We start from the raw sequence: 72,089 nt of genomic DNA, 5'->3' as shown, positions 1-72,089 counted from the left end.
CAACCTACTCTAGCCCACTATCCTCCATATGCCTATCCAATGCCCGCTTAAATGCCCATAAAGAGGGAGAGTCCACCACTGCTACTGGCAGGGCATTGCATGAACTCACGACTCGCTGAGTAAAGAATCTACCCCTAACATCTATCCTATACCTACCACCCCTTAATTTAAATCTATGCCCCCTCATAAGAGCTGACCCCATACGTGAAAAAAGGTTCTCATGGTCAACCCTATCTAAACCCCTAATCATCTTGTACACCTCTATCAAGTCACCCCTAAACCTTCTTTTCTCCAATGAAAACAGCCCCAAGTGCCTCAGCCTTTCCTCATACGATCTTCCTACCATACCAGGCAACATCCTGGTAAACCTCTTCTACACCCGTTCCAGTGCCTCCACCTCCTTCCTATAGTATGGCGACCAAAACTGCACACAAAACTCCAGAGTTTCTCCAGCGTTCTGTGTGTTTGTTGCAGATTTACCACATCCACAGTATTTTGTTTTTATCTGGAAGTGAGTGATCCTGGTCATAGATAGGTAGCCTCAAACACTGAGGTTTTCATCCTTTTATCCTGTGTGAGTGTTTGGTTAAGGAGGGTATTCTGATTTGCTTTGATTTCTTATTGTCACATGTACCCAGGTACAGTGTAAAATTTAGTTTTGCGTGCTGTACACGCAGATCATACCATACAAGATGCATTAAGGTAATAGAACAGAGTGAGGAATACAATACTACAGCTGCAGAGAATGTGCACAAAGAGTGAGATCAACATTAAATTTAAAATTTGATGGTATTCATGAAGGCGAAGCATTATGATAGTTGCTGTATTAACATCACCGGACGTCCTGATGTTTAGAGAATGAAGCAATTCCTCATCTAGGGCGAGGTGTTATGTTTGACTTAATCCAAAGGTGATGCGAGCCTACAACTGTTGTATTACAAATGTTGCAATACATGGTGCACTTGCTCCACTGTGGACCTTGGAATGTTAAAAGAATTGCTGCATATACTTCCAAATTTTTTCTAACATTTTTCAACAGTGCACTTGTGAATTTCAGTTATTTAATTTTCAGTGTCCGTTTGAATTTGTGTAACTTTATCCATAGTTTCAGATAACAGGGTTTAGTTTGGAACCGCTACAGTGACCCTTGGAATGAAAAGCACGCACAACTGGTGGTACCCAGTTCCCGATTGTAAAAGTCTATTTTTGACCAGATAAGTTCTGTGGTAGCTCAAAACCCAACTGTTCCAGCAAAAATGATGTGCAGATTATTTTAACTCCCAGAACCATTGTCAACCTTTGGCTGATTTAGCGCAGAATATTACGGTAATTGAACCACAGGCTGTGAAACACAGAATGCAGCAAGCTGATTTTGGGAGTAATAGCAGAAATATTTACCTCAATCAAAGGTAGAAGACTAGAGGCAGGAATCCTGGAACCATTGCGTAAAGAATTAGATACCACAATGTGATTATTTTAATGTTGGCTGAAGTGATCAAAGAAGATAGGTGAAATGTCTCTGTTAATTTTGTGAACTGGGAGGAAGACACAGACTCCTAAATATCAAAATAAAAGGAAGATACTTCAGATACTAGAAATCTGAAATAAAAACAAAGGGCTGCAAACACTCAGATGGGAATCTGGAACTCACATCATATAAGGGTGGTCACAGAGAAACCCTCATTATATTTAAGAAGTATTTAGATGTACACTTGCAATGCCAAGGCATACAAGAACATGGAATGTAGAACAACATAGCACAGGAAGAGGCCCTTCAGCCCATCATGTCTGTGCTGATAATGTTGTCATTCTTAACTAATTGCGGCTGGCTGTACTGGTTCTGTATCCCTCTGTTTCCTGCCTGTTGATGTGTCTGCCTAATTCCTCTTAAACATTGCTTTCATATCTGCTTCTATCACTTCCTCGAGCAGTGCATTCCAGGTGCCTACTACCTGACCTTGCCATCCTTACCCTCCATCCTCACAGGAACCTGCTGGCCCTGAACTCTGATCAGCTGGTCTCTTAAAAGACTGCCACAAGTTAAATGTGAATGCACCCTCAAATCTCTACAGTTCCTGCCTAACACTGTTGGCAATTAGCCTTTTCCCCAGTTTAATATTTTCATCCAAGGACCAGTCTTAGCCTTATCCATAACTATTTCAAAACATACGGAATTATGATTAGATTCCCTATAGTGTGGAAATGGACCATCTGGCCCAATAAGCCCACACTGACCCTTCTAAGTGTAACCCACACAGACCCATTTCCCTCTGACTAATGCACCTAACACTGTAGACAATTTCGCATGGCTAATCCATCTGGCCTCACATCTTTGGATTGTGGGAAGAAACCAGAGCACACCCATGCAGACACAGGGCGAATATGCAAACTCCACAGACAGTCATCCAAGGTGGGAATCGAACCCAGGTCCTTGGCACTGTGAGGCAGCAGTGCTAACCACTGAACCCAGATTATGATCATTGTTCTCAAAATGCTCTCCCACTGAAACTTCAATCACCAGGCATGGACCATTCCCCAACACAAGGTCTTACACGGCCCCTTTACTGATTGGACTGTCTATATTTTGTTTCAAGAAACCCTCCTGGATGCAACTAACAAATTCTGCCCCATCTTACTCCCTGGAACTGAGAGAATCCCAGTAAATATTGGGGAGTTAAAAGCACCCACTACGACATTAATATTTTGATGTGTTTCTATGATCTACTTTCATATTTGTTCTTTTATCTCTATCTGGCTATTGGAAAGTCTACAGTATAACCCAATCATAGTCAGTGAGCCTTTCTTACTTCTGAGCTTTATTGGCCAAGTACTGGAGATTGAGATTAGAATAATGAGGTGCATGTTTTTGATTGGCACAGACACAAGAGGCTGAAGGGTCTTTCTCAATGTTGTTGACCTCCATGACTCAGCAGGTCTAGCAGCATCCTTGAAGAGAGGGAGACATTCCTCTCCCTGAGAGAGGTGTCGGGAGAGAGAAGTAAGGGGACGAGTTGATCCTGGGGACAACCCATTCTCCATCACCACTGCAATTAAGTGCTGGTCAAGATGGAGACTTTCTCAACTTGACAGCAATTAAGGAGCTCAGATGTCAATTGAAGGCCACCTAAATTCTTCAACCTGCCACCACCCTGATCATTTGCCTTCAAAGCGGGTAGGAAAGGTGGCTAGTTTCCCAACGGGAAAACCATTGCCATCCTGCCTACCAGGTGAGAGGGTGATAGTTGCCCCAAATTACGGGCCATTGGATCACAGATGTGGAGCAAGGTGTTGGCCTCTGCAAGCTACCCGAGTTTCCAAATTCTGACCCCTCACTCTGCCACAAGAAGATAAGGTTGCCTCATGATCCTGCTAGATCACGGGAGCTGGATCTCCCAAACGGTAATCCAATCATTGGCAGATGGTCTTTACCATGCGGAGGATGTCGGCCTCTGATTGGCAGGGCAGCTCCCGTGGATCACCAGTATTGAGGTCTGGGATTGGGCAAGACACTTGCCTCTGCTCTGCCTCTCAGCTGATTGGCAGTGAGATTGGGAGAGCTATCTTGCTAGTGACGTTGGTTTGTTTGTTACTAATTATCCTGATCAAACCCACACTCAGAGAATATGTGGGAATCCTCTCCCCAAAAGTTAACATTTCAAATCTGACTCTTCTTCATAAAATATTGGCAGTAGTGTCATGTTAATGTTACTGGATTAATAACTCAGAAACCCAGTCTAACATTCAGGGTATATGGGCTCAAATCTCACTATGGTAGATGGTGAAATTTGAATTCAACAACAACCTGGAATAAAGAGCTTGTCTTTTAGTGATCAAGTAACCACTGTGAATTGTTGTTAGAAACCTGCCTGGTTCAATAATGTCCTTCAGGGAAGGAAACTACCATCCTTACTGTCCTACATGTGAGTCCAGATTCACAGCAATGTGGGCGTAAGTTTGCTCGCTGAGCTGAAAGGTTTGTTTTCAGACGTTTCGTCACCATACTAGGTGACATTATCAGTGAGCCTCCGGATGAAGCACTGGTGGTATGATCCGCTTTCTATTTATGTGTTTAGGTTTCCTTAGGTTGGTGATGTCATTTCCTGTTTTTTTGTCTCAGATGGTGATAAATAGGTCTAAGTCAATGTGTTTATTGATAGAGTTCTGGTTGGAATGCCATACTTCTAGGAATTCTCTATTTGGCTTGTTGTAGGATGGATGTTTTGTCCCAGTAGAAGTGGTGTCCTTCCTTATCTGTACGTAAGGATACTAGTGAGAGTAGGTCATATTGTTTTGTGGTTAGTTGATGTTCGTCCACCCTGGTGGCTAGTTTTCTGTCTGTTTGTCCAATGTAGGGTTTGTTACAATTCTTGCTCAGCATTTTGTAAATGGCATTAGTTTTGCTTGTTGCCTGTATAGTGTCTTTCAAGTTCATTAGTTGCTGTTTTAGTGATTGGTGGGTTTGTGGGTTACCATGACACCAAGAAGTCTGAGATCGTCCGGCAGTAATTTCTGTGATCTCTTAGATGCCCAAACATGCTCACAGCAGTGTGGTTGACTTTTAACTCTACATTAGGAGTGGGCAATAAATACTGGTCTAACCCAGTGATGCTCACATCCCATGAATGAATGAAGAAAATCCTCCTTTTTGACATCCTCCAGCAGAGGGCCTCAAAGGTACATAATGTGGAAATGTAACACAACTTTTTCGGATGAAGTGCATTGTCTGGAGTAATCACAAATCACAATCTCAGCATCACAATTTGTAATATTATATAAAACTTGCCATTCAAAATAATGTACATGTATGTTATTTGTGTTGTTAAGAACAGAGAATTCTTTTTAAAAGCATTTTTTGATAGCAATTCCAGTAACGGAACCGACCAGACAAACTGGAGATTAAATAAGTGTGATTTCGCTAACTGTAGTTTATGCCAACTGAACTCCTTTTGATGCGGTCAGATAACTTTAATTACCTTGCTCTGACACATACTTGGGACTTTTATCCAGCTCTTCTGGGTTGGCAGTGGGAACATTAGCACTGCACCATAAAAACCTTCCCACTTTGATGTCGTTACGGATTGCTTGGTTATAACATGCACAGCTCACATCCAGTATAAACAGCAATTAGTGAAATCAACAGTCACACCCCATTTTGATTGTTAACAGGCTCCAAGCAGATTATTACTTGTTTTTATAAAAGGTTCCCATAAATATTTGAGCCTGCTGCCTTTCAATCCTATTGTAGTGTGCTCACCTGAACAGGACATTCCCTGAGAATAGTTAACAGGTTCTTTCTGGTCAGTGAGATCTGCCTGAAGGCAGCTCCGTAGCTGACTGTCTGCTGATAATTCAACTTCAGGGGCTATTATATAGAGTCATAGAGATGTACAGCATGGAAACAGACCCTTCCGTCCAACTTTGGTCTATGCCGACCAGATATCCTAAATGAATCTAGTCTCATTTGCCAGCATTTGGCCCATATCCCTGTAAACCCTTCCTATTCATTTACCGATGCTGAAGCCTTTTAAATGTTGTAATTGTACTAGCCTCTTCTGACAGTTCTTTTACTGTCAGTGGTGGTTTGCCTTCTGCTCTGAGGGGCAGGGAAAGGAGGCAGGTCTTGAGACTACCTCAGCTGGAATGGGAATTGACCCCGCGCAGTTAGTGTTATTCTGATACTTCATCTACAGTGCCGTTCCCAGCTGAGGTTTCAGTTGTGTGTGAGGTGCTTGTAGACTGCAGGGAGTACCTCTGCTGTAAGAGGACTGGGTAGCAATATTTAACATCTTGTTTCGTTGGCTGTGTTTCTTTCCTCGTATCATAGGGGTGGCACAGTGGCTCAGTGGTTAACCACTGTTGCCTCATAGCACCAGGGACCTGGATCTAATTCCTGTACTACTGTGGAAAAGGACATAGAAGATGTAGAATGTAGGGAAATAGATGGTGACATCTTGAAAAATGACCATATTACAGAGGAGGAAGTGCTGGATGTCTTGAAACGCATAAAGGTGGATAAATCCCCAGGACCTGATTGGGTGTCCCCTAGAACTCTGTGAGTAGCTAGAGAAGTGATTGCTGGCCTCTTGCTGAGATATTTGTATCATCAATAGTCACAGGTGAGGTGCCGGAAGACTGGAGGTTGGCTAACGGTGGTGCCACTCTTTAAGAAGGGTGGTAAGGACAAGCCAAACTATAGACCAGTGAGCCTGACCTCGGTGGTGGGCAAGTTGCTGGAGGGAATCCTGAGAGACAGGATGTATATGTGTTTGGAAAGGCAAGGACTGATTCGGGATAGTCAACATGGCTTTATGCATGGGAAATCATGTCTCACAAACTTTATTGAGTTTTTTGAGGAAGCAACAAAGAGGATTGATGAGGGCAGAGAAGTAGATGTGATCTATATGGACTTCAGTAAGGCGTTTGACAAGGTTAGCAAGGTTAGATATCACGGAATACAGGGAGAACTAGCCACTTAAATACAGAACTGGCTCAAAGGTAGAAGACAGGATGGTGATAGAGGATTGTTTTCCAGACTGGAGGCATGTAACCAGTGGAGTGCCACAGGGATTGGTGCTGGGCCCACTACTTTTCATCATTTATATAAATGATTTGGATATGAACATAGGAGGTATAGTTAGTAAGTTTGCAGATGACACCAAAATTGGAGATGTAGTGGACAGCGAAGAGGGTTACCTCAGATTACAATGGGATCTGGACCAGATAGGCCAATGGGCTGAGAAGTGGCAGATTGAGTTTAATTTAGATAAATGTGAGGTGCTGCATTTTGAGAAAGCAAATCTTAGCATGACTTATACACTTAATGATAAGGCCCTAGGGAGTGTTGCTGAACAAATAGACCTTGGAGTGCAGGTTCACAGCTCCTTGGAAGTGGAGTTGCGGGTAGATAGGACAGTGAAGAAGGCGTTTGGTATGCTTTCCTTTATTGATCAGAGTATTGAGTACAGGAGTTGGGAGGTCATGTTGTGGCTGTACAGGACATTGGTTAGGTCACTGGTGGAATATTGCGTGCAATTCTGGTCTCCTTCCTCTTGGAAAGATGTTGTGAAACTTGAAAGGGTTCAGAAAAGATTAGCATGAATGTTATCAGGGTTGGAGGATTTGAGCTGAACAGGCTGGGCTGTTTTTCCTGGAATGTTAGAAGTTGTGGGGTGACCTTATAGAGGGGCATGGATAGGATAAATAGACAAAGTCTTTTCCCTGGGGTGGGAGAGTCCAGAACTAGAGGGCATAGGTTTAGGGTGAGGGGGGGATATAAAAGAGACCTAAGGGGCAACTTTTTCACACAGAGGGTGGTGCGTGTATGGAATGAGCTGCCAGAGGAAGTGGTGGAGCCTGGTACAATTGCACCATTTAAAAGGCATTTGGATGGGTATATGAGTCGGAAGGGTTTAGAGGGATATGGGCCAGGTGCTGGCAGATGGGACTAGATTATGTTGGGATATCTGGTCGGCATGGATGGGTTGGACCGAAGGGTCTGTTTCTGTGCTATACATCTCTATGACTCCAAGACTCTATGACTGTGCGGAGTTTGCACATTCTCCCTGTGTCTGTGTGGGTTTCCTCTGGGTGCTCTGGTTTCCTCCCACATTCCAAAGCTGTGCAGGTCATGTGAATTGGTCATGCTAAATTGCTGTAGTGTTAGGTGCATTAGTCAGAGGGAAATGGGTTTTGGTGGATTACTCTTCGGAGGGTTGGTGTGAAGTTTTTGGACTGAAGGGCCTGTTTCCACACTGTAGGGAATCTAAGCTAAAATCTAATCATAGACTCTGGTGATTTGCATAAGGGCATAGGAATTACAAGGTGCTAAAAAATTCATTCAAGTTCACCGTATAGCTCCCTGGTTGGTTGCATGATACAACAATAATGGACTTAAAATTATGGAGATGTACAGCACAAAAACAGACCCTTCAGTCCAACTCATCCATACTGACCAGATTAATCTGGTCCCATTTGCCAGCATTTGGCTCATATCCCTCTAAACCCTTCCTATTCATGTATCCATCCAGATGCCTTTTAAATGTTAGAAGTCACACAACACCAGGTTATAGTCCAACAGGTTTGTTTGCAATCACAAGCTTTTGAAATGCTCCCTTTTGTCAAGTGAAGCCTTTTAAATGTTGTAATTGTACCAGCCTCCACCACTTCCTCTGGCAGCTCATTCCATACATGTACCACCCTCTGTGTGAAAACGTTGTCCCTTTGGTCCCTTTTAAATCTTTCCCCTCTCACCTTAAACCTATGCCCTCTAGTTTTGTACTCTGCTAATGACAACTCACAATAAGCAATGCCTCTGAATTAATCTACATCCCAGTTAGCACTGGCATGCGTGGTGCAGTGGTAGTGTCCCTACCTCTTGAGCTAGCAGGTCTGGGTTCAAATCCCGCCTACTGCAGAGGATGTAGTAACGTATCTGAGCAGGTTGACTGGAAAATGTTAATAACAGAAGCCGACATGAGTGCTGGTGTAGCAAGGTCTCAGATTGCTTGAAAAAGCATGCTGTGCTTATGTTTCAACAATGCTCAATTGTTGCTGGACTCTCAACTTGGACTGGTGACTGGTTCCATGCTGGAAAAATGTACTAATGAGAAAAGAGTTGTTCTTTCAATACTAATAAAGAAAAGCTCAGAAGAAAAATGGTCCATTTAAAGAAATAAAATTTATGTTTTAAACTTCACGTTACTGGCTGCAGGTATGTTTTAGGTGGCGTGAGAGACAACGTGGTGTCAGATACTTTCCTGAGGTGGTCCCGCAAAGTTTTACCAAATTTCAAGAAAGAACATCCTGAATTTTGATAGCATCCTTCTCGAATTCAGGCTATCCCAAAGGGCTCTAAAGCTGAGAAAGTACTTTCTTTTGGAATGTGTAGGCCCTGTGGTTGGAGGTCCTGAGCCAGGGGCTTTCAGGTCAAGCCACACTCCAGGACTTGATGGTCAAGCGAGTTACACTTACAATGTGGTCAAATAGATCGAAGATTAACTTAACACGTCTTTCCAGACAAGCCAACAGCAGGCGGTGAGAGAGATTCCCAGTTGGCTGTGAAATGGAAAGCAGTTGGAACCTTGTCAGTCACTATCTGTTTCTCCAGACTATAACATGCATGTATGGGGGACAAAATGACTGAGTGGTATTATCGCTAGATGATTAATCCAGGAGCTTAGTTAATGCTCTGGGGACCCACGTTTGAGTCCCACAATGGCAGCTGGGATGCTTAAAAAAAGTCTGGAATTAAGGATCTACTGATGACCATGAAACCATTGACACATCTGAGTCACTGATCCTTTCAGGGAAGGAAATCTGCCATCCTTACCCGGTCTGGTTTACACGTGATTCCAGACCCACAGCAATGTGGTTGACTGAGTCGATAAAGTGCGAGCAAAAGCTGAGAAGGTCTTGCAAGAGCAGTAGAGTCGATGTTTCTGGCAGGAGCTTTCAGCAGGTTTCCATAGCAACTCCACTCCTTGCAGGATTTCTTGTCTCAGTTTGTCAGATGGTCGTATGGCTCACAACAGTGTCAACAACACAGGGCCCAAACTCAGTTCCAATGGGGGTGGATTTGGAACCTATGCTCCCCTTGCCTTATCCAGGGTGGAGATTGTGAAGTTGTGTGTCAGATCTGCCTTTGGGTCGAGACCTGAAGAAAACGTCACTGTTTGAGTCTGGATAATACTGCAGCCAATTTACATGTAGCAAGGTCCAACAAGTGGCAATGTGAGATAACATTCAGGTCTGAACGTTAGTGAGATTGGCTGAGATGAGGATTGACCAGGATACTGGAAACTCCAGTGTTCATCTTTAAATAAAGTGATGGAATCTTTGATAGTTAGCTGAATCTTAAAGCAGATGACCTTCTTGCTTTAACAAAGGGCAGTGTGAGAGGTGTATGCTGTGGTGGATGTCAAATGATTTGAGCAGATACAAACATTGGCTGTGCCTGGAGGACCATCAATTCTTTGGTCTGCCTGAAGCCTACTGGTCTTCCAGAACAAGGAGCTGACCTTGACTGAGTGTTACGACAAAATGAGGACTGCAGATGCTGGAGATCAGAGTTGAGAGTGTGGTACTGGGAAAGCACAGCTGGTCAGGCAGCATCCGAGGAGCAGGATAACAATGTTTTGGCAAAAGCCCTTCATCAGGAATGAGGCTTGTGAGCCACGGGTTAGTGAGATAAATGAGAGGAGGGTGGGAGTGGGGCTGGGGGGAAGGTAGCTGAGAGTGCGACAGGTGCCTTCCCCCAGCCCAATCCCCCTCCCATTTATCCCTCTACCCCCTTGGCTCACAGCCTCATTCCTGATGAAGGGCTTTCATCCGAAACATTGATTCTCCTGCTCCTCGGCTGCTGCCTGACTTGACTCAGTGTTGCAGACTGGCACATTCCAATGTCCAGGACTAATGCTGATGAACACATTAAAGCTGCTGCCAAGGCACAGTGAGGAAAGACCACTGTTTAAGGTTAAATGGGGGGCTGTTCGGTTTTTGGACCCTCCCAGTGCCTCAAATATATCTAAATAAAGACTTGTGAAAACAAGAGCTGCCTAGGGTTTGTTAGCTGGATAAAATCAAACTGTAGTGTTTGTCTGTTTCTTTATGTGCTATTGTACAGAACCGACTGCTTCACTGGCCACATATATAGTTTTTTAAAAAATGTATAAATATACTTTTGAAATAAAGAAGAGGTACATTCATTCTTTGTGGTGTGCCAAGTCCTGGGTAGAATGATTTTCATGTTAATTGTCCTTGGTACTTTTCTCTACTCCCTTTTGAGGCCCATTTGTGAAGGATTCCTCTTTTCTGGCATTCGCCTGTCTGAGCAGTGACTCCATCATTGAAGTGGGAAGCTCTTTCCTTAGTCATAGAGTCATAGAGATTTACAGCACGGAAACAGACTCTTCGATCCAACCCGTCCATGCCGACCAGATATCCCAACCCAATCTAGTCCCACCTGCCAGCACCCGGCCCATATCCCTCCAAACCCTTCCTATTCATATACCCATCCAAATGCCTTTTAAATGTTGCAATTGTACCAACCTCCAGCACTTCCTCAGGCAGCTCATTCCATACCCGCACCACCCTCTGAGTAAAAAGGTTGCCCCTTCAGTCTTTTTATATCTTTCCCCTCTCACCCTAAACCTATGCCCTCTAGTTCTGGACTCCCCTACCCCAGGGAAAAGACTTTGTCTATGTATCCTATCCGTGCCCCTCATGATTTTATAAATCTCTGTGTGGTGTGACAGTTGACCCCCTCCCCACCCTGTGATTCAAAATGGTTATCCAGAAGCTAATAGACGGGAATAGGCCATTCAGTCCTTTAAGCCTGCTCTATCATTTAATAAGATCATGGCTGATCTCAATTGCGGTATATACTCGAGTACTAGTCAACCTTATGTAAAAGTTGACCCTCTATTTTTGGCCAAATAACCTGGACTTTTCCATATATCTTGTGTAAAAGTGGACCCTAGTTCTTCACAGATAACTGATAGTTTATGAGTCAGTGTGCCGGCTGTCACATTCTGCTCCATTTTCCAGTCTGTTGGTTGTTCTGCTCCGCTCCTAGTCTTCCTGTCCGCTGGCTGTGATGTTCCAGCCCGAGTTTTCAGAATTACCATATATCTTGATTTTGTTACTACTGTCTTTTCAGTAAAGTCTCTGTTGCTGTGGTAAGGATAGTACCTGTTATAAGCAGAAAGGTGTCTGCAGGCATGTAGTTTCTTGGGAACACTATTTAACCGTTTGCCGTCGATGCACTTGAGATTGTCAGCAATGCTACAGAGACCAATTCAGTGTGAGAGCTGCTGAGGTCACACTAGAGTCAGAGAGATGATAGGCATTCACTATTCTTTCACACTCGCCTATTTATTTTGAAAAGGCATGAAAAGAAACTGCTGCACTTGCCCCAAAACACAGGGCTGTCCTCTTCTTAACTATCCACGCATTTTTCTGGTCACTGTCCTGATCCTCTGGGAAATGTCTTTCAACAGTTTGCAATCTTTCTGAATATCTTTACTTGTTGCAAACTGGTTTCTGGCTACAGTGAACAATCCTCACTTTGAAACTGACTTACAGGGATATCACCACCACCAACATGCCTTGTGAAATACCAGACTCTCATCAATTACTCATTGTTCAAGCATCTAAGGAGCAACCTTATCACTTCTACTGTCACAATGTCTTATCAAATCAGAGCCTGCCCACCTCCAATTCAAAGTTCAAGCAACAATTAGGTATAAGCTCATACTATCTGTCTGTCTTTTTAATTCACATAACAGCTCTAGTTGACGACAGAAAATAATATGGTCGAGAAGTCACTTCATTCATTATTGACAAAACATTAAGTTTAATAGCACAAACAAATCTCAAGTCCCAAACTGTGTGTGTGGATATTAATGAGGGCCTAGATAGATGATTCGTGCCACAGGACCTAGAAGGCAGGATCACACTGTCTTTCTACATTATGTAACAAAATTGCTTCTTTTTACACCCCTTCTTTTATTATTTATTTCCTGGTGGATGTCGCCTTCTCAATTGCCATTTGGCTACTCAGTTGTTTGAACAGATTGCCAAATAGATATAGCTTTGTTGCAATTAACCTTCCAGGTATACTTTACAACAACGCATTCTTGTATTTTCCTATTTTCTGCTGCATGGAAAAACCTTGGTTTCAAAAGCTCATGTGTCAATAGTGCTATTACAAGGGGGCATAGCTTTAAATTAAGGGGGGGTAGATATAGGACTGATGTTAGGGGTAGGTTCTTCACTCAGCGAGTCGTAAGTTCATGGAATGCCCTGCCAGTAGCAGTAGTGGACTCTCCCTCTTTATGGGTATTTAAGCGGGCATTGGATAGGTATATGGAGGATAGTGGGTTAGTGTAGGTTAGGTGGGCTTTGATTGGCGCAACATCGAGGGCCGAAGGGCCTGTACTGCGCTGTAATGTTCTATGTTCTATGTTCTATAATATGTTTTGACAACACAGTTCTGTTTGCACAACTGCCTTGCCTTTACTGGAAATGAAAAGCAATTTAAAAACCTATAGATATTCCTCCAATATCTCCTCTTCATCTATCTGCCTCTGGCCAAAAGAACTCCCCAAGGGAAGGACCAGCGGCTGTTTGGTATGACAATAGACTACGTAGAGGGATAGGGGAATACAATTCCAACAGAATCTGAGACTCACCTAGTAACATCGCCAAAAGCAAACTCTGATGATGAAAATCAAAGATCAACCTGAGCAACTCTGACTGAAGAAGATTAAAAAGCACATACAACATCAGGTTATAGTCCAATAGGTTTATTTGGAAGCACTAGCTTTCAAAGCGCTGCTCCTTCATCAGGTGGTTGTGGATTATAAGATTGTAAGACACAGAATTTTTAGCAAAAGTTTATAGTGTGATGTAACTGAAATTATATGTTGAAAAAGATCTGGATTGTTTGCTAAGTCTCTTATCTTTTAGAATGACCATATTGGATTCAGTTCTTTCATATGTAAATCACAGACATTTTTAAAAAATGTACGTTCTCAAGTGAACATTAACAATTGGTGTCATGTTGGTATCAGCCCAGATAATGCATTGAAGGTGTGAGCTACTCTCTGTGAGGCTGTCTGTGCCACAATGGTCAGGCTGATTCTAATCTAAAAAACGGATTTACAGAATCTTACATGGATTCATGCAGCTTTTGAGCAAAGTACAATGTAACTCTGCAAGTACAAATTCACCCCACAAACGTATATGTGTATGTGTGTGTGTGTGTGTGTTGGGGGGGTGTTTATGAGAGTGTGTATGTGCGTGAGTGTGTGTGTAAAAGGGTAGAAGTCTGTGAAAGGGTGCATGTGTGAGTGTGGGAGTGTATACGTGAGCATATGACAGACCGTCTGCATGGGTGAGTGTGTCTCTAAGTGTGTGTGTCTGTGTCTATGTAGCGCGAGTAGCGCAATGGGGTCACCTGTACTGTGACATGATCCCAAGATCCCTGTTGAGGCCATTCCCATGGGTACCGAACTTGGCCATCAGCCTCTGCTCAGCCACTTTTTGTTGTTGCCTGTCCCAAAGTCTGCCTCGGAGGATGCCCCGAAAGTCTGAGGTCGAATGTTTCGGACTGCTGAAGTGCTCTCTGACTGGGAGGGAACCCTCCTGTCTGTTGGTTGTTGTGCGAAGTCCATTCATCCGTTGCCGTAGCTTCTGCTTGGTCTAGTCAATGCACCATGCCTCAGGGCATCCTTACCTGAAGTGTACGAGATAGACAATGTTGGCTGAGTCACGTGAGTACCTGCCACGTACATGGTGGGAGGTGTCCCCACGTGTAATCGTGGTGTCCATGTCCACACTCTGACACGTCTTGCAGCACCTACCTTGACAGGGTTGAATGGAGTTGTCCTGAGAGCTGGGCAGTTTGCTACGAACAATGATCTGTTTGAGGTTTGGCGATTGTTTAAAGACGAGAAGTGAAGGTGTGGGGAAGGTCTTGGTGAAGTACTCATCCTCATTGATACTGTGTTGCAGGCTGCGAAGAACATGGCGTCATTTCTAAGCTCCTGGGATGTACTGGACAGTGAAGAATACCCAGTCGGTCGCAGCAAGTGTCTGTCTCCTGAGGAGGTCATTACAGTTTCTCGCTGTGGCACGTCGGAACTGGTGGTTGATGAGTTGAGCATCATATCCCGTTCTTATGAGGGCATCCCTGAGTACTTCCAGGTGCCCGTTGTGTTCCTCCTCATCTGAACAGATCCTGTGTACACATAGGGCTTGTCCACAGGTGATGGCTGTTTTAATATGTTTCGGGTGGAAGCTGGAGAAGTGTAACATCTAAAGGTTATCCGTGGGTTTGCGGTAGAGTGAGGTGCTGAGGTGTCCATCCTTGATGGAGATGCATGTGTCCAAGAATGACACAGATAGTAGAGAGTAGCCCATGGTGAGTTTGATGGTGGGATGAAACTTGTTGATGTCACTGTGTAGTTGTTTCAGTGACTCCTTGCCATGGGTCCAGAGGAAGGAAATGTCATCAATGTACCTGGTGTACAATGTTGGTTGGAGATCCTGCGTAGAGAAGAAGTTTTGTTCAAACTTGTGCCTGAAGATGTTGGCATATTGGGGTGCAAATTTGGTCCCTTGGCTGTTCCGTGTGTCTGGATAAGAACTGGTTGTCAAAGGTGAAGACGTTGTGATTGAGGATAAAGCAGAAGAGTTGTAGGATAGTGTTTGGAGACTGGCAGTTGTTGGTGTTGAGTACTGAGGCTGTTGCTGCGATGTAATTGTGGGGGATGCTGGTGTAGAGTGCTGAAACATCCATTGTGACGAGGAATGTGCCCAGTTCGACTGGTCTGTGGGTGCTGGGTTTCTGTAGGAAATCTATAGAGTCATGACAGAAGCTGGGGGTCCCCTATACAATGGGTTTCAAGATGCCTTTGACATAGCCAGCGAGGTTCTCACACAGAGTCTCATTGCCTGATACGATGGGCCTGATACTGGGGTGTGTTGGCTTTGTGTATCTTCGGAAGGCAGTAGAAGTCACCTACGTGAGAATTACATAGGACGAGGCCACATAGGGAACTCTGAAGGTCTGGATCCAAAGTCCTGAATCAGCGTGTTTACTTTACGGGTGCGCTGTTTGGTCTGGTTGGCTGGTAGTTACCTGTAGTGTTCCTGGTTGTTCAGTTGTCAGTACACTTCCTTGCAGTAATCTGTTCTATTCTGAATGACAATGGCTCCTCCTTTATCTGCTGGTTTGATGATAATGTTGTGATTACCTTTGAGAGCCTGGATGGCATTGCGTTGTGAACGGGTGATGTTTTGCTCTACCTTGTGGGTACGGCTGATGAGTCTGGCATTTATATATTTCCTGACGATTTGAGCATACATGTCAGGCCCAGGGTGGTGGCCCTCTGGTGGGAGCTTAAAAATGTGTTGCTGGAAAAGCGCAGCAGGCCAGGCAGCATCCAAGGAGCAGGAGAATCGACGTTTCGGGCATAAGCCCTTCTACAGACTTAGAAAGGCTTATGCCTGAAACATTGATTCTCCTGCTCCTTGGAGGCTGCCTGACCTGCTGCGCTTTTCCAGCAACACATTTTTAAGCTCTGATCTCCAGCATCTGCAGTCCTCACTTTCTCCTTTTTGCCGTCTGGTGGGAACCAAGTTGACCTCTTCTTCGCTCGCTCCTCAACGGATCCATGTGATGACTGTTCCGGTTCCTCGGTGAGTTCACTGGGATCACTGCTGGCATCTTGAAAGAATTCCCGGAGTCTCATTTGTCTGATGAATTCCTCTGTGTCTGCCGCAAGAACCATGGGGTCCATTTTGGTGGTGGGGCAGAAATTGAGACCCCTACTAAGAACTTCAAATCTCTTCCAGCTGAAGGGTCTGGTCCCATAGGTTGATGGTCGACTTCCCCGTGGTGATAATGTGCCAGGGTGGGCTTGGCTACTGCTGGTGGCGATGCCAAGTTTCTTCAGTTTCTTGTTCTTGATGTGCATGTACGTGGTGTGGTTTTGTTGCCTTGCTTGTATGGCAATGCCCCATAACTATATTGCTGTATCCTGAGCGCAGGCTGAGTGTGTGGACACCATCTGAATTTCCAGGTTGTGGCGCCTGCTGTAGCGTTGGTGCACGAGATGACTGAGGAGTTTGCGAGAGGTGCGGTGTCAAAGTCTCTCTGCCTAGTCTGTGTTGTAGGTCGATTTGAGCGGGTTCGTGATCCATAATTCTTTTGGGATCTTTCCTTGTTTCCTGCATTTCTCTAGAAACTTGATTTCAATGTTAAAATGTGTGATCTTCTTGGAGATCCTCGCCACTTTAAGCCGGCAGTTAGTGGTGTCGATGGTCGTCATGATTTGGAGATGCCGGTGTTGGACTGGGTTACATCACACTGTAAACTTTTGCTATAAATTCTATGTCTTACAATCTTATTCTCCACAACCACCTGATGAAGGAGCAGCGCTCCAAAAGCTAGTGCTTCCAAATAAACCTGTTGGATTATAACCTGGTGTGGTGAGATTTTTAATTTTGTACACCCCAGTCCAATATCGGCATCTCCAAATCATGACTGAAGAAGGGTTACTGGACCTGAAACGTTGACTGTTTTTCTCAATTATTGGCACATCAGCTTTTGAAACTCAGGGTTTTCCTCACAGCAGAATAAAGGAAAATGTAGGAGCCAGACCACCTGCGCTTTTCCAGCAATTTATGTTTTTGTCTCTGACTGCAATGTTACTGGCTCTGTGCCTGAGAGATGCTGTCTTGTTAAAAATGTCATGTTACTATTGTACTAATCATACAACACATCAGAATTCCATTCCTCACCAAGATAACCCCCTCCCTACCTCATGTCAAAGATAATGAAGCGCAGGTACAGAATGATGAAAGCATACTGTCTCTCCAGTAATCTTGATAGAACCCCAGGATAGTGCATTTAAACTTTAAATAACTCAATATCTCTGTCTTATGTTTCTCTGTGTTGATGGTCCCAATCCTGGTGTCTGTCAACATTGGCTATATTCCAGCCTCCTAGTGACAAATTGAAGAAAATATTGAGTTCAAAAATATGCCAGTCTTCCGATTAACGTCATCGTTTTGAGGTTACTGAAGAGCAGACTGCAGGTTGTAATGACAGTGAGTGTTTTAAATAGAGCTGAGCTGGTTCCACTGGCTCTTGGTGGTGAGTCACACAATACTGATCAACATCTTGGGAACCAGCACTCCGATGTGCCTTACCCATGACTTCACAAATGTTCTCAGCTAAAGCCTTGTCATTGAGTTGCAATGAACAGGCTTCTATCTACCTTAAAGAAGGAAGAAATAATGTGCATTGATGTAACACCTTTCGTGACAGGCGGGCATCCCAAACTGCTTTACAGCCAATTGATTACTTTTGAAGTGATGGTATACTATTGCAATGCAAGAAATGCACAGCACTTGTGAACAGCAAGATCAAACAAACATCGATACCAAAAAGATCAGCTATGCTGTGTTTAATGTGATGGCGGAAGGATCTACATTGTGCAGGTCACCAGGGAGAAATTTCCTGCTCCTCTTCGAAAACATACTGTGGAATTTTTTACAGTCGCCTTAAGACTGCAGGCTGGACTGTGACCTTAATCTTCACTCACATTCCCTCAAGTCTGGATAGGCTGAGACCTTTTACTCGCTGGAGCGTAGGAGGTTGAGCAGTAGGTTTATAAAATCATGAGGGGCAGCGATAAGGTGAATGACAGGCGTCTCTCTTTTCTGTAGGGTGGAGGATTTCAAGATGAGGGGACATATCTTTACGGTAAGTGGAGAAAGATTCAAAAAAGACATGAGGAGCATTTTTTTTTACACAAAGTGTGGTTCGAATGTGGAATGAACGTCCACAGGAAATGCTGAATGTGGGTACAGTTAGGATGTTTAAAAGACATTTGGATAAATATATCAAATAAGAAATGTTTAGAGGGATATGGGCCAGGTGCAGGCAGGTGGGACTAGTTTAGTTTGGGAACAAGGTCAGCATGGGCTGGTTGGACTGAAGGGTCTGTTTTTGTGTTGTATGACTACAATCCGATATCTCTGAGTCCACGAATGTGTGACTTAAAGGCATGAACACTGATCACTGAGTCCATGGCTAACTTGCTGCGTTAGTAAACAGCTTTCTGTTTAGAAACCCAAAGGACAGCACAATAGCAGGAGCTGGTGTTATTTACCACAAGAAACCAATAGTAAGCTAACTTGATGTTGTTGGCAACATACCCAAGCAACCAGTCCTTGCAATATAAATCTATCAGTTTCCTTATTAGCCAATACTCCCTGAAATGCTTTAGAAATAGAATGAAGTGAATTGAAACAGAAAAAAAAGTGATAACTGAGCTAATCCTGTACCTTCTGATAATCTCTGAATAGGAAAGGAGCTGAGAGTAGTGAAATGATACATTCCTAATCCTTCAGTTAAAATACTCGCCAATATCTACAAGCAGTGTTAAGAAAACACCTGATTGTTTCCAAATACATGATACGTAAATTTCAGGTTTGAACCGGAAATGGGATGTGTTGTGTTGCAGACAGCACTCTGGTCTGGATTTTGGAAACGGTATTTATGTACTCAAGCTGTACCGAGTGTCAATCCTGGGAAAATTATGGAAATACTTTTGTTCCTGGGTGTAGTTGTAGCGAGTGCAGTCTCGGGTCCGGCTGGACGTTACCAGGGGTGAGGAAATTCTCTGGATGTGCTGTGAAATTGACGGAGGCTGGAAGATCTACCAAGTCTGACGTTTTTTTATTTATTCCTGAAAGGGATAGAGTGCTTCGCCTGATTCCGGAAACTGACCAGCACCTGCAATTTCTCAGGAACGTGTCCCATACTAGGAAGGTATGATTTCACTTTGCTTAATTCACAAGCTCCTCTTTAATTAAAGCTAAGCTAATTGTGGTGTTATTATGTCCACAGGTTGATATTTGGCAACCACATTCAATTGACTTGGTGACCACAGACAGGAGTGTGGATTTCAGGGTGGGTGCTAATTGGGCCTCAGATGTCCAGGCTGAACTGGAGAAGATTGGATTGCAATATGAGTTAGGTTCTGATCCTGTATTAACTTTTTACTGATCATTATAATAGTCTCATTGTACCTTTTCTTTTAAAAGAAAGTGATACTCCCGGTATATTCCATTTCACAGGATTTTAACTGAGAACTTGCAGATCTTGATTGAGAACCAGTTTGACCGAATAAGGACCCGATCATTTAGTTATGATTATGAAAGTTATCATAACTGGGATCAGGTAAAAACTAAATTGTCTGTCGTCGTTCTTTAAAGTGTGCTGTGAGACCTTAGCCAGTCATAAGATTAAGATAGGAAGAGGCCATTCAGTTTTGATATGTTTTCTCAATTAATTCTGAATTATATTTCTCTTTGGCTGCCTCTGTGCCAGTCACAATACCCAGTTTACCCTCATGCACCTGCTCTAATTGTTCAGCAGAAGGAGTTAAATGGGTGTGAGCCTGTAGCGCTGTGACGTATTAATATAACTTTCATTCCTGACAGTTACAACTCATTGTAAATATTCACAATAGTGAGAAGGAGGCAGAGGATGCTATTGAGGCTAGCCTTTGACAGGGTCTTCCATAGTGCTTACTAAACTTCCTTTCTATTTGGGGTATTCCAAAACCATTCCTATGTTATGTTCTCGCTAATAACAACATAAAACAACCACTTGATGAAGGAGCAGTGCTTTGAAAGCTAGTGCTTCCAAATAAACCTGTTGGGCTATAACCTAGTGTTGTGTGACTTTTAAATAAATAAAAGAGAGAGAGAGAGATTGGAAGATATAAGAGCTTTTCATGATCTTAGAGCTTTATGCATATATTGTGCGGTGCAGATGTTGTCACAATATCTGAAGTGTAGCCAATTTATACATAGCAGGTTCTCACAAACACCACATAATAAATGACCAGATCATCTGTTTACTTTTTGTTCGTGGAGAAGTGTTAGCCACAGCAATGGGAGAACTCTCCTGCTCAAAGAATACCTTGGCATGTTTTATATCCAACAGTGAGGGTAGAAATGGCTCACCCAAAAGTTAGTACTTCTCCCAGTAGGGTTCTCCCTCTGTGCTGCCTTGGAATATCAGTCTGAACTGAATGATTTCATCTTTGGTGGAAAATTTGAACCTGAACCTTCTGACTCTGAAAGGCGTTACAATCTGGACTTTGGAAAGCAAAATGCAAGCTGTATTGTTGAATATGACACCTATATTGTGGGGAATAGTCAATATGGACAAGGGCAGTAACAAATTACATGATGAAATCAACAAACTTGCAGGCTGAGCAATAACTGGCAAATGAAATTGAACAATAAGTGTTTGGTAGTTTATTTTTGTAGAGGGGAAACGAGAGTCACATATTACAAGTTTAGATGAGGTAAAGGCACCAAAGGACCTCAAAGTGCAGGTAAGCCATCACTAAACATTGTGTCACCTTGTGTTAGCAAGGTCAGGAGAAATAAAACCAATAAATCCATTGCTAGAGGAATGAAGTTCAATAATAACAAAGTTATGCTAAACTTGTATTGAATTTCGGTTCGAACACAGTTTTGTAACCAGCAATGCACACAATAGTGTGAATGGAAACAGGGACACCAGAAAGGATGCAGTGAAGATTTACAAGCTTGATCCCAGAAATGGCTGGCTACAGAAAGAATCGATAGGCTGGGTCTCTTTTATATTGAAATAAAAAGAAGGCTGAGGTGTAAGGGTCTTTAAAATGATGAGAGGTTCTGATCCAGTTGCTGCAGGGAGAAGGTTTCCTCATCTGAGAAAGAGTATAATTAAAGATTATTAATGTATAATAATCACCAAGCAATCCAATATCAAATTCAGAAAACCATCTTTATACAAGATTTGGAGATGCTGGTATTGGACTGGGGTGTACAAAGTTAAAAATCACACAATTATTAAAGTTCACTTGAGAATATAACTTTAAGAAAGTTCTGCGATTTACAAATGAAAGAACTGAAACCAACATAGTCATTGTAAAAGATGAGAGACTTAACAAACAATCCAGGTCTTTTTCAATATATAATTTCAGTTACATCACACTGTAAACCTTTGCTATAAATTCAGTGTCTTACCACCTTATACTCCATAACCACCTGATGAAGGAACAGTGTTCCGAAAGATAGTGCTTCCAAATAAGCCTGTTAGACTATAATCTGGTGTTGTGTGATTTTTAACTTTATCCAAAGAATAGTGAGAATGTGGAACTCAATACAACAGGGGGTGATTGAAGTTAACAGTGTAGACATATTTAAGAGCAAGCTAGACAAGTATTTGAAGGAGAAGATGTTATGGACCAGGTCAAACTCCCTCAAAATATTCAGAAGATAGTCTAGACTCTAACTTTTTCTTATTTTAAAGATAAATAGAAAGTGTTGCAGCCCAGATGCAAGTCATTTGGTCAAATTATTGGATTTAAAGCAAAATACACTTTATTCATCCACAAGAGTTAAAATACAACAAAAGAAAGAAGGAATTGGAATAATGTAACTCTGTTGGAAAACTTAACAGAATAATAGGTAAAATAACTATTGCTAATTAACTGTTCTAATATCGTAGCATCCCATAAACACATCCTTAGCAAAAGGCAAATTCAGAAACAGATTGTCTCACAGGAAACTCCAGCTGCCCAAGAGGAAAAACAAAATCAAGAGAAATTTCTGAGAGAGTGTAGCAGCCAGGAGAGATTTATTGCAGTTTCAAACACTGCTGAGACCCCAGCAACACCTGCGGCCACTGAAAAACTAAAAATCCTGGTTCTGTGGAAGCTTGACCACACCCATTCAGGCTGCTTCTATTGTTCCAATGTTTTTTTTAAAAAAAAACCAAGGCATCTCAAGCTGTTTTCTCTAGTGGTTCTAGCAGATTTGCTCAGAACCTTTTCCTTAAAACCTCTATTCAAAAGAAAAAGAAATGACAAAATAACCTCTTAAAGTCTTAGGATCCTCACAATGATAATAAATGGTTCCAATGTTAGACATAAATGGAGAAATAATGGGACGGATTCACCTAGAGTATTAACATCAAGATGGGCAGGAGAGGCTGAATGATCTGTTTCTATGCTGTACATCCAATGTAATCATGAATATGCAAAACACCAGAGACCGATGAAAGGAGTTTTCTGGGAGGATGTGGGTTTGGAAGAGATTTTCGAATTGGATAATGGTGTGAAATAAGTACAGGGATAATGGACTTTATAAATGCATCTTCCTTTAACAAGACATTCTTATGCAAAGTAATAATACAAATAAGTTCCAGAGTGTCTCAAATTTGATAATCATTTGCAGATTGAATCCTGGATTGCTACCATTGCCAATAAAAATCCAAACCTAATTTCTCGGCTTAAAATTGGACAGAGCTATGAGGGGCGGGATATCTATCTCCTCCGGGTAAGATCGTGTTTCACTATTGGTGTGACAGTCTGGGACCTCTCTGCCCCAGCCTGCTGTTGCATGTTAGTGTTGTGTTGCAAAAGCTTGGTCGAGTTTAGGGTTGAACTGATAAAGAAGCTTATAGTCTGTTGATGTCTACTAATATATCATTCAAGGTTGGCAAGAGAACAGGTTCTCCGAAACCCGCCATCTTCATGGACTGTGGGATCCATGCCAGGGAATGGATCTCCCCAGCATTTTGCCAGTGGTTTGTGAAAGAGGTTCGTAGCACAAACTGAAAGCACTTGTAGCATTTACTTACACAGAGATTGAGAAACAGGTCGAATGCAGTATTCAATAAAAATGGTACATATACTCCACAGGCTGTTAGAACGCATGGAACAGATTCTCTCCTGGACTGTCTTCTTAATGAGTTGGATTTCCTGGTTATTCCTGTCCTAAATGTAGATGGGTATGTCTATTCTTGGACTGAGGTAAGGATCAAATGGATTGCATGGGGTATTTTGGAGATAATATTTCCAACAATTGGGATTGCCTTTTCTCTTGTTTCATTTCTGTTTATCAAGTTGTATCCCAAAGAATCTCTTGCAATGGTCTCTTCTTTCTGCTACAGTGTTGCTTATAAAGTCCACCTAGGACTCGGTCAGTCCCAATTTCTAATCTATGTACTAATCCTCAGTCAGCAAATCCACCTGAAAGAATTACATATGGATAATGACTCAGTTTCTCTCTCCCACCCCGGCCATTATCGGGGGGGTGGGGAGGGGGGGGCGGGATGGTGAATGCGACTGTTGTAGCTTCTGTATTTATTAGTCCTTGAGCAGACTTCCGACCCCATTTCTTCCTGGTCAGCAGTACCGACATCCACCTGCATAATGTTCCCTGATCTCTTCTTGCTTATGATATGGAGGTGCTGGTGTTGGACTGGGTTGGACGAGGTCAAAAATCATATGACACCAGTGCTAGTGTTTTCAAATACAGTTGGACTATAATCTGGTGTCGTGTGATTTTTGACTTTGTCTTCTTACTTAGGTTGCAAAAACATTCATGGTTACCAAGACCTTTAATGACTTTATTGAAAGTCTTCTATTCATGCACATGTATAGCCCAAAAGGAGGCCATTTACCCCCTCCATGAAGCATAGAAACAAAAAATATAGGAGCACGAGTAGGCCATTCAGCCCTTTGATCCCTTTGAGCCCACTTAGCCTTTGATTATGATCGTAGCTGATTATCCAACTCAATAGCCTGCTCCTCCTTTTTCCCCAAATCCATTGCCAATAGCCCCAAATCCAATATCCAATTCCTTGAATTCATTCAGTGTTTTGTGCAATGAGACCTAAACCCATTTTCTCACCCCTCGGCCTTGTAATTTTCATCCATGCAACTACACCTTGCTAGGACATCGCAACCTAAACTACAACTTGCTAGGACATCACAACCTAAACTCACTAATATACTTCACAGGAGTTTTGTCAGAGAAGAATTTGACCATAAACCTCGCACAGAGCTATCAAGACAAGTGACCAAAAGCATGGCCAAAGAGGCAAGATTTAAGGAACATCTTAAGGGAAGAATGGAAGATAAAAAGGTGGATAAATTTAGGGTAGAGATTCTAGAGATTGTCCCACATTTATCCAGAGATAGGATGGTAAATGGTGTCAAGTAACATGCCAAAAAGGCAAAACAATGTTTGCTGTACATTAAATCCCTACAGTGTGGAAACAGGCCAGTTAGTCTATTGAATTCACTGAATAACAGTCATGATTTGGAGATGCTGGTGTTGGACTGGGGTGTACAAAGTTAAAAATCACACAACACCAGGTTATAGTCCAACAGGTTTAATTGGAAGCACACTAGCTTTCGGAGTGTCGCTCCTTTGTCAGGTGGTAGTGGAGGGCTCAATCCTAACACACAGAATTTATAACAAAAATTTACAGTGTGATGTAACTGAAATAATACATTGAAAAATTGATTGTCTGTTAAGCCTTTCATCTGTTAGAATACCATGATAGTTTCACTTATTTCATGTGTAAGTCCCAAAACCTTTTTTAAAAAAAGTTGCATTCTCGGGTTAGCTGTTAACAATGGTGATAGCTAGACAATATGTTGAAGGTGTTAGCCCCCTGTGTTCTCTGTCTATGCCATGATGTTTAGATTGATTTAAATCTAAAAAGTGATTAGATTAGATTTTTAGATTAGAATCAATCTAAACATCATGGCATAGACAGAGAACACAGGGGGCCGACACCTTCAACATATTGTCTAGCTATCACCATTGTTGACAGCTAACCCGAGAATGCAACCTTTTAAAAAAATGTTTTGTGATTTACACATGAAAGAAGTCAAACTATCATGGCATTCTAACAGATGAAAGGGTTAACAGACAATCAATTTTTCAATGTATAATTTCAGTTACATCACACTGTAAATTTTTGCTATAAATTCTGTGTGTTAGGATTGAGCCCTCCACTACCACCTGACAAAGGAGCGATGCTCTGAAAGCTAGTGTGCTTCCAATTAAACCTGTTGGACTATAACCTGGTGTTGTGTGATTTTTAACTGAATAACAGCACACCCATTCCTTGCCCTATCACCCGTAACCCTGCATATTCCACAGCTAATCCACCTACCCTGTACATCCCAGGACACTATGGGCAATTTAGCATGGCCAATTCATTTAACCTGCACACCTTTGGACTGTGGGACAAAACCAGATCACCCAAAGGAAACCAATGCAAAAACAGGGAGAGCATACAAACTCCACGAGACAGTCGCCCGAGGCTGAAATCCAACCTGATCCATTTTCTGGATACTGTGCTGGATTAAGATGTCAGTACACCATTGACTTGATGCTGCTCTGTCTAATGATAACAAGAGGGTGAAGGTTTTCTCTATCTCTGCACCTGATTACCATGTCTATCAATAGGATCGACTTTGGAGGAAGACAAGATCCAGGAATTTTAACTCTGTCTGTGTGGGAACTGATCCAAACAGAAACTTCAATGCTCAATAGTGTGGTAAGTCCCCACATTTTAATAAACTACCTTTGTATGTAATGATGTGTTCTCAGATTTAGAGTTTTGTGCTTATTTAAACTGGTGAGACCCCCTGTTGAAGAATTAAAGTAATTTAAACGTTACCTCCCATTCCCAGTGTGCTGGTACCAAAGGCCCCAATGAATTGTTGAATCTGGACAGGAGTTGATCCCAAATTTCCAGTTATCCTAACGATACCTCATGCAATATGCTTTTAAAAGAACTTAAGTTTAGTTAGAGCCTGAGGAACTTGATGAACGTAAGAGCCTCAGAACTAGGAGCAGGAGTTGGCCGTCTGGCCCTTCGAGCCTGCTCTGCCATTCAATAAGATCATGGCTGATCTTTGTGTGGACTCAGCTCCACTTACCCACATTTTCACCATATCCCTTATTTCCTTTATTTTTCAAAAAAGTATCTACCTTAGCTTTAAAAGCGATTTCTGAAGTAATGTCAACTACTTCCCTGAACAGGGAATTTCATAGATGAACAACCTTCTGGGTGAAGAAGTTCCTTCTCAGTTCAGTCCTAAATCTGCTCCCTCTAATCTTGAGGCTATGCCCTCTTGTCCTAGTTTCACCGACCATTGAAAGCATCCTATCTATTTCTAATTTATTGATTCCCTTCATAATTTTATATGTTTCTATACGAATCCCCCCCTCATTCTTCTGACTTCCAATGAATATAATCCCAGTCTCCTCAGTCTCTCCTCATAAACCAACCTCCTCAACTCCAGAAACAATCTAATGAACCTCCTCTGCATCTCCTGTAGTGTCAGTGCATCCTTTCTTAATTAAGGAGACCAAAACTGCACGCAGTACTCCAGGTATGGCCTCACTAGCACCCTGTACAGCTGTAACATTACCTCTCTGCTTTTAAACTCAACCATTTTAGCAATCAAGGATAGAATTCTATTCGCCTTCCTAATTACTTGTTGTACCTGCAGACCAACCCTCTGTGTTTCAAGCACAAGGACACCCAGGTCCCTCTGCATAGCAGCAGGCTGCATCTTCTTACCATTCAAGTGATAATCCTTTTTACTGCTACTCGTACCAAAATGGATGACTTCGCATTTATTTACATTGTACAGCATCTGCCAGACCTTTGCCCACTCACTTAAACTGTCTGTGTTCCTCTGCGAAGTTTCACAGTCCCCTGCACACTTTCCTCTGCCACTCATCTTAGTTTCATCAGCAAATTTTGATATTGTACACGTCGTCTCAAATTCCAACTCATCTATATAAATTGTAAATAATTGCAGTTGCAACACCGATCCCTGAGGCACACCACTAGTCACTGGTTGCCAGGTAGAATAGCACTCATTTATCCCCACCCTTTGCTTCCTGTCACTTGACCAATCCACTATCCATGCCAATACTCTATCCCTAACACCATGCATTTTTATCTTATGTAGTAGCCTCATGTGCGGCACTTTGCCAAAGGCCTTTTGGAAATCTAGGTACATCACATCCACTGGGTCCCCGTTGTCCACCTTGCTTGAAATGTCTTCATAGATTTCCAAAGGATTTGTGAAGCATGATCTGCCCTCCGTGAACCCATGCTATGTCTGTACAATGGGACAATTTCTTTTGAGATGCCCTACTATTTCTTCCTTGTTAATAGACTCAAGCATCTTCTCCACTACAGAGGTTAAGCTCATTGGCCTATAATTCCCCATCTTTTGTCTATTTCCCTTTTTAAACAGTGGTGTCACATTTGCTACTTTCCAATCTGCTGGGACTGCCCCAGAGTTCAGCAAATTTTGGAAAATTACCGCCAGTCCATCTCCCATTTCACCTGCCATCTCATTTAGTACCCTGGGATGCATTCCGTCAGAGCCATGAAGGCTGTCTGTCCCTCCATCTGGAACATTCTGAGCCAACCTCAACACTGCCCTGGACCGACTGTTTGTGTTGTGGTGGTGCCTGAGAGCTATGAGCTAAATGGTGCCTAGGAGGACACAAGCATCAGGTGAGGAGTGGTGATGAGGAAGCCTGTAGATGTGTGGGATGAGGCTGGATGATTTGGCTCTTTATTGATGACTTGGGGAAGAGGTAGATAATATTAAATGTAAAAGATGACAATTGTAACTGTCTCCGATCTGCTTGACCTACAGCCAACGGATCCTCAAATAACCCATGTTCTGATGTCTACTGTGGACCACTTGTAGAATCTGAAAAGGAAGTCAAGGCAGTTGCGGACTTCATCCGTAACCACAGTTCAATCATCAAGGCTTATCTCACAGTTCATTCGTACTCACAGAAATGTTTGTTCCCATACTCCTACACCTATTCATTGGCATATAACCACAATGAGCTGGTAGGTAATTGCTTCTTAGAAAAGAACTCATAACTTATTAAAGCTATTTAACTGATAATTACATAAAGGGAATTGACATCGTGGTAGTGTCACTAGACTAATAATGCGGAACCCCAGGTTAATGTTCTAGGGTCATCAGTTTGAATCCCACCATAGCAGGTGGTGAAAGTTGAATTCAATAAACATCTGGAATAACAATTGTCAGGTTTATCAAATTGATTCTTGGGATAGCAGGACTGATATATGAGGAGAGACTGAGTCAGTTCGCCATTGTTTAGAAATATGTGGGGGGTGGGGAGGTCTCATAGAAACTGATAAAACTCTAACAGGATGTGACAGGTTAGATGTAAGAAGGATGTTCTCAATGCTGGGAGAACCCAGAACCATAGGGCCATAGCTTGAGGGTAATGTTCTGAAAAGGATCACTCGACCCCAAATGTTAACTCAGACTGCTCTCCACAGATGTTGCCAGACCTACTTTTCCAGCAGTTTCTGTTTTTGTAAACATTTTAGGACTGAAATGAGGAAAGATTTCTTCACCCAGAGAGTGGTGAACCTGTGGAATATTGACCTTGCCCACAGTATGTGGGTGAAGTCAAAAGACTGTGTTTTCAAGAAGGAGTTAGAGTTCGCCAAAAGGGCCAAGTGATATGGTGGAGGGTGAGGTTAGGGTATTGAGCTCAATGATTAGCCATGACCAGACTGAACGGTGGTGTAGGCTTGAGGGGCTGAATGGCCTACTCCTGCTCCTGTCTCCTGTCTTTCAATGTTGGCTTCTTGGTCCTCAAGTCACAACTGTGCTGGTTGGATAAACTTTGAAATATCCAATCACAATGCTGTAGCCACTGCTTCATTTGTTATCTTACATTAGTTGGAAAATACTGATTTTTGTGCATGACTTAGAATCATCCTGCATATAAGAAGGCCATTCAGCCTATCATAACTTCTGCTTGTTTTCTGTTAGAGGTACAAACTATACTCACTCCGCTGTTCTTTCCCCAGAGCTGTGGATGGTGTTCCTTGTGAATCGTATGTCCAAAATGCTTTTTAAAGTTTACTCTTAAATTGGCTTCCATCACCCATTTTCATAATGCGTTCCAGACCATTCAATATGCTGATGGCTGAATCTCCATTTCAATGCTTTCTCTCCATGTCCCTTGATGCCTTTAAAATTTGTCAATCTCTTTTTTACTCAGCAACCTGGCTTCCACAGTATTCTGTGATCATGAATTTCTCAGTTCACCACTCTCTTGGTGAAGAAATTTGGGATAACTGCACAGACGCTGGTATCCTGTCACCAAGTCACCTTCTATTTACACATGCATTGTACGTGATACTGATCCAGCTAGCTCAAAGCTGGCTCCCAGAGTTAGCAGAACCCCTGACCCTTCGGTTTATTTATTTTTTAATAAGACACACTGACTGTGTGGTCCAGGCAGTTCAGAAGTCAGTCTCCTCCTCTCCCTAACACACAAAAATGGAGAGTCTTTCACACACTGATCCAGCTCTCAAAGTGATCAGAACCTCGGATATGCCTTTTTTTTTTCCACTTTATTTTCCCCCACACTACCGCCAGTAAGAAATCATTCACAGGAAGAGAGAGTCACTGGCTGGACCAGCACTCATTGTCCATCCCTAATTGCCCAGAGGGTAGTTAAAAGTCAATCACATTGCTGTGGGTCTGGAATCACATGCAGGTCAACAGTTTCTTCCCAAAAGGTCATTAATGAACCAGATGGGGCTTTTCCCCAACAATCAAAAGTGAATTCATGGTCATCATTAGACTCTGCCATGGTAGAATTTGAACCTGGTCCCCCGAGCATTAGGATTAATAGTCCAGTGATAATACCACAGGGCCATCACTTCCACTAGCGTAGTAGCATTTAGCTGAATCTCTTCTGCACCCTCTCTCATTAAAGATTTGCTAATGGATTTATTCCCTCTGTGAAATCTAGGTTCCTGAACATCTTATTAAGCACGTTTGAATAAACCTGCCCTGCAACCTTCACCAACTTGTGCAGAAATATCTTCCAGTTTCTCTGTTGCTGCACCCCCTCTTAGCCTTGTACAATTAACCAAGATCGAGGTAATTGTGGTCAGAGGTTAAAAAGGAGAGTTCTAAATTCCAAACAGCAAGTTAACAAGGCTTGAACAGTCCAGCTCCATCTTTGGCTGAATAATTCATACTGGCTTTCCTCATTTTTACTTCTGAAAGGTATCACTTCACACTTTGGCATGTGATATGTTAAATTTAACATAGCAATTTGCCAGCACTGAATTATACAAAGACTATGTTCCAGTGTACACTTATTGTGGAGAAACTGAGGAATATATTCAATGATAATGCGTGTACGGAATGAGCTACCAGAGGAAGTGGTGGAGGCTGGTACAATTAGAGCATTTAAAAGGCATCTGGATGGGTATATGAATAGGAATTGTTCTGAGGGATATGGGCCAAGCGCTGGCAAATGGGACTAAATTAGTCTAGGATATTAGTCAGCATGGACAGGTTGGATGGAAGGGTCTGCTTCTGTGTTGTATGACTGTATGATTCTATGACATTGCACCATTTGACTTTCAGACAGTTTGGTAATGAACAGCCATGCTTATTGCAATTTCAAAGCAGGGTCTTCCCCTGCAGAGTCTTGCATAATGATATTTGTCATATTTAACAATCACGTTTCATACTTGGTGTATCTATTTTCAGGCTAACCTCGCTCAGAATGCAGTCTTGGCTTTGCAGAGTCTTTACGGAACTCCGTATACCTTTGGTTCTGGATCAAGCTCACTGTGTAAGCATCTTTTGTTTAAATGATTCTTGGTAACGATTCATGATGTTTAACAGATGTTGCTAGTTTTTTGTGACCTCCATCCCCAACCCTAAGCTAGGTGTTGGTGTAGGACTGTGTTGATTGAGTTCTACAAAACCACTTTGAAAACATAGTAGCTACTTATATACTGCTCTTTAAACCTAAGTTTCTGATTGCTTTGCTGCACTTGCTACAATACTCAATATATTTTTAATTTAAGTAAAAGCATGCTGTAGGATAATGTGCTCACATCTGTAGAAGCGGGTTATAAGAAGTTTATTCAATCTTCCTTTTATTTCATCCCTCATTTCTAGGGTCATTTAAATAGGTTAATGCTCCTGCAATATCTCTGCATTAAAAAGGCAGAAGTTACGTGACACCAGGTGATAGTCCAACAGGTTTCTTTGAAATCGTAAGCTCTCGGAGCGTTGCCCCTTCGTTACCTGCCGAAGGTGCTCCCCACCAAAAGCTGAGGTTTCAAATAAACCTGTTGGACTATAACCTGGTGTCATGTGACGTCTGACTTTGTCCACCCCCCTGGCACCTTCACATCATTTGCATTAAAAGTTACAGCATTTTAGCTAATTGTGTGTATCAGTAGTCGACTCGCCAGCATTAAGGGCATTTTAATGGTCATTGGATAAACATATGGGCGATAATGGGATAGTGTAGGTTAGATGGGCTTGAGATTGGTTTCACAGCACAACATCAAGGGCCAAAGGGCCTGTACTACGCTGTAATGTTCTGCGGAGAGGGGATGGTGTAGATTAGATTCCCTACAGTGTGGAAACAGGCCCTTCAGCCCAACCAGTCCACACCGACCCTCTGAAGAGTAACCCACCGAGATCCATTTCCTTCTGACTAATAAACCTAACACTATGGGCAATTTAGCATGGCCAATTCACCTGACCCGCACATCTTTGGACTGTGGGAGGAAACTGGAGCACCCGGAGGAAACCCACACAGACACAGGGAGAATGTGCAAGCTCCACATAGACAGTCGCCCGAGGCTGGAATCGAACCTGGGACCCTGGCGCTGTGTTAACCACTGAGGTGCTGTGCTAACCACTGAGCCACTGTGCTGCCCTAATGCTAACACCCATACACACCAGAAGCTCTGATCTCATCAGGCCAATTAAATTTGAGAGACCTCACTCCTGATTATGTTACTATTAAACAGAATGTGGTTGTAGAATCTCCTCCTATGTAATCATTATTTCCACAACATGAGTGGCATCATGCAACAAACAAGCAATGATTACTTGGCCATTACAAATGCCTCTATGACTACATTTCAATGACTTTAATTGGTTCTCCAATGAGAAAACAGACTCTGAACCTAAGGCATTTCCAGCAGAAAGGAGTTGCTTTAAGGCCTTTGGAAAAGACCTTATCAGATCTTTGCCCTAACAGCTTAAGGCTCTCTGATGCACACTGCTGCCTGTGAAAGTCTCGATGGATGTCTCATTGTTTTGCAGCCTGGCACTGAACAACAGGATCTTTATTCCACTTGTAAGCACCACAAAAACATCTTTCAGAAAACAACACAATAAAGAACAGCTGAGTAACACCAGACTCAAAATACATATCTATTCTGTGCCAGAATGGTGTGTTTTCATTTTTTGTGTGTCGGGTTTTGATGCTTCCCCCTCGCTTTTCACTGGGCTGTGGCTAGGAGCTGGGTTTTGGTGTTGGCCTGGATGTCACAAGAGTGCGAATATCACAGGGACTTTTTGCACAGTGCCACAGTGGCGTTCTGAGGTGCTGGTGCCTCTTGATAGGATGGCTACTGTCATTATCAGGAGGGGGAGCCTTCAGAGGCAGGCAGTCACTGCTGATATGAGGAACATTTATTCTGACTCGCTGCAGCTGAGCTGATTCCTGTTGGTTTCCAGTTTATCTGCTGTCCTGCTCTGGCAGTGCCTGGCAGGGGTTATTGACAACGCAAGTGCTTGCAAGTCCAAAATTATACCCAGGAACCCTTGATTGAGAGGCTGAGGTAGATTTGTACATCAAGCCAATGTCTCAATGGAGGATGCCACATGTAGCAAAGCAATGCTCATAGAAACATAGAAATCAGGAGCAAGAGTAGTTCATTCAGCCCTTTGAGCCTGCTCCTCCATTCAATATGATCTTATCTGTTTATCCAACTCTGTGCCCTTTTCCCACTTTCTCCCCATACCCTTTGATCCCTTTAGTTCTAAGAATGATATCAGACTCCTTCTTCATGAAAACATACAGTATTTTGGCTTCAGTCTCTCCTTGTGACAGATTTCCACATACTCACCACTCTCTGGGTGAAGAAGGTATTGTCTGGTGGTTGTCTCCACTGTCTATTCCAGCAGGAGCACTCCGTTTGGGAGCGCCGCTCGATCTCCGGCCGCTTCCAATTGGATGGCCGACGTTGGCCTGATGGATGACTCCGGAGGCTCATTGTCAGCTGGGGGCTTAGCAGCTTCCTGGCCTCCCCCATTCCTCCGAGACATGGAGCCCTGAAATGTCACCCCCTTTAACTCTGACCCTGCTGTGTCGGGCTGCACTCAGTTCATAGATTCGTGCAGTATACAAAACACCCTCGGGCCCATTGAGTCTGCACTTACAGAACCACTACTAATGGTGCGCTAATTTCTTGCATTATTCCCATATCCTTGAATGTTATGATATTTGAAGTGGTCATCCAATTTTTTGTTTCAAGGTTGCAATGTTTCTGGCCTCCACTACCATCCTGGGCAGTGCATTCCAGATTCCCACCACCCGCTGATTCCCTCTTCCAAATTCCCTCTGAATCTCCTACCCCTCACACTAAAACTGTGCCCCCTCGTGATTGGCCCCTCAACCAAGGGGGAACAGCTGCTCTCTATTCACCCTGCCCATACCCCTCATAACCTTACACACCTCAATCCTGTTCCCTCTCCGCCTTCTCTGCTTTCAAGAAAAACAATCCAAGCCTATCCAGTCTCAGCTGTGTCTAACCAAGGTGAACACTGAATGTATTTAAGGCACACCATCCCCAAAGGGAGACTCTATATAGAGTATTGACGGAGTTAGGGAAGCTGGGTGACCACAGCTGGAGAAACAGGGGAGGAGGGTTACAACTTTCAAATGTAATATGAGCAACACAGCTTTGATAGTTAAATACTTTCTCCACCTTGAAAGCCACAGCTGAACATGAAGGCTGCAGCTTGATTAATTTAATTGTTTCGCAAAAGCATCAACTAGATGTGAAAGCACTGTAAAGTGCCAGTTACGTTTGCTCATAACCCACTGAAAGTACCTGTACACGCAGACTGTGAGATTTTCCAGTCTCTTTTTATTAAAATTCATTCTCAGATATGGGTATTGCTGGCTAGGCCAGCATTTATTGCCCAGAGCGCATTTGTGAGTCAACCGCATTGCTGTGGGTCTGGAGTCACATGTAGGCCAGACCAGGTAAGGATGACAGTTTCCTTCCCCCAAAGGACGTTAGTGAATTAGATAGGTTTTCCTGACAATCAGCAACGGTCATCATTAATTTCAAATTTTTTATTGAGTTTAATTTCCAGTCTCACCTATGGCAGGATTCAAATTGAGAACATTACCCAGGTCTTTGAGTAATGGCCTATAGATAATACTACAAGGCCATCCACACCCCTGCCAACATCCCATTACACTTCCAGCTTTGATGCTACGTAAATTTAAAGTCATTGCAACATCATTGCTCATGTCTTAATTCAAACAAATTGGGCAGCATGGTGGCTCAGTGGTTAGCACTGCTGCCTCACAGTGCCAGGGACTGGGTTTGATTCCTGTCTTGTGTGACTGCCTGCATGGAGTTGCACCTTCTCTGCATGGGTTTCCTCCCACAGTCCAAAGATATGCAGGTTAGGGTGGCTAGGCCTTGCTAAATTGCCCATAGTGTTCAGGGAGGTGTAGGTTAGGTGGATTAGCCATGAGGAATTTAGAATTACTGGTAGAGGGGAGGGGTCTGCCTGGGATGCTCTTTGGTGGGTTGGCATGGACTCAGTGGTCTACTTTCACGATGTAGCTCTTCTATGAAGTCCCTCTCTCAGTGACTGACCTACCCCTGTTCCTGCTGTCCCGATATTGTTGTTTCAATTGGTGTTTAAAGCCCCTGTAAGATTTTGGGTGTCTTAGCTCCCCCAGGATCAGAATAAGCAGCAAAGCTTGGTTGTGAATCCACTTTATCAGGACTAAGTCAGGATGAGTTTATTAAGTTATTAAGGAAAGATGGCTTCATTGATTTTTCATAAATTTTTTTCACGCTTCTGGAGGTTCTGATGATTGGGCCTATGACTTTGGCATCAAGTACTCGTTCACCTTTGAACTCTGTGATGGGCAAACTGGGACACTGATTTAGTTTATTTCTGATGTCAGGATTTGGGTGGTGGAGTATGGACTAATGGTTTCTCTCACAACTTAGATCTTTGAGCTTTTCTTTCTCTTCCTCCCTCATTCTCTTGTATTCAGTTTCTCCCTCCCTATGTTATTTCTTGTTTTAGTTTCTGGATTTTTTTAAATCTCTGCCCATGAAGAAGGCCAACTCAGGGCGTCCTTTATTTTGCCTGTTATCCAAGCACCCCCTCCCTCATACCAAATCTCTTCAACCCCCATGAAAGTCATTTTCCTGGGGTGGGGGAGTCCAGAACTACAGGGCATAGGTTTAGGGTGAGAGGGGAAAGATATAAAAGAGACCTAAAGGGCAACTTTTTCACGCAGAGGATGGGGCATGTGTGGAATGGGTTGCCAGAGGAAGTGGTGGAGGCTGCTACAATTGCAACATTTAAAAGGCATCTAGATGGGCATATGAACAGGAAGGGTTTGGAGGGATATGGGCTGGGAGCTGGCAGGTGGGACTAGATTGGGTTGGGATATCTGGTCGGCATGGATGCGTTGGACCGAAGGGTCTGGTTCCATGCTGTCCATCTCTATGACTCTAAGTGAGGATATTGTCCCTGATCAACCAGGAATTGTTTGTGTGACTGTTGCTATGCTTAGATATTTATATCAGTTCTTTGTATCTCCACCTTTTAATGGTTTGCTTATCTAGTAAAGAGAGGATTGCAGTAATCAACAGATATCCTTCTTGGGAAATAACACAATTACCTTCTTTTTGAAAGGGAAACTAGATAAGTACATAGTGGTGAAAGGGATAGCAGGAGATGCAAATAAACTTCAGAGTTAGATTGGTGGGGGGAAGGCTCTGGTGGAGCATCAATGCCATCATAAATTAGTTGGGCTGGATGGCCTAGTATTGTGTAAATTCTACATAATGCAACATGAAAAAAACCTGATGGAACACAGGGTCCGTCATGATGTTGAAATTTATTTACAAATAGTTTACTGACTGCCTGCTTCTCCTCAAATCTTAAAGCCTCCTTTCTAGATGGGAAAACCATTAAATTTGGCAAATGACATATACTGGTCCAATCTATCCTGTAAACCTTTAAACTGGGGCACCAGTGTGACCAGTTTCTTTGGAGGTTCTGTGCTGTTATTTGCCCTTTGATATAATACATGGAGCAGTATGGCACTCAACACCCCCTGTGTGACTCCCAAAGTCCTGACCAATGGGTATCAAGGGTTGGGGTGGGTTACTTAATCTCAGGTGACTGCTACAGTTGTGTGACACATCTTTTTAAAAAAAATGGCTTCATTGATTTTTCATAAATTTTTTTCACAATAGATCTTGCTTCTGGCGGTTCTGATGACTGGGCCTATGACCTTGGCATCAAGTACTCGTTCACCTTTGAACTCCGTGATACTGGCAAATATGGCTTCCTGTTGCCTGAATCTCAGATCAGATCAACCTGTGAAGAAACCATGCTGGCTATCAACTACATCGCCAATTACGTCCTAAACCATCTGTATTGACACGTAGACTGAATGATGTCTATTGGCTGACTTTAAAGTTTAAGGTTTAGAGTTGAAATCTTTTTTTGCAGGTGGAAGCATTCAAACTATTAAAAAAAATAAAAGCACATGAAATGCGTCTAAAAGATAGAGCAGGAACATTCTAAATAAGATGATTGACAGGCTAAACGTGGGGGGATGTTCCTAATGACTGGGGAGTCCAGAACTGGGGTTCATAGTCGAAGGATACAGACATTTTAGGACTAAAATGAGTAGAAACCTCTTCACCCAGAGAGGAGTGAGCCGAGATGTTGTCACAACGTTTTTGCGGTGGAACAGAAGAGATACAGGTAAGCATGGGTGGAAACCTAACCTAGCGGCAGTACCTACAATATCCTGTCCAGTTAGTAGTCACAATGGAATCTACACCAAGGATCATGGGGCCTGTAGCATAGTTTCCGAAGAACCCTGTGTTCCCTCTCACCTCCAATACCTTCTGACTCCCTTGTTCATCAGTAAGTGCTGTTCTATGAATGTAGGCTCCTGCATGTTACTGAGGATATGAAAATATAGAAACTTGGAGCTGCAGAAGGCCATTCAGCCCTGCCCAGCCATTCACTAAATCATGGCTGGTCTGATTTTAACTTCAATTCTACATTTCTGTGTATCTCTGACAACCTTTTACCTTTTTGATCATCAAGAATCTATCTGCCTGAAAAATATACTCAGGCCTGTTCTGCCATTCAGTATGACAATGGCTGACCATCAGGGCCCTGTTCCCACTTTCACCCCCATACCCTTTGATCCCTTTAACCCTAAGGCCAATATCTAACTCCTTATTGAAAGCATTTCAGGGTTTTGGCCTCAATCATTTTCTGTGGCTTAGAACTTCACAGGTTCTCCACTCTCTGGGTGAAGACATTTCTCAGCTCAGTCCTAAATGTCCTACCCTTTAACCTTAGACTCTGACCCCTTGGTTCCGGACTCTGTGGTTAATGAGAACATCCTTTTGCATTTACCTTGTCTAGTCCTGTTGGAATTTTATAGCTTTCCATGAGATTCCCCTCATTTTTCTAAACTCCAGTTAATTTAGTCCTAACTGATACAGAGCTGAAAATGTGTTGCTGGAAAAGCGCAGCAGGTCAGGCAGCCTCCAAGGAACAGGAGGATCGATGTTTCGGGCATAAAGCTTATGCCCGAAACGTCAATTCTCCTGCTCCTTGGATGCTGCCTGACCAGCTGCGCTTTTCCAGCGACACATTTTCAGCTCTGATCTCCAGCATCTGCAGTCCTCACTTTCTCCTCCTAACTGATACAGTCTGTCTTCAGAGGCATGCACTCTGGTATAGTCCTCTGCCTGCCTCGGCAATCTCTGGAGTTCTTTTAATGCCCAAAATGGGTTTTGCAAAGGGTTGTTGCTCCCTCACGTGTCAGTGTTCTGATTGACTATTCCAATGGAAAAGTTTGATTGGCTGATACAAGGTTTGTGGGGTGTTGGTGATGCTGGCTGGGCAAGAGAGAGAAAATGGGATGGGGGAGTGAGATAAACAGAGTGGGAAAGGTAGGAGAGTGTGTGTGTGAGAGAGAAAGAGATTGGAAAAGGGGGAGAGTGAGAGGGGTGGATTGGAAAAGGAGGAAAGTGAGAGGGGCAGATCGGAAAAGGGGGGAAAGTGAGATAACAGAGTGGAAAGTGGAGGAGCATGAGACAGTGAGAGGCAATGAAGGAATGTGAGCGGTCAGAATGAATCAAACTGAAGTGACTACCTGTGTAATTTGTATACAATTGCAGTGAAAGTAAAGGTTTTTAAATATTGGGCTTGGTCTTTGGTTAGGTTTGATGAAATAGGGTGTAATATCTTCAAAGGTGGAAGAAGTTGATTAGGTAATGTTGGAGTTCAACCTGGTCATCAATGGATTTGAGTTTTTGTTGTAATGATTGGTTAGGATTGCATTAAAGAAAGTTGAAAGGAACCAGAGATTACCTCAATCTTCAGTGAAGTTCAGGAATCACAGAGCACCCAGACTGATATTGAGGGCTATATTCTCCATGGAAAACTGGCCTTAAAACTCTGCAACATTGTGTCTGTCCCAACGACACTGCTGAAAATCTCATCCACGTTGTTATTACGTCCAGTTACATCTATTCAAATGCTCTACTTTGTGTTTTGTTATTGTTTTTTATTTGTAAGAGATAGAACATAGAACATAGAACAATACAGCGCAGAACAGCCCTTCGGCCCTCGATGTTGCACCGACCTGTGAACTATTCTCAGCTTGTCCCCCTACACTATCCCAAAATCATCCATGTGCTTATCTAAGGATTGTTTAAATCTCCCTAATGTGGCTGAGTTGACTATATTAGCAGGTAGGGCATTCCACACCCTTACCACTCTCTGTGTAAAACACCTGCCATCTGTTTTAAATCTATCACCCCTCAATTTGTAGTTATGCCCCCTCATACAAGCTGACGTCATCATCCTAGGATAAAGACTTTCACTGTCTACCCTATCTAATCCTCTGATCATCTTGTATGTCTCCATAAATCCCTTCTTAGCCTTCTTCTTTCCAATGAGAACAGACCCAAGTCTCTCAGCCTTTCCTCATAAGACCTTCCCTCCAGACCAGGCAACTTCCTGGTAAATCTCCTCTACACCTTTTCCAATGCTTCCACATCCTTCCTGAAATATGGCGACCAGAACTGTACATCCAAGTGTGGCCGCACCAGCGTTTTGTATAGTTGCAACATGATACTGCGTCTCTGGAACTCCATCCCTCCACGAGTGAAACCTAACACACTATATGCCTTCTTAACAGCACTATCCACCTGGGTGGCAACTTTCAGGGATCTATGTATATGGACTCCAATATCCCTCTGCACATTCACACTACCAAGAATCTTTCTATTGACCCAGTACTCTGCCTTCCTGTTATTCTTCCCAAAGTGCATCAGCTCACATTTCGCTGCATTGAACTCCATTTGCCACCTCTCAGCCCAATTCTGCAGTTTATCCAAGACCCCCTGCAACCTGTAACATTCTTCCAAAATGTCCACTATTCCACTGACTTTAGTGTTGTCTGCAAATTTACTAATCCATCCACCTATGCCTGCATCAAAGTCATTTATAAAAATGACAAACAGCAGTAGTCCCAAAATAGATCCTTGTGCCACACCACTAGTAACCGGATTCCTGGCTGAATATTTTCCATCAACCACCACTGGCTGCCTTCTTTCAGAAAGCCAGTTTCTAATCCAAACTGCTAAATCACCCTCAATCCCATGCCTCTGCATTTTCTCCAATAGCCTACCATGTGAAACCTTATCAAAGGCTTTACTGAAGTCCATGTACACCACATCAACTGCCCTACCCTCATTCACATGCTTGGTCACCTTTTCAAAAAACTCAATGAGGTTTGTGAGACACGACCTGCCCTTGACGAAACCACGTTGATTATCTGAAATCAAATTGTTGCTTGCTAGACGATTATAAAGCTTATCTCTTATAATCCTTTTCAACACCTTTCCTACAGCAGAAATAAGGCTCACTGGTCTATAATTACCTGGGTCATCTTTGCTGCACTTCTTGAACAAGGGCACAACATTTACAATCCTCCAGTCCTCTGGTACTAAACCTGTAGACAATGATGACTCGAATATCAAAGCCAAAGGCTCTGCTATCTCCTCCCTAACTTCCCAGAGAATCCTCTGACAAACCCCATCCGGCCCAGGGGACTTGTCTACTTTCACTCCTTCTAGAATTGATAACACCTGTTTGTAACTAACCTTGATCCTTTCTAGTCTAATATCTCATACCTCATTCTTCTCTTTTACAATGTTCTCCATTTCCTGAGTGAAAACTGATGAGAAATGTTCATTTAACACCTCTCCGATCTCCACAGGGTCCACTTCTGTTTTTGACTGGCCCTATTCCTACCCTAATCATCCTTTTATTCCTCACATATCTATAGAAAGCTTTAGGGTTCTCCTTTATTCTATTTGCTAAAGACTGCTCATGTCCTCTCTTTGCTCTTCTTAACTCTCTCTTTAAATCCTTCCTAGCTGATCTGTAACTCTCCATCGCCTCATCTGAACCATCTTGTCTCATCAACACATAAGCCTCCTTCTTCTTCTTCTTCTTAACAAGACCTGCAATTTCTGTAGTAAACCATGGTTCCCTTACCTTATCACTTCCTCCCTGTCTGACAGGGACATACCTATCAAGGACATGCAATATCTATTTCTTAAACAAGCCCCACATTTCCATTGTCCCCATCCCCTGCATTTTGCTACCCCATTCTATGCATCCTAATTCTTGCCGAATCGCATTATAATTGCCCTTACCCCATCGATAACTCTTGACCTGTGGTATGTACCTATCCCTTTCCATCGTTAAACTAAACGTAACTGAGTTATGGTCACTCTCTCCAAAGTGCTCACCTACAACTAAATCAAACACCGGGCCTGGTTCATTACCAAGCACCAGATCCACTGTGGCCTTCCCTCTTGTCGGCCTTTCGACATACTGTGTCAGGAAACCCTCCTGCACACATTGGACAAAAACTGATCCATCCAACGTTTTAGCATTTAGTTTTAGCATTTCCAGTCAATGTTGGGGCAGTTAAAGTCCCCCATAATGACCATCCTGGTCCTTTCACTTCTACTCCCTGGAACTCTGCGGATGCCTATAAAAGACTCCAAGCAGTGGGACCTCTCCTGTTTCTAACCTCAGCCCACACTACCTCAGTAGATGTGTCCTCATCAAAAATTCTCTCAGCCACTGTTATACTATCCTTGACTAACAAGGCCACACCTCCCCCCTTGTACCTCCTTGCCTGTTCTTAATGAAAGATCTAAACCCTGGAACCTGCAAGATCCATTCCTCACCCTGTTCTATCCATGTCTCTGAAATGGCCACAACATCGAAATCCCAGGTACCTATTGGGTGGCACGGTGGCACAATGGTTAGCACTGCTGCCTCACAGCATCAGAGACCCGGGTTCAATTCCCTCCTCAGGCGACTGACTGTGTGGAGTTTGCACATTCTCCCCGTGTCTGCGTGGGTTTCCTCCGGGTGCTCCGGTTTCCTCCCACAGTCCAAAGATGTGCAGGTCAGGTGAATTGGCCATGCTAAATTGCCTGTAGCCAACAGGCAATTAGGTAAGGGGTTAACGTAGGGGTATGGGTGGGTTGCGCTTCGGCGGGGCGGTGTGGACTTGTTAGGCCGAAGGGCCTGTTTCCACACTGTAAGTAATCTAATCTAATCCATGCTGCAAGCTTACCTATCTTATTGTTGTGGTTCTGTTCGCCGAGCTGGGAATTTGTGAAGCAGACGTTTTGTCCCCTGTCCAGGTGACATCCTCAGTGCTTGGGAGCCTCCTGTGAAGCGCTTCTGTGATATTTCCTCTGGCATTTATAGTGATTTGTATCTGCCACTTTCGGTTGTCAGTTCCAGCTGTCTGCTGCAGTAGTCGGTATCTTGGGTCCAGTTCGATGTGCTTATTGATTGAATCTGTGGATGAGTGCCATGCCTCTAGGAATTCTCTGGCTGTTCTCTGTTTAGCTTGTCCTATAATAGCAAAACCAATATAGTGTACAAAATCCCATGCAAGGACTGCACAAAACACTACATAGGACAAACAGGAAGACAGCTAACGATCCGCATCCATGAACACCAACTAGCCACGAAACAACATGACCAGCTATCCTTAGTAACCACACACTCAGATGACAAGCAACATGAGTTCGACTGGGACAACACTACTATTACAGGACAAGCCAAACCGAGAACAGCCAGGGAATTCCTAGAGGCATGGCACTCATCCACAGATTCAATCAATAAGCACATCGACCTGGACTCAAGATACCGACTACTGCAGCAGACAGCTGGAACTGACAACCGAAAGTGGCAGATACAAATCACTATAAATGCCGGAGGAAATATCACAGAAGCGCTTCACAGGAGGCTCCCAAGCACTGAGGATGTCACCTAGACAGGGGACGAAACGTCTGCAACACAAATTCCCAGCTCGGTGAACAGAACCACAACAATGAGCACCCGAGCTACAAATCTTCTCCCAAACTTTGATCATTGTAATTAGTCAACATCAGTCCAATAATCTGATTCTACATTTGATAGGGATGCATTGGTAGTGGAATGCAAGCTAGTTTTCCTGTGAGCTTCCAGAGCCTAGAATTTAATATTAAACCTGCATTGCTCTTGCAAATACAATGTCTGCTAATATGTCCCATCGTTATGCACATATCTTAGAATGTAACAATCTGCCACAACTGGTCTATATTCTGTGTAACTATTCAGATACAGACATACCATGCTGAATGTATTTTTGACTTCACCTTCCTTGATTAAGCCTCTGTTTATCATATTCAACTTATATAGTTCAAATCAGTTGCTGACGTTAACATACACTGCTGTGTTAAAAAAATGCCATTGTCGAAGCTTCTCTATTTTTAATCTTACTGATTCTGATGTTTAATAATGCATTCAAAATATTCAGACCACAATACAGATCTTTCAGAACTTATTCTTTGAAAAATAGCCAAGGAAATGCTTAGCTAATTCAGAAGACTTTTTGGATATTATAGGAGTTAAAATGCCTCAATTACATTTGCTGTTGGATTCGAGGTAGACAGGCAGGAGGCTGGAAGAACACAGCAAGCCAGGCAGCAGCAGGAGGGGGAGAGATTGACAGTTCGGATGTAACCCTTCTTCAGGATTCAAGAGCACATGTTATACTTTTGGTTTCTTTAATCTCTTCTAGAATTTTTGAATTCCCTTCCAGTTTGTAGGCAGTGTCTTCCACCGAGTCGAGCTCGCCAGAACACTGCGGGTTAGGCCTTGCTTTCTGTTTCGCAAAGTAATTGTAATAGTCCAGGCGGACACCTGAGAAGGCTCAAGAAGCAATAGCCTCAGCATACATTCTAATCAGTCTTCAGTTTTGGACTTTATTTATTGGGTGCTTGCGTTCAGCCACTGAGAAGGCAGTCCATCACTTACTTCAAATCAGCTTCTATTTCATTCACATTCCACTCGGACCCTGGAGCGTTTTTAAGAAACTCAATTTGGGAGGTGGGTAGGACACCACAACCATTCTCGGTTTATTTGGGGGAAGTGCAATGATCCATTTGAAAGGGACAAGCCCTGATCTGTACTGATTTCAGTCAGCATCCATACATCAGTAAGCCTGCATTTTATTGTGTGGGAAATGTAGGAAAGTTGGATGAGAATAAAGAAGGCATGTTGTGGATGACACCAAAGTTGGTGGCGGAGTAGACAGTGAAGAAGGTGTTCTAAGATTACAAAAGGTTCTTGATCAAATGGGTCAATGGGCTGAAAAATAACAGATGGAGTTCAATCTGGATAAATGCAAGGTATTGGATTTGGTACAGCAAACAAAGGTAGGGATTACATTCCCTACAGTATGGAAACAGGCCCTTCAGCCCAACAAGTCCACACTGACCCTCCAAGGAGTAACCCATCCAGACCCATTCTCCTGCCCTATATTTACCACTGACTAATGCACCTAACACTATGGGCGATTTAGCATGGCCAAATCACCCAAACTGCACATCTTTGGATCATGGGCGGAAATCTGCACAGATACAGGGAGAATATGCAAACTCCACATAGAGGGTCACCCAAGGCAGGGATTGAACCTGGATCCCTGACAATGTGAGGCAGCAGTGCTAGCCACTGCACCATCTTATATGCAATTTATATATATATATAAGGCTTATATAATTACCAGTGGGGCCTTGGGTAGTGTTGTTGAACAGAGGGACCAATGGGGTTCAAGTACATAGTTCTTTGAAGTTTGCATCATATATAAGCAGGGTGGTTAAAAAGACATTTTGCATGCTTGCCTTCATTACTCAATTCTTTGAGTACAGGTCATTCTGCTATAATGTGTGTTCCGTCAACCCAAATTTGCTGTAACGCGATTGACAAATTGGGGATGCTATTTCTAAAGCACGAACTTTTAAAATGTGTGTTGGCTGTAACACAATTACATCACCAACACATGAAACACTGTTCCTAAAGTGTGATTTTTCTGTAATGCTCAAGAACGCAACCATCCCATTATAGAAGACCTGACCGTATAGGAGTTGGGAAGTCATGTTGAGGATGTACAGGACATTAGTGAGGTCTTTTCTGAATTACTGTGCCCAGTTCTGGTTGCCTAGTTTTAGGTGAAAATGATATTAGGTGAAAGTAGATACTGCAGATGCTGGAGATTAGAGTCAAGATTAGTGTGGTGCTGGAAAAGCACAGCAGGTCAGGCAGCATCCAAGAAGCAGGAAAATCAAAGTCTCAGGCAAAAGCCCTTCATCAGGAATGATGATGAAGGGCTTTTGCCCGAAATGTCAAATTTCCTGCTCCTTAGATGCTGCCTGATCTGCTGTACTTTTCCAGCACTACTCTAATCTTGACTATATTATCAAGCTGGAGAAGGTTCAGAAGAGATTTACCAGGATATTGCCGGGAATGGAAGGTGTACAAGATGATTAGGGGGTTAGATAGGGTTGACAGTGAGAACCTTTTTTCACGTATGGAGTCAGCTATTACAAGGGGGCATAGCTTTAAATTAAGGGGGGGTAGATATAGGACTGATGTTAGGGGTAGGTTCTTCACTCAGCGAGTCGTAAGTTCATGGAATGCCCTGCCAGTAGCAGTGGTGGACTCTCCCTCTTTATGGGTATTTAAGCGGGCATTGGATAGGTATATGGAGGATAGTGGGTTAGTGTAGGTTAGGTGGGCTTGGATCGGCGCAACATCGAGGGCCGAAGGGCCTGTACTGCGCTGTATTCTTCTATGTTCTATGTTCTATGTTTGAGTTCTAAAGATAGGCTGGATTAGCTGGGACTTTTTCACTGGAGTGTGGGAGGTTGACTGGCGACCTGAAAGGAGTTTATAAAATAATGAGAGTTATCGGTAATGTTAATGGTAGTTGTCTTTTCTGTAGGACGGGGGATTTCAAGACTGGAGGCTCATTTTTAAGGTGAGAGGACAGAGAATTGAAAAAAGTGAGGGACAATTTTTTTACACAGAGGATGGTTCACGTGTGGAATGAACTTCCTGAAGAAGTGCTGGATTACAATTAAAGTGTTTAAAAGCCATTTGGATAAGTCCATGAATGGGAAATGTTTGGAGGGATATGGGCCAGGAGCAGGCAGGTGGGACTAGATTAGTTTGGGATTATGTTCAGCATGGGCTGGTTGGACCGAAGGGTCTGTTTCCGTCCTGTATGACTCTGTGACTCAATTAAATATAAGCATCCATTAGTGTTAATGTGTTTCACAAAATAGCCCCAAATTCAGGATGGCCAAAAGTTGCCTTTGCACCACTACATCTCTTCAACAGCATTTAAATTCTGATTGAATTTTCTTCATTTACATTTGCAAAATCCCTTAACAAATAACAAATAAATAGGAACATTGAAATAGAGTGTAGGTCAACATTGCTTAGGTTGTGTATTAATATTAACTGTGGGTTACTTTAGTTGAAGGCTTGGAAGAAAGTCAGATCAGTTGGGTCATTTTATCTGACCACAGCACATATCCTAAAGTCTTTCACAATATACAAGGAAACAAAATCATTTTTGAGCTCACAGAATCCCTACAGCATGGAAGCAGGCCATTTGGCCCATTGAGTTCATACTGACCCTCTGAACAGCATCACACTCAGATCCACCTCTGTACCCAATCCTGCTGACCCTGCAATCTGCATATCTAATCCTACCCAGCCTGCACATCTCTGGACACTTTGGCAATTTAGCATGGCCAATCCACTTAATCTGCACAGAGAGTTATAGAGTCATAGACATGTACAGCATGGAAATAGTCCCTTCGGTTCAACTCATCCATGCTGACCAGATATCTTAAATTAATCTAGTTCCATCTGTCAGCACTTAGCTCATATCCCTCTAAACCCTTCCTATTAATTTACCCATCCAGATGCCTTCCAAATGTTGTCATTGTACCAGCCTCCACTCACTTCCTCTGGCAGCTCATTCCATTCACGCATCACTCTCTGCGTGAAAAAGATACCCCTTATTAAACTTTCTCCCCCTCACTGTATAGTTTTGAATTCCCCCACCCCAGGGAGGCAGCCTTGTCTATTCACCCTATCCATGCCCCTCGTTATTTTGTAAACCTCTTTGGATTGCGGAAGGAAACCAGAGCACCCAGAGGAAACCCATGCAGATACATGGAGAACATACAAGCTCCACATAGACAGTCGACCGAGGCTGGGAGTGAACCCAGGTCCCGAGCGTAGTAACACAGCAGTGCAATAACCACTGAGCCACTGTGCCACCTTTCTGAATTTGTTTTGAGCAGCAATGAGATGTGAGCAATGAGGCAGCTAAAATAACCCTTGGCACTTCACGCACCGATGTTGTGGTATCCTGAATCCTGAGAGCTGATCAGAACTCTGCGTGCAGTCATGTTATGATCCAAGTGGGTAGTATTCACATTACTAGTCGCATGTCTGGTTGAAAACCAATAAAGTTATATCAAAACAGCCTTGGGCACGTAAAGATAAATCCCAGAACTTGAGAGGCAAGATGGAAACTTCAAAGCTGCATGTACACTCAGGAGTGTCAGCACTCTCCATCAGATCCCGAACAGGAGACTGGAAACACTTGATTTGTGAGGACTCTCCCTCCGCTGCTGAGTAACAGCTTTATACAAAGCAAGGCCACCAGAAAGTGCAGGAGAAAGTCAGTCTGTACCTCTGAGGAAAAGGTGATCATGTACCACCTGTTGGCATCTGTCTATTGCTGTTCCTGTCCTGCATACAGTGGGTGGGTCAGTTAGCTCAAATGGCTGGACAGCTATTTACAATGTGGAGTGATGCCTGGTTTCAATTCCTATACCAGCTTTTACCATGAAGCTTGGGTGTGATGGTGGCTCAGTGTTTGGCACTGCTGCCTCACAGCGCCAGGGACCTGGGTTTGATTCCACCCTCGGGTGACTGTCAGTGTGGAGTTTGCACATTCTCCCCATGTCTGTGTGTGTTCACTCTTGTTTCCTCCGCAGTCTGAAGGCATTCGGGTTAGGTAGGTTGGCTGAGCTAAATTACCCATAGTACCAGGGATGTGGAGGCTAGGTGGATCAGCCATGGGAATGTGGCAGGATGCTCCTTGAAGGGACATTTCAGACTTAATAGACTGACTGGCCTCTTTTTGCACTGTAGGGATTGTATGACTGTCTTTCTCAAACTATCCACCCACTTGCCGTTTCTCTCAGATTAAGCCAGCACAAAGCCATCTCTCTGATGAAACATTATGACTAGTTTCACTTCTTTCATATGTAAATCACAAAACTTTTTTTTTAAGAAGTTACATTTTCAGGTTAACTCTAACAATTGGTGTCAGCCAGATAATATGTTGAAGGTGTGTGTGTGTGTGTGTGTGCTGCTGTCTGTGCCATAATGTTTAGACTGATTCTAATCTAAAAAATGAGTTAACAGAGTCTTACATGGATTCATGCAATTTTTGAGCAAAGTACAATGTAAATCTGCAAGTACAAATTCACCCCACAAACGTTTGTGTGTGTGTATGTCTGGGGTGGGGGTTTGTGAGTGTCTGTGAGAGAGAGTGTGTGTGCATGTGTGTGAGTGTAAAGGGGTCTAAGTGAAACTAACATGGTCATTCTAATAGTTGAGACACTTAACAAACAATCAAGGTATTTTTCAATGTATAATGTTACATCACACTGTAAACTTTTGCTATAAATTCTGTGTTTTACCATTGTGTACTCCACAACCACCTGATGAAGGAGCAGCGCTCTGAAAGCTCGGTGCTTCCAATTAAACCTGTTGGACTATAACCTGGTGTTGTGAGATTTTTAATTTTGCATTCCCCAGTCCAGCACCGGCATCTCCAAATCAGGACTAGATTAGTTTAGGATAACTGGTTGTCAGGGACGATTTAGACTAAAGGGTCTGTTACCTTGCTGTACATCTCTGTGACTCTGAGTAGATACAGTAGAGGAAAATTATTTCTGAATACAGTAAAAATCTCATTCTCTGGACCCCAAGCATCTGTTCATGTATCGAGCTTCCAAAGGGTAATTCCAAAGGGATGCTTGTCACCTGGATAGTGGGGATTTTATCCAATTAGTAACACTTGGAAGGGAATAACAGATTAGATGTTTTATTAAAGGTTGTTCATTGATAAAGACAGAGTCACCTAAAAAAATCAGATATACCAATATTTCTGAGTGGTCCTGGCTGCTTGTCTTTAAAAGGCATAAAGTTAAAAATCGCACAACATCAGGTTATAGTCCAACAGGTTTATTTGAAAACACTAGCTTTCAGGTAGCTACCTGACAAATGAGCACTGCTCTGAAAGTTTATACTTCCAAATAAACCTATTGGACTATAACCTGATGTTGCGTGATTTTTAACTTTGTCTACCCCAGTCCAACACTGGCACCACCACATTTAAAAGGCACCCTCATGCAGTGGCAGTGATGGTTAGAGTTCTCCGAGCCACCATAAGCCTTCCTCATGCAACTTGTAGATTCAGCCAATCGGCGACTCCCATTCTTCAAACAGACTGGATCCCAGGGAACTTACTTGAATAGTGCCTGGCATTTCAGGAACAAGTCTACTCACAAGATATAGAATCCCTACAGCATGGAAGCAGGCCATTCAGCCCAACACTTTCACACCAACCCTCCAATGAGAATCCCAACCAATGTTTCCCATAGCTAATCCAATCAGCCTATACATCTTTGGACTGTGGGAGGAAATCAGAGTGCCTGGGGGAAACCCATACAGAGAATGTGCACACTCCACACAGACAGTTGCCCGAGGGCAGAATCGAACCCAGGTCCCTGACCCTATGAGTCAACAGTACTAACCACTGAACCCTCATAGGGTTACACTTCCTTTCCAAAGACAGGAATTTGATGTTGGGATGGCTGTTAATTCTAAACCTGAGCTTGATAGATTTTAGGTAAAAACAATGACTGCAGATGCTGAAAATCAAATACTGGATTAGTGGTGCTGGAAGAGCACAGCAGTTCAGGCAGCATCCAACGAGCAGCGAAATCAACGTTTCAGGCAAAAGCCCTTCATCAGGAATAAAGGCAGTGAGCCTGAAGCGTGGAGAGATAAGCTAGAGGAGGGTGTGGGTGGGGAGAGAGTAGCATAGAGTACAATGGGTGAGTGGGGGAGGAGATGAAGGTGATAGGTCAAGGAGGAGAGGGTGGAGTGGATAGGTGGAAAAGAAGATAGGCAGGTCGGACAAGTCAAGGAGACAGTAACTGAGCTGCAAGTTTGAAACTAGGATGAGGTGGGGGAAGGGGAAATGAGGAAGCTGTTGAAGTCCACATTGATGCCCTGGGGTTGAAGTGTTCCGAGGCGGAAGATGAGGCGTTCTTCCTCCAGGCGTCGGGTGGTGAGGGAGCGGCGGTGAAGGAGGCCCAGGACTTCCATGTCCTCGGCAGAGTGGGAGGGGGAGTTGAAATGTTGGGCCACGGGGCGGTTTGGTTGATTGGTGCGGGTGTCTCGGAGATGTTCCCTAAAGCGCTCTGCTAGGAGGCGCCCAGTCTCCCCAATGTAGAGGAGACCACATCAGGAGCAACGGATACAATAAATGATATTGGTGGATGTGCAGGTGAAACTTTGATGGATGTGGAAGGCTCCTTTAGGGCCTTGGATAGAGGTGAGGGAGGAGGTGTGGGCACAGGTTTTACAGTTCCTGCGGTGGCAGGGGAAAGTGCCAGAATGGGAGGGTGGGTCGTAGGGGGGTGTGGACCTGACCAGGTAGTCACGGAGGGAACGGTCCTTGATAGATTTTAGTTGACCGAACTTATTAAGGGATATTAGGCAAAAGTAAAGATCTGGAGTTGGATCAAAGATCCACCAGCAAATGATAAACCATCGGCATGTTCTGGGTGACAAGTTTGAACTTTGGTTTATCTGATTCCAAGATTTTACAAGCTTTCACCATTCAGAAGATAATGCTTTTGTGACAGGCATCTCTGGCTTATTATTAGAGGTGGACTATAAAAGAGCAAAGTCACAAACTTAGTAATGATAAGTTGTGGAAATTCAAATTCCAGTCAGAGAAATCCTGGTTTCACTAAAAAAGGTCAATTAATTGTCAGAAGTTGACGCATTTCATCTGGACCTCCAGAACCAGGAGTCACAGCCGAATGATATGGGGTAGGCCTGTTAAGACTGAGCAGAAGAGAAAGATCTTCACCCAGACAATGGTGAGCCTGTGAAATTCTCTGTCACAGAAAGTGATTGAGACTGTACCACCGAATGTACTCAGGAAGAAGTTAGATATAGTTCATAGGGCTAAAGGGATCAAAGGTTGTGGGAGAAAGCGGGAACAGGAGACTGAATTGGATGATCAACCATGATCGAACTGAATGGTGGGGCAGGTGTGATGGGCTGAATGGTCTTTTCTTGCTCCTTTTTAAAAATGCTTCTATGTTTCCATGTATTGTCTAGTAAAAAGTTCCCAAATTTGTTGATTTTCAAATAAATTACAACCTGGATGTAAAGGGCCATGGATCGGGTAAATAGACAAGGTCTTTTCCCCAGGTTGGGGGAGTCCAGAACTAGAGGGCATAGGTTCAAGGTGAGAGGGGAAGCATTTAAAAGGGACCTAAGGAATAACTTAGGGTGGTGCGTATATGGAATGAGCTGGCAGAGGAAGTGGTGGAGGATGGTACAATGACAACATTGAAAAGATATCTGGATGGGTATATGAATAGGAAGGGTTTAGAGGGATATGGGTCAAGTGCTGGCAAATGGGACCAGATGAATTTAGGATATCTGGTCGGCATGGGCAAGTTAGACTGAAAGGTCTGTTTCTGTGCTGTACATCTCTATGACTCTATAATTATTGCAATACTTCCCCAGATTTTACGACAAACTTAAAGTTGAATGTTAGAAAGTATTGCTTGTTTCCCACTTGGGATACATAGACATGACCTTTTTGTGTTCAACAACCACCCAGTAACAACCGTTCACACTCAGGGATTGCAATGCTCCTCCAGCACTGACATTGCCTATAACTGTTTGGTAAAGTCTTTAAATATTCTCATTCTGCTCCTGTGTTTCCATGATTACCAATACTTCCATGTAACAACCGATGGAGGACCATACTCATATTGAGTTCCACCAAGAATGCTCAAAACCTTAACAGCATTTCCCTCAAAAAAGAGTCACAAAATGAATTGCAATTAAATATGACATTGATAGTATTATTTGCTCTATCATTCTTCACCACTAATTCTAAAGAAAGTTGTTTCTTCATTTGTTTATCTCTCAAATATACCATTAAGCCTAACTGATGCATACTGATGGTTGAGGTCCCCATGAGTGTCCATGTAGCTCTAACACCACTCTAACAGCCCATTCCTCTGCTTCTTTCTCCCTCATTTTTTATCCCGCTTCCATTTCAATCCAAAACTTCTTTGTGGCAGCGCATTTGACATTCTAACCATACATTGGGGTAAAAACATTCTCATAAAAAGAGCATCAGAACTAGATGCAGAAGTGGGTCATGTGACCCATCAAGCCCACTCCACCCATTCCGTACGATCATGGCTGATCTTCTTGTGGCCTCATCCACTTACCCACCCTCTCACTCTAATCCTTAATTCCTGGACTGTTCAAAAATCTATCTATTTCTGCCTTAAAAACATTCAATGAGGCAGGGAATTCCACAGATTCACAACACCTTGGGTGAAGAAGTTCCTCCTCAACTCAGTCCTAAATCTTCTCCCTCTTATTTTGAGGCTATGCCCTCTAGTTCTAGTTTCACCTGCCAGTGGAAACAACCTCCCTGCTTCTATTTTATCTCGTCCCTTCATCATTTGATCTGTTTCTGTAAGATCCTTCCAAATTCCAATGAGTGTTAGATTAGATTCTCTACAGTGTGGAAACAGGCTCTTTGGCCCAACCAGTCCACACCGACCCTTTGAAGAGTAACCCACCCAGAGCCATTTCCCTCTGACTAATACACGTAACACTACGGGCAATTTAGCATGGTCCATTCACCTGACCTGCACATCTTTGGACTTTGGGAGGAAACTGGAGCACCCGGAGGAAACCCACGCAGACAGGGAGAATGTGCAAGCTCCACACAGACAGTCACCTGAGGCTGGAATCGAACCTGGGACCCTGGTGCTGTGAGGCAGCAGTGCTAACCACTGAGCCATTGTGCCACCCCAATATAGTTGCAGTCTACTCAGTCTCTCCTCATAAACCTCAATTCCAGAATCAACCAAGTGAACCTCCTCTGCACCCCCTCCAGTGCCAGTACATCCTTTCTCAAGAAAGGAGACCAAAACTGCATATAGTATTCCAGGTGTGGCCTCACCACCACCCTATACATCTGTAACATAACCTTCCTGCTTTTAAACTCTATCCCTCTAGTAATGAAGGACAATGTTCCATTTGCCTTCTTCATTACCTGCTGCACCTGTAAACCAACATTTTGTGATTCATGCACAAGGACACCCAGTTCCCTCCTTTTGTTTTTTTTCACTCTGGGATGTAGGTGTCACCAGCTGGGCCAGCATTTATTGCCTACTCCTAGCTGGCCTTGAGAAGATGGGGGTGTGCTGCCTTCTTGAGCCACTGCAATCTACGCCATGTAGGTGGACCTGCAATGCCATCTGCGTGGGACTAATCAATCTATTCCTGATGAAGAGCTTTTGCCTGAAACGGTGACTCTCCTGCTCCTCGGATGCTGCTGACCTGCTGTGCCATTCCAGCACCACACTCTCGACTGGGATTAATCAATGCCTCTTTTATATAGGCTCCTGAGCTTTACTATTGGTGATTGAATCATGAGGATCGCATATGTATTTGCTGACACTGTTGCTTGATCAACTCGGTTAGAGACAAGAAAGAGCAGATGCTGGAACCTAAAATAGCCATGCAGGAGGCTGGGAGAACACAGCAAGCCAGGCAGATTCAGGAGGTGGAGAAGTCAATGTTTTGGGTGTAACCAATCTCCCTTCCCATCTCCTAACTCACTTCACCACCTTGCACCACCTCCTCCTTTTTCTCAGCTCCCCTTACACTCAAGAAGGGTTACACTCAAAACATCGACTTATGCACCTCCTGATGCTGCCTGGCTTGCTATGTTCTTCCAGCCTCCTGCCTGTCCAGCTTGTTCAACTTGAGCATCAATATTGTTGAATAAAAGAGACATAGTGTCAAAGTTTATTCATTTTGCCTTAATTAGGATAGATATGCAAGAATACCAAATCTCAAAAGGAACAGCAATTTATGCTATATGTAAAGACACTTCAGACGGATAATATTACTTGGTTGGCTACTTGCCTCGCATTTTGCATTCACTATTCATTTTAGCATAAATTGTTGTTGCTTTTGATATTTGCTATTCCTGCAATACTGGCCTGATGAAGGCAGGATGAAAAGTGCTCACAGTATGTCTCTTTCTTTCAGCATTCTGGTTCTCAATAATAGGGAGTTAGAGTAGATGGAGGTTGATGGCAAAAGACAGAGACCATAACTCTCCTGATGCCCTTTCCTTTTCATTCATGGGGTGTGCGCATCACTGGCTGGGCCAGCATTTATTACTCATCCCTGTTCATGAAGCATCTGTGCTCTGCGAGCATCAATCAACTCAACCTTCCAGTCACCATCCATTTTAATTCCTCCTCCTGCTCCCCTGGTAACATGTCCACCTTTGGCCTCATCCAATGCCAGAGTGAGGCCAAACAGAAATTGGAGGAACAACACCTTATATTTCACTTGGGGAGCTTACAGCCCCATGGCCTCAATATTGACTTCACCAGCTTCAAAGGCCCAACAATGTCTCTCCTTCCTCAGGCAGCTGAGAAAATTTGGAGTGACGGCGACTTTTATAGGTGCGCCATTGAGAGCATTCCGTCTGGATGTATCACTACCCAGTATGGCAACTGTACCAATTCAAGATCGGAGACAGTCACAGAGAATGGTGAACTCGGCCCGGACAATCACAAAGGCCACCCTCCCATCTAGAGAACCCATCTCCCAGGCCCGCTGTCAAGGAAAGGCCGCCAGCATTCTCAAAGATCCATCCCACCCTGGCAATGTTTTTCTACAACCTCTACCATCGGGGAGAAGGTACAGAAGCCTGAACACATGCACCAGCCGGTTTTGCAACAGTTTCTATCCTACTGTTGTTAGAATACTGAATGGACTTACAAATTCCTAACATTCACCTGTACCTGTGTTTCTGTTTTGCCCCTGTTTACCTATTATTTGCTATCTATGCTACTAAACTCTGTGATCTGCCTGTATTGCTCGCAAGACAAAGCTTTTAACTGTGCCTCGGTACACATGACAATAAATTCAATTCAATTCAATTCAAACTTCCTCTAACCCCTGCCTTATCCCATGTCCATCCCTCCCCTTCCCCCTTGCCTCCCTGACCGGACCTAACCTGACATCTTTCTACTCACCTACCACTCCATCCTTCCCATTGACCAATCACAATAACCCCATACCTGCATCTACCTATCACCATCCCATCCACCCTTTCCCCAGTCCTCCCCTCCTCCCTCTATTTACTTCTGGGCTCCGCTCCCCCTCCCCAGTCCTGACGAAGGGTTCCAGCCCAAAATGTTGACTTTCCTGCTCCTTGGATGCTCTCTGATCTGCTGTGCTTTTCCAACCTCACATCTATTCCAGCATCTGCAGTCCTTACCGTCTCCAAATTACCCATCCCTAGTTGTCCTTGAGATGATGGCGGTGACCTGCATTATTTTGAGAACATTTTGGACCTCAATGCATTTGCTCCCAGTCAGAAAAAAACACATTCTTTCGGGGTGAAAAATTTCCTGTGAACTGCCAGGTGAATGGGACTAGCTCAGGATTATCTAACTTGTTTTCTTCCAGTTTCAGCTGCTCTGCCAACCTATTTTTGGACGATATAATAGCAGAAGCTCCACTCCTGTGGGTCCTGTGTGTGTTGATGCATGCACCTGGTGCTATACTCGACCTCGATTCATAGTTACTGGTAAACACACAAATTCAGCCAGATTGCAATAATTGCTCTACTTGGTTGTTACCAGTAGAGGGTGGCAGAGGGCCAAATGCTGAACAAGACATGAGCAGGATGTTTGGATGAATTTGGAATGTTAATGCGTGAGAAATATAAATGTGATAGAAGTGGGGAAGCGGTAAAGTAAGTTGTTCAATTCGCCTATTGTTACCTTCTCTTTGTCATCATTGCCCAGTTATCACCTTTTGTTAAAGGGAGGTCTAACACAGTTTTGTTGTACTGTCAGTGCATTGTTTAGTATCTCAGGACAAGCTACTTCTTAGCAGTCCCAGTCAAAAGGTGTGTCACTGGAAAAGCACAGCCTGTCAGGCAGCATCCAAGGAGCAGGAGAATCAACGTTTTGACCAAAAGCTCTCGATAAACATTTGATTCTCTACAGTGTGGAAACAGGCCCAACAAGTCCACAGCGATCCTCTGAAGAGCAACCCACCCAGACCCATTGCCTTACATTCACCACTGACTAATGCACATGTTCGGACTGTGGGAGGAAACTGGAGCACCTGGAAGAAACCCACACAGACACGGGGAGGACATGCAAACTCCACACAGACAGTCGCCCAAAGCAGGAATTGAACCCAGGTCCCTGGCACTATGAGGCAGCAGTGCTAACCACTGAGCTACCATGCCACCCATTACACAGGTCTATTCCTGTTGCTATTTCTTACTTTCTTATCAGTTTATGTTTCCTGGGCAGAAACTGTAGTCCTTACAAAGGATTTTTATGAACAAGAAACAAGAGCAAGCTTCTTAACCCCTCAGGCCCACTTAGCCTCAACTCCACATTCCTGCATATCCCCAATAATCTTTCATCCCCTTGGCAATCAATAATCGAACACAGAATTTCTACAGTGTGGAAATAGGCCATTCGTCCCATCGAATCTACGTTGACCCTCTGAAGAGCAACTCACCCATGCGTTTCCCATGGCCAATCCACCGAACCTGCACATCTTCAACTGTGGGAGGGAAACAGAGCACCCAGAGGAAACCCGCACAGACAGAGGAAGTAAGTGCAAACTCTACACTGGCCAATGCCCAAGATGGGAATCGAACCGGAGTCCCTGATGCTGTGAGGTAGCAGTGCTCACCACTGAGCCATTGTGTTGCCCTTCTAGCTACCTAACTCTGCCTTGAAATTAGTCAAAGGTTATGCATCTTTTGCCATTTGAGGAATGGCATGACAATTTAAAAAAATCATCTTTGGGATGTGGGCGTTGCTGGCTGGGCCATCATTTATTGCCCGTCCCTAGTCGCCCTTGGGAAGGTGGGGGTGAGCTGCCTTCTTGAACTGCTGCAGTCCACCTGCTCTGGGTTGACCCACAATGCCCTCAAGGAGGGAATTCCAGGATATTGACCCAGTGACAGTGAAGGAACGGCGGTATATTTCCAAGTCAGGATGATGAGTGGTTGGGAAGGGAACTTGAAGGGGTTGGTTGTATCTATTGCCCTAGATGAAAGTGATGTGGGTTTGGAAGGTGCTGTGTGAGGATCTCTGGTGAATTTCTGCAAGCGCATTGTGTAGATAGTACACACTGCTGAGCGTTGGTGGTGAAGGGAGTGGATGCTTGTGGATGTGGTGTCAATCAAGTGGGCTGCTTTGTCCTGGATGGTGTCAATCGAACTTCTGAGAGAAAAACATTTTTCTCATCTCTGTTTCAAATGAGTGACCTTTTATCTTTACCCTGTGACCTCTAGTTCTACATTCTCCCACAAGAGGAAACACCTTTTCCACATCCACCAGATTGAGACCCCTCAGGATTTTATATGCTTTAGTTGAGAGAGCTCTAACCTTTCTAAATGCCAGAGGCTACAGGCTTAACCTTTCCTCAGAAGGCAATCTGCTCATTCCAGGCATCAGTCTAGTAATTCTGGTCATCACTTTAAGGTAGTAACAGCAGGACATTTGGCAAGTCAAAATGCAATCCACCAGAGTCAGCTTTATGAAGAGTAAATCATGTTTGACTAATTTGCTAGAGATCTTCAAAGATTTAACAAGCAAAGTGCATTCTGGAGATCCTGAGGTAGTCATGCAGAGGAACCTCAATTATCCGAGTGACACGGGGAGGGAGTATTTTTTTCAGATAGTCGAATGTTCGGATAATTGAATGTTCAGATAATCAAAAGCTCGGATAATTGAATGTTCAGATAATCGAATGTTTGGATAATTGAATGCTGGACAGCACAGTTTAACCAAGCATCGGGACCTTGCAGTCTCATTCAGGTAATCCAACATTTGGAGAATTGATACTTAGATAATTGACGTTCCTCTGTATATCTGAGCTTCCAGAAGGTTCTGCACAAAAGGCTAATACGCAAGGTAAGATCACATGGGGTTGGGGTAATTGCTTAGCCTGGAGAGAGGATTGGCCAACCAACAGAAAGCTAAGAGTTGGGATCTTTTCCTGGTTGCTAAGATGGAACTACTGGGGTGCCACAGGATTCAGTCCTTGTGCCCCAAAGGTTTAGAATCTACATTAATGACTTGGATGCAGGGATAGAATGTACTAGAGCCAAACTTTTAGATTACATGAAAGCAAGTTGCAATGAAGGGACAAGAAATTTACAAATGGATATGGATAGGTTTAGTGAATGGGTCAAAGTTTGGCAGGTGGAGTTCAATATGGATAAATGTGACGTTATTCACTTAAGGATTAGAAAGGCAACTTATTATTTAAATGGAAGGAAACTTCAGAGAGCTTTGGTGCAGAGGGATCTGGGTGTCCTTGTGCTACTATACAGCTACAGCAGGTAATAAGGAAGGCAAATTGAATTTAGACATTTATTGCTAAAGGAATGCAATAGAAAAGTAGGGAAGTGTTGCTGCAACTGTATAAGGTATTGGTGAGATCACAGCTGGAGGAGTGCAGACAAGTTTGGTTCCCTTATATGAAAAAGGATGTGTAGTTACATTGGCAGAAGTTCAGAGGAGATTTGCTAGACTGATTCCAGAGGAGAACGGCTTGTCCTTTGAAGAGAAATTGAGCATTTTAGGCTGATAAACCCTCAAGTTTAGAAGAACAAGAGGAGGTCTAACTGAAGTATATAAGATGCTGAAGGGGATTGACAAAGTTGACATCAAGTCGATATTTCCCCTTGTGGGGAAAACTAGAGAGGTCATCATTTTAAACTGGCAGATAAAGATATGGAGAAATTACTTCCCTTTAAAAGTTGTGATAGCTCAGAGTACAGTGGAATAAATTTAAGGAGGAGATAGATTTTTAATTAGTAATGAGTCAGAGGTTTGTTAATGAGTAGGCAGGAAAGTGGAGTTGTGGCTGAGATGAGATCAGCCATGATTATGTTGAATGTAGGAGAAGACCCGAGGGGCTGAATGGCCTAATTTTACTGCCAGTCCTTATGTTCTAAACTGTCTCTGAGCTGATTCTAATGTGTTAACATCCTTCTGTAAGTACAGTGGTTAATACTTTATATGATATTCCAAACATGGCGGCACCAAAAGCCCTGAATCAGTGAAACACAACCTCCATACTGTTGCATTTAACTTACCTCACATAAAACCTTTTAGAATCCCTACTGTGTGAAAACAGGCCCTTCAGCCCAACAGCCCTCTGAAGAGTATCCCAGCCAGACCCATTCTCCTGCATTTCCCATGATGAACCTACATATCGCTGAACACCATGGGCAATTTAGTATGACCAATTCACCTAACCTGCACCTCTTTGGTTTGCAGGAGGAAACCCACACAGACACAGGGAGGATGTGCAAACTGTACACAGACAGTTGTCCCAAGGTGGAATCGAACCCAGGTCCCTGGCACTGAGAGGCAGTAGTGGTAACCACTGCCTGATTACTCGCTGTACCTGCATTCTGACCTTCTGCCACTTTTTAGATATGTTTAGTCAATGTTCCTGATGTGATCATTAGAAACAATATATCTATTTAAGTTTAATTAGTATTTCATATTTTGTACAAAGTGGAAGGGACATATTTGTAACCTTATTTTTCTTTGAGGGTTGTTTTTGTGGGCTTGGTGCCAGGGATTGTAGAGACCTGTTTGTGTGCTTTTCAATGAGGTTTAGAGCAGTTGCAGTGAAAAAAATAAAGGTTAGCGCCTCAGTATATTAACAGAAGAGGTAGAGGGGAGAAAAAAAGCCATGTTGTTGCTTATCAACAGGGGTTCAGGGGCACACAGGGGGACTGAAATATTGAGAAGGCAGACGGTTACGAATTGCACACCAGAGAAAGACTCCTGTAGTCTGCAATTAGGGAATAGTATTCGCTATAAAATGAAAATTAACCATAAGTTGGAGCATAGAACAAGACAGCCCACACTGTTGTATTGAACATGGCACCGAATTAAACTAATCTTTTTTGCATGCCCGTGGTCCATATCCCTCCATTCCTTGCATATTCATGTCCTTATCTAGAAGACCCCAAATTGCCACCATCGCATTGCCTCCACCACCACCCAGGCCAGTGCATTCTAGGCTCCAACACTCCGCGAGGTGCTGCATTTTGGGAAAGCAAATCTTAGCAGGACTTATACCCTTAATGGTAAGTTCCTAGGGAGTGTTGCTGAACAAAGAGACCTTGGAGTGCAGGTTCATAGCTCCTTGAAAGTGGAGTCGCAGGTAGATAGGATGGTGAAGAAGGCGTTTGGTATGCTTTCCTTTATTGGTCAGAGTATTGAGTACAGGAGTTGGGAGGTCATGTTGCGACTATACAGGACATTGGTTAGGCCACTGTTGGAATATTGCATGCAATTCTGGTCTCCTTCCTATCAGAAAGATGTTGTGAAACATGAAAGGGTTCAGAAAAGATTTAAGACCATAAAACCGTAAGACATAGGAGCGGAAGTAAGGCCATTCGGCCCATCGAGTCCACTCCGCCATTTAATCATGGCTAATGGGCACTTCAACTCCACTTACCCGCATTCTCCCCGTAGCCCTTAATTCCTTGTGACATCAAGAATTTATCAATCTCTGCCTTGAAGACATTTAGCGTCCCAGCCTCCACTGCACTCCGCGGCAATGAATTCCACAGGCCCACCACTCTCTGGCTGAAGAAATGTCTCCGCATTTCTGTTCTGAATTTACCCCCTCTAATTCTAAGGCTGTGTCCACGGGTCCTAGTCTCCTCGCCTAATGGAAACAATTTCCTAGCGTCCACCCTCTCCAAGCCATGTATTATCTTGTAAGTTTCTATTAGATCTCCCCTTAATCTTCTAAACTCCAATGAATACAATCCCAGGATCCTCAGCTGCTCCTCATATGTTGGACCTACCATTCCAGGGATCATCCGTGTGAATCTCTGCTGGACATGCTCCAGTGCCAGTATGTCCTTCCTGAGGTGTGGGGACCAAAACTGGACACAGTACTCCAAATGGGGCCTAACCAGAGCTTTATAAAGTCTCAGTAGCACAATGGTGCTTTTATATTCCAACCCTCTTGAGATAATTGACAACATTGCATTCGCTTTCTTAATCTCGGACTCAACTTGCATGTTGACCTTTAGAGAATCCTCAACTAGCACTCCCAGATCCCTTTGTACTTTGGCTTTACGAATTTTCTCACTGTTTAGAAAGTAGTCCATGCTTGTATTCTTTTTTCCAAAGTGCAAGACCTCGCATTTGCTCACATTGAATTCCATCAACCATTTCCTGGACCACTCTTCCAAACTGTCAAGATCCTTCTGCAGCCTGCCCACTTCCTCAGTACTACCTGCCTGTCCACCTAACTTTGTATCATCGGCAAACTTCGCTAGAATGCCCCCAGTCTCTTCATCCAGATCATTAATATATAATGTGAACAGCTGCGGCCCCAACACTGAACCTTGCGGGACACCGCTTGTCACCGGCTGCCATTCCGAAAAAGAACCTTTTATCCCAACTCTCTGCCTTCTGTCAGACAGCCAATCCTCAATCCATACCAGTAGTGCACCTTGAACACCATGGGCCCTCACCTTGCTCAGCAGCCTCCCGTGTGGCACCTTATCAAAGGCCTTTTGGAAGTCTAGGTAGACCACATCCACTGGGTTTCCCCGGTCTAACCTACTTGTCACTTCTTCAAAGAACTCCAACAGGTTTGTCAGGCACGACCTCCCCTTACTAAATCCATGTTGACTTATTCTAATCCGACCCTGTTCTTCCAAGAATTTAGAAACCTCATCCTTAATGATGGATTCTAGAATTTTACCAACAACCGAGGTTAGGCTAATTGGCCTATAATTTTCCATCTTTTGTCTTGATCCTTTCTTGAACAAGGGGGTTACAACAGTGATCTTCCAATCATCCAGGACTTTCCCTGACTCCAGTGACTTTTGAAAGATCTCAACTAACGCCTCTGCTATTTCCTCAGCCACCTCCCTCAGAACTCTAGGATGTAGCCCATCGGGGCCAGGAGATTTATCAATTTTAAGACCTTTTAGCTTTTCTAGCCATTTCTCTTTTGTAATGGCAACCATACTCAACTCAGCCCCCTGACTCCCTTTAATTGTTGGGATATTACTCATGTCTTCCACTGTGAAGACTGACGCAAAGTACTTATTAAGTTCTCCTGCTATTTCCTTATCTCCCATCACTAGGCTTCCAGCATCAGTTTGAAGTGGCCCAATGTCTACTTTTGCCTGTCGTTTGTTTCTTATGTATTGAAAGAAACTTTTACTATCATTTCTAATATTACTGGCTAGCCTACCTTCATATTTGATCCTCTCCTTCCTTATTTCTCTCTTTGTTATCCTCTATTAGTTTTTGTAGCCTTCCCAATCTTCTGATTTCCCAGTGCTCTTGGCCACTTTATAGGATCTCTCTTTTTCTTTGATAGATTTCCTGACTTCCTTTGTCAGCCATGGCTGTCTAGTCCCTCCCCAGATAATCTTCCTTTTCTTGGGGATGTACCTGTGTACAGTGTCCTCAATTTTACCCACAAACTCCTGCCATTTTTGCTCTACTGTCTTCCCTGCTAGGCTCTGCTTCCAGTCTATTTTTGTCAGTTCCTCTCTCATGCCCTCATAATTACCTTTATTTAACTGTAACACCATTACATCTGATTTTGCCTTCTCTCTTTCAAACTGCAGACTGAACTCTATCATATTATGATCGCTGCTTCCTAAGTGTTCCCTTACTTTAAGATTTTTTATAAAGTCTGGTTCATTACATAGCACTAGGTCCAGAATAGCCTGCTCCCTTGTGGGCTCCATGACAAGCTGTTCCAAAAAGGATCATTTACAAGGATGTTGCCAGGGTTGGAGGATTTGAGCTATAGGGAGAGGCTGAATAGGCTGGGGCTGTTTTCACTGGAACATCAGAGGCTGAGGGGTGACTTTATAGAGGTTTATGAAATTATGAGGGACATGGATAGGATAAATAGACAAAGTCTTTTCCCTGGGGTTGGGGAGTCCAGAACTAGAGGGCAGAGGTTTAGGGTGAGAGAGGAAAGATATAAAAGAGACCTAAGGGGCAACTTTTTTCACACAGAGGGTGGTACGTGTATGGAAAGAGCTGCCAGAGGAAGTGGTGGAGGCTGGTACAATTGCAACATTTAAAAGGCATTTGGAAGGGTATATGATTAGGAAGGGTTTGAAGGGCTATGGGCTGGGTGCTGGCAGGTGGGACTAGCTTGGGTTGGGATATTTGGTTGGCATGGACGGGTTGGACCGAAGGGTCTGTTTCTGTGCTCTAATTCTCAATGACTCTATGACTCTGTGTAAACACCTTGCACCTCACATCTCCTTTGAACTTTCCCCTCTCACCTTCAATGCATGCGTCCTAGCATTAGATGTTTCAACTCTGGGAAAAAGATTCTGACCACTAACCCTATCCATGCATCTGATAATTTGATAGACATTGATCAAGTCTCCCCTCAGCCTTTGCCACTCCAGAGAAGACAATCCAAAATTTTCTAGCCACAGTTTGAAATTTGTTTTTGGAGTCCCAGGGAGAGATACCAGCTGAAGGAAAATATTGAGAACTTTCCCAGAAGGAAACTGCATACTCCAGACTGAGTAAAATATCTTGGTGGGGCGATGTCATTTTATTTGATGCCTGTAAGGATATTCCTGATATTAACAGGAACTGTGTGAACTTGAATCAGTCTCTGTTATCTGTGATGGAATATTTCCAATATTTTTGCTTAGTGTAAGACAGCTCATATTTTTTCTTGTTTAATAAACATTCATAATAAACGTTGATAATAAATTAGGAAACATTTTACTCTTTGTGTTAAAGTACACTGAGGACTCATGTGAATGTGTTAACTAACTGAGCTCTCCATTTAATAAAAAGGCAAAGTTGGGATTTACCTTGGCGAAAGTGAGGACTGCAGATGCTGGAGATTAGAGTCGAGGGTGTGGTGCAGGAAAAGCACAGCAGGTCAGGCAGCATCCGAGGAGCAGGAGAGTCAACATTTTGGGCAAAAGCCCTTCATTGGGGACTTACCATGCCAGGTTTCACTTTGAGGTTGTCTTGACCCATATTCAAATCAGCTCAGATCATAGAATCTCCACATTGTGGAAGCAAGCAATGTGGCCCATCGAGTCCACGCTGACTCTCTGAGAAACATCCTACCCATCCTCATACCCCATCCCTGCGTCCCTCATGGCTAACCTACTTAATCGGCACACCCCTGAATACTGTGGGCAATTTAGCATGGTCAATTCACCTAACCTGCACATCTTTGAACTGGGGGAGGAAACCAGAGCACCTGGAGGAAACCCATAGGGAGAATGTGCAAAATCCACACAGGCAGTTGCTCAAGGCTGGAATTGAACCCAGGTCCTTGGTGCTGTGAGGCAGCAGTGCTAACCACTTACTTTATTTCTGTCTAGTTCAAAACTCATATGTTGTCCCATATTCTTAAATGTGGAAACTTACAGCACCATCTAGTATCGAAGTTCTGATTTGGATCAGTGCCCACTCAGTTAGAAACCAGGATTCTGGGAATGTGTTTTCCTTAAGAATCAATCCTGCGGATGGACACGGTGGATAAAAAAAAGGTGCTATGTTTGTACAAAGCACTGTCCTGTTTTGCAAATGGACAGAATATATCCCTGTTTTGTAAAAGCAGAGTGTTGCAGGTGGTGGAATGGTGAAATATAATCAGAGAGTGCTGGAGTAACTCAGCTGGTCTGGCAGCATCAGTGAAGAGAGGATCAGAGTTAGTGTTTCGAGGCTAATATGACTCTTCCTCAAGGGTCTGAAACAAGATGCTTTTTTAAGGGAGGTTAGTAGGGTAGTGGTAATGTCACTGGACAGTAATCCAGAAACTCAGCTTAAGGGTTCTGGGGACCTGAGTTTACAATCCAAACTTGGGAGGTGGTGAAATTATAATTCAATTTTAATAAGAGTCTGGAATTAAAAATGGGAGCCCAGTGATGACCAAGTAGCTGCAGTCGATTATTGTGAGCACCCATCTGCCCATTAACAACTGTTAGGGAAGGAAACCTGCCATCCTGACCTGGTCTGGCCTCCAGACTCACACCAATGACTCTTAGCTGCCCTACAATAGTCTAGTGAGCCACTCAGTCACTGGAGTGCTAAAGAGTTTGATTCGTAGGCCCCAGCTGTTTACAATCTCTAGTCATGGCTCGAATGCAGGGTTGAAAGGTTGGACAATAACCCCAAGGTGCAGGGGTACTGTCACTAGATTAGTAATCCTTGTAACTGTGGGGTAGTGTTCTGGGGACATGGGCTCAAATCCCTCTATGGCAGTGTGCTGAAATTTAAATTGAATAACAATAAAAGTCACCTCATGGTGACTGTTGCAAGGACCTATCTGGTTATGAGGGAAACCTGCCTTATCCAGTCTCCAGACAACATTTGCGACTCCTGACAATATAACATTTAAGAGGTGGACAATAAGTGTTGTTCTCAATAAGAGAAGGTCAGAAGTCACTCGGCTATAGTCCATCAGGTTTGTTTGAAATCACAAGCTTTTGGAGAGCTGCTCTTTTGTCAGGTGAAGTCAGGAGCAGTGCTCTGAAGGCTTGTGATTTCAAATAAACCTGTTGGCATAATGCCCGAAACGTTGACTCTCCTGCTCTTCGAATGCTGTCTGACCTGCTGTACTTTCTCCAGCGCCACGCTTTATCACCTCTGACTCTCCAGCATCTGCAGTCCTCACTTTCTCTCTCGAACCTGGTGTCGTGTGACCTCTGACCTTGTCCACCCCAGTCCAACACTGGCACCTCCACATCTCAGTAAGAGACACTCACATCTCACCTGCTGCTGCGGGACTCATTCTTCAGAAACTGCAGGTGCTAGTCATTCTCTGGTTGCAGGCGAAACATCTTATCCCTTTCGACAAAACCCAAATGTCAGCTTCAGCATTTGCTGGAGAAATTCCCGCCTCTGTCAGTTTCGTGGCCAATTCAAAACAACAAGTTGCATTTATGTAGGACCCTTTTACCTAGTTGAATGATGCAAGGTGCTTCAGAAGTAAGTAATTTCAAGACTAGGGACCCGTATCGTTAAGGTGAGAGGGGAAAGACTTCGTCAAGAAGAGGGCAATTTCATCACACAGAGAGTGGGTCAGATGTGGAATGAACTTCCAGAGGATGAGGCTATAATTACAATATTTAAAATACATGTAAATAAATACATGAATAAGAAAGGTTGGGAGGGATATGGGTCAAGTGCAGGCAGGTGGGACTAGTTTAGTTTGGGATTACGGTCAGCATGGACTGGTTGGACCAAAAGGTTGGTTTCCACGCAGGTAAAAACAATGACTGCAGATGCTGGAAACCAGATTCTGGATTAGTGGTGCTGGAAGAGCACAGCAGTTCAGGGAGCATCCAAGGAGCTTCGAAATCGACGTTTCGGGCAAAAGCCCTTCATCAGGAATAAAGGCAGTGAGCCTGAAGGGTGGAGAGATAAGCTAGAGGAGGGTGGTTTCCACGCAGTATGACTCTATACGTGTATTCAGACAAAGATTAACGTGGATCCAATGGAGAGTTTAAGGCTGATGACTTTAGGTTTGGTTAAAAAATTGGCTTTAAGAATATCCAAAAGGAGTAGGAAGAGATTGAAGAGTTGAAAGTTTTAAGGAGTAAATGTCAGAACTTCAGGATGAAACAGCCAAAGGCATGGTCATTAATAATGGGAGAAAACAAAATGCATAAAGAATTGGAAGAGGGCAGGCATTTTGTTGCATGGGTAAGGCTGAAGGAAGTTGCAGAAATAGGAAGGGATACAGCAGGCTTTAAAATAAAGGACAAGAAAATTTTATAAATTCAGGGCTGTTCCTTACTCTGTGTGTTGACCAACTGTAGCCCCGACAGAAACAGCTGTAACAAAACCCAGAAATAAAAGTCCTTCTATTGCTTTCTTTGCACACCGAGTCAGGTCAGGCTAATTTACAGTCTATACATTGTCTGCAACATGTGCAGAATAATGCGCTGGAATTTTTTTCTTATATCTTTGGCACCATTTACTTGCTTTCAAATATGGATATTTCTGAAGAGTAACTTTCTTCTGGTCTATATCCCTGAACAGTGATGTTCTCATTAATACATAAATAAACTCAAAAAATATCTTGTGTCACAATTGTTATCTAATTTCTTATGATTTTTTTTTATGTGCAGCCGATCTTGGCCTTCTTGCTGTAAGAGATCTTGCAATTCTCAGCAAGGTTTGTAAAAATAAAAATTAATTCACTGTCAATTAAGCATGGGCTATGGGCAATGTATACTGCAGATGTTTCCAAACTTGAAAGATAACTCGTTTCCTTGTTTAACGCTTCACTCTGGTGCTGAATTAAAGGTAGTAGAAATCTGTTCCCATCCGCTTGGTGCGTATTTTCCTATTTTCCTTTGTTCTAGTTTGCACATACTAAGTGTTGTAGCTCTTACCTCTGATTTTCTCTCTTCAGGGAAAGCTGTTTTAATAATGTGTATGATTGAGGTAGCTCTGCAATTCCTTCCCGACCAGCATTGTGGGTCAACCTACAACATACAGCCTCCAGCGGTTAAAGAAAGCAGCTGACCACCTCTTTCTCAAGGGCTAGTAGGGCAGTATGGTGGCTCCGTGGTTAGCACTGCTGCCTCACGGCACCAGGACCTGGGTTCAATTCTACCCTAGGGTGACTGTCTGTGTGGGTTTCATCTGGATGCTTTGCTTTCCTCCCATAGCCCAAAGAAGAGCAGCTTAGGTGAATTGATCATGAGAAATTGTCCAGGGATGTGCAAGCCTGGTGGATTAGTTACAGGGATGAGGTAAGTCTGGGTGGGATACTCTTCAGAAGGTTGGTGTGGACTTGATGGACCAAATGGTCTGCTTCCACACGGTAGGGGACCCAACCAGCGACATCCACATCCCATACGTGAATAAAAAAGTGTGATATCACCTCTCAATCATCTTCACTGAAGGGAATACAAACCTGGACTGTGCAATTGGTCCTGAGGGAAATGGGTTAAACTCCAGCTAAAACGATTGTGATCTTGATCTTCTGTTTTGTAGCGGGAAAATTGGAGAAGTTTGGATTTGCCTGAGCGAGATGAAGCATTCCTTGATTTGATCTCCAAGGAAGGATATCTGCAGTGGTGCCATTTCAAGGGGGTTACAGTATAAGAGTAGGGAAGGCTTACTGCAACTGTGTTTGGTCCTGGCACATCTGCCAATGCAGCAAATGATTACAGCATTCTGGCAACATGTTTTACATCAGGGGTTGAGGTTGTCAGCTATATCTTCAAATTAGGCCTTTCCTTAGAACATAAACCTTTAAATCAATACATAAATAGCAAAATACTGCAGCTGCTGGAAATCTGAAACAAACATAGAAAATGCTGGAGAAACTCAGCAAGTCTGGCAGCATCTGTGGAGAAAGAAACAGAGTTAACGTTTCGAGTTTGGTATGACTCTTCTTCAGAACTGAAAGGGGTTCATTGCTTATACTAATCTGTGGTTGTTCAACACCCATACAGTAACATCACCTTGCAATATGGTCTTCATATGGGCTGGTAGCAACTGAAAAATATGTTCAAATAGCAAATTATTTATTCCAGAATGATGGACATAGATCTAAGTTTCTAAACTACAATAATTAGCAGCAAGAAATGTTTTGTTATGAGAATTCAGTATCCAGTGATAATATGATCTTTTGCAACCCTTGTGCAAAGGAATATAATTAGAAATGATAACTTTTAGCCTATTTTATGTGAGAGCTGAGCATTTTAATTTAAAATTGTTTTATAATCTAAATGCTCATCTTCTCATCTTGTCACTCACTCCCTTTTATCTCCAAAAAAATAAGTAAAAGTTTGCATTTACACAGGCTTTTCACAATTTCAGGACACTTCAAAGTGGTTCACAGCTAATGAAGTACATTATAGTATTGCATGATACAGTCAAATCACACACAGCAACACCCCACAAAAAGCAACCTGAAAAACTGCTGTTTGAAGAATAAATATCAGCTAGCTCACTGCAGAAAATACTCTTGCACTTCTTCCAAATAATATCTCAGGATTTTTATGTTTGTCAGCAGGACAACAAACAGAATCATAGTTTAATGTTATATTAAAAACGCGGCACATCTGACAATGCAGCACTCAGCCCTCACACCATTTGTACTATCCTCTTGATCTCTCTGCCTACACATTCTGTGCCTGTGTACATCCCTTCACTTTACCTGACAAAGGAGCAGCACGCCGAAAGCTTGTGATTTCCAACAAACCTGTTGGGCTGTTTCTTTTACTGTTGATATGCCTGTAGAAGACTTTGGGACACCCTTTTATGTTGGCTGCCAGTAGACAATAGTCAATAGGTGCAGGAGTAGGCCATTCAGCCCTGCAGTCTTTTCTCAAAACTCCTCTTTGCTTTATACTTTCCCCCTCTCCTCCGAAATGGGTGTGTGACTATTGCTTCTCAATTGTTTTTTCTATCTGACAACTTTCATGAGCATAATTTTTCTTTGTCACCTTAACCTCTGTTTCCTTTGCCATTGAGGGGACTCTGAATTTCTTTGTCCTGCCTTTCCCTATACCTTAGATGTAAGTTTGGTCACTGAGCTGGAAGGTTTGTTTTCAGATGTTTCGTCACCATACTAGGTAATATCATCAGTGAGCCTCCGGTGAAGCACTGGTGGCGTAGCCCACTTTCTATTTATGTGTTCAGATTTCCTTGGATAGATGGCGTCATTTCCTGTGGTGATGTATTTAGATTAGATTCACTAGACTGTGGAAAAAGGCCCTTTGGCCCAACAATTTCATACCGACCCTCCAAAGAGTAACCCACCCAGACCCATTTCCCTCTGACTAATGCACCTAACACTATGGACAATTTAGCATGGCCAATTCACCTGATCTGCACTTCTTTGGATTGTGGGAGGAAACCAGAGCACTGAGAGGAAGCCCATGTAGACATGTGGAGAATGTGCAAACTCCACACAGACGGACAGTCGCCCACGGCTGGAATTGAACCCAGGTCCCTGGCGCTGTGAGACAGCATTGCTAACCACTGAATCACCATGCCATCCTAACATTTCCTGTTTATTTTCTCAGAGGGTGGTAAATGGGGTCCAAGTCAATGTGTTTGTTGATAGAGTTCCGGTTGGAATGCTATGCTTCCACGAATTCCCATGCATGTCTATGGTTGGTTTATCGGAGGATGGATGTGTCATCCCAGTTGAAATGGTGTCCTTCCTCATCTGTATGTAATGAGACTGTTTTAGTTAATGAACTTGAAAAACCCCATACAGACAATAAGCAAAACCAATGTCATTTACAAAATACTGTGCAAGAACTGTAACAAACACCACATTGGACAAACAGGCAGAAAATCTAGCACTGGGATACATGGCCATCAACTAGCCACAAAAAGACATGACCCTCTCTCACTGTTATCCTTACATATGGATGAGGAAGGACACCACTTCGACTGGGACAACACATCCATTCTAAGACAAGCCAAGCAGAGACATGCACGAGAATTCCTAGAAGCCTGGCATTCCAACCGGAACTCTTATCAACAAACAGATTGACTTGGATCGCATTTACCACCTTCTGAGAAAAAGAACAGGGAAATGACATCACTAACCAAAGGAAATGTAAGCACATAAATAGGAAGTGGGATACACCACTAGTACTCCACCAGAGGCTCACTGATGATGTTACCTAGTATGGTGAAGAAATTCTGAAAACGAATCTTCCAGTTCAGTGAACAAGCTTACATCCAGAACCTCAACCTGAGCTACAAATCTTCTCAAAACTCGCTAACATTATACCTCGATTGAACCTGAACTATCTCCTCTTTGAAAGTAGCTCATTGCTCAGTTATCTTGGTTGTCCTGCCAGTCTTTGTTATATCTGAAATGGTATGTCGCTGAACTTTAAATGTGGTCAAAGTCAAACTTCACGTGACACTGGGTTATAGTTCAACAGGTTTATTTAAAACCACAAGCCTTCGGAGTGCTGTTCCTGCCTCAGGCTGAGAAAGCTTGTACTTTCATATAAACCTGTTGGGCTATTACCCGGTGTCATGTGATTTTTGACTTTGTCCACCCCAGTCCAACACCGGCACCTTCACGTCATGGCTACTATTGACATCTTTAAATGAGGTCCCAGATGCATGAATGCAAGAAGGTTGCTACAGATGTGAGTATTTGTGCCTTTATACCATGAGGCTTCCCCAAGAAAAACACCCAAGAACCCAATGTCGCAATTAACGAGGTGAAGCACAAGTTTGCCTGAAAAAAGTCAGTCAAACTCATGGTGGACCTGCCACCCTGATTCTTGATGAGATTATAACGAGGTCAGCTAGGTGGAGCTCATAGAGTTCTTTGACTGGGGCTGTTAACCTGGCCCAGTCAGGGAACTTTGGCTGACAGATATAAACAGGAGAGTCAGGGATTCTGCTCACTCTAGGAGCCAGCTCTGAGCCAGTGTAATGTACGCTGCACATGTAAATAAATGGCAACTTGGTGATGGGATACTGGCCTTTGTGGGGTTATTTCAAATCTCACTTGTGTTATGAAATGGAAGGCGTGTGCTGGACCTTTAAGAGAGAGTGAATGCTGTTCTGAACTGAGAGATTACAAGCATTTGTGTGTATGACTAGATGGCAGTCACAGAGTGTATTGGAAAATTGAAAATTTGTAACATTTGGCTGTGAAATGGATATCTGAGTTTTGGTTGTTGCA

General features: G+C 43.3%; 1 pseudogene; it reads left to right on the top strand.

The window, feature by feature from the left end:
* Positions 1–19,028: 19,028 nt before the first annotated feature.
* Positions 19,029–38,051, top strand: LOC140478716 (carboxypeptidase B-like; annotated as a pseudogene).
* Positions 38,052–72,089: the final 34,038 nt, after the last annotated feature.

Source organism: Chiloscyllium punctatum, chromosome 6 (genome assembly GCF_047496795.1).
Source record: "Chiloscyllium punctatum isolate Juve2018m chromosome 6, sChiPun1.3, whole genome shotgun sequence".
Taxonomy (NCBI): Eukaryota; Metazoa; Chordata; class Chondrichthyes; order Orectolobiformes; family Hemiscylliidae; genus Chiloscyllium; species Chiloscyllium punctatum.
This window is presented reverse-complemented; position numbering and strand designations above follow the sequence as displayed.